This window comes from Cryptomeria japonica, chromosome 4 (assembly GCF_030272615.1).
Source record: "Cryptomeria japonica chromosome 4, Sugi_1.0, whole genome shotgun sequence".
NCBI classification, from domain to species: domain Eukaryota; kingdom Viridiplantae; phylum Streptophyta; class Pinopsida; order Cupressales; family Cupressaceae; genus Cryptomeria; species Cryptomeria japonica.
The window spans coordinates 324,660,898-324,732,986 of record NC_081408.1 but is presented as its reverse complement, the minus strand read 5'-3'; the positions used below and the strand labels follow the sequence as shown (position 1 = coordinate 324,732,986).

Sequence of the window (72,089 nt, the reverse complement as noted above, 5' to 3'; positions counted from 1 at the left end):
TTAATCATATTGTAAGTCAGTGAGACTTCCATGAGGGGTTGTATACTTTTGAGCATATATATTTTGAGAAATGAGCTCTAGGCAGTGTTCCTGAATGCATGTGTATTCCCCATTGTAATATTTTCACATACTACTATAGAGTATCATCTTACTATGGGTAGGTTCCCATTGTGGTTTTTCCCTTAACCGAGTTTTCCACTTCAAAAATCTTAGTGTTGTGTGTTGTGTTGTTAATTTGCTTATTTTTTATTGCTGCAGTCTATTAGTTTATGTTTTGAATTTTAATTTGTTGTGATCCGATGAAGACTAATTCACCCCCCCCCCCCTCTCTCAGTCTTCCTTCTTGATTGTTGTTAACAATTGGTATTTGAGAAAGATCCTCTGGTAGAAGCTTAATCGCTTGAGGAGATCCAAGATGGCAGCTGAAGGTATTGTTTTCAAGAAGGATAGTCTGAGGTTTGATGGAAGCAACTATACTATGTGGAAGAGATGAATGAAGGTGCATTTGAAATGTCTTGGAGAGGATTACTGGAAGATCACTAAGAATGCCTATGTTGTTCCTCGAAATGAACCATCCACTCCTTATGAGTTTAAGGAAGTTGAATATAACATCAGAGCGAAGGAAGCATTTCTTAGTGCCTTGACTAATTCTAAAATGAAAAATGTTATGGAACTTCAGACTGCACATGAGATCTGGGAGAAGCTTGAAATCCTGTATGAAGGTGATAGCCAAGTGAAAGTTGCTAAGTTGTAGAGTTTAAAAGGAAAGTATGAGACATTGAAGATGAGAGTTGATGAGAACACACATTCATACATGGATAAGGTGAATGAACTTGTCCTTGGTATCAAATCTATTGGTGGAAAGATTGAAGAAGATGAGATTGTTGCTAAGGTGTTGATATCTTTGCATGTTGCTTATAAACATAAGGTTGTCACCATTGATTAGATCCAGAGTGTAACTATAGTAACAGGAGATGTATTGGTTGGAAAACTTGTTGCATTTGAGCTGAGCGAATTTGGAGAATCACATGGAAAGTCTGAGACAACATTTAAAGAATTGGCATCGGTATCTGGTAAGCAGAAATATGATCTCGGTGAGTGCAAGATATCTAGATATGAAAGAGAAAGAAAAGAGATGGTAGAGAAAGAAAGAGAGCTTAATGAGCTTGAAGCACTGATTGCCTGAAGATTTCCTAAAGGTGCCAACAAGTATGATGAAAAGTTTCCTTTGAAATGTTTTTCTTGTAATAAGATAGGAAATTTTGCCTCTAGATGCCCAGAGAGAATGGATAAGTATGACAGACATGATAAGTTTAATAAGCATGATAGGAATGATAGATATGAGAAGCATGAAAAGTATGATAAGCCTTATAAGTTTAACCAGAAGTTAAGGAACGAGAAGAACTGTTATTATGTTGTAGATGAAGGTGTTACAGATGATGAATCAGAATGAGATGAAGTTGTGTTTATTGTCATTAAAGAGGATGGACCTGTACTTATTGATTCCACTAGTTGTTTTGTTGAGGAGAAAGCTTTGGCTGCAAAGGTAGAAGAGAAGAGTGAATGGGCGATTGACAATGGTTGTTCACATCATATGACCGATGAGAAAAGCAAATTTGTAAGCATGGAAAGATATGATGGTGGAATAGTTAGATTTGGAGATGACAAAGCCTGTGTAATCCATGGGAGAGGTTCTATTTCTTTTGATTGTAAGCATAACATTGATGATGTCTTGTATGTTAAAGGTTTGAAGCATAATCTTTTGAGTGTTGGACATATGGTTGATAAGGGTTATGATCTACAATTCAAAGATGGTAAATGCAAGATCTTGAATGCCTCTGGTATAGAGATTGCATCTGGAACTAAGAGTGAAGGTAACATTTTTCATTTGAATGCTGGTGAGAAAAGTTGTTTGATTGCTAAGATAGATGAGAGTTGGTTGTGGCATAGAAGAATGTATCATGTAAACTTTGATTCATTGATCAAGACCAGTTCTACACAAGTTGTTAGGGATCTGCCTATGATTGTCAAACATGTTAATCTGGTATGTAAGGAATGTCAGTTGGGTAAGCAAACAAGGATTACTTTCAAGAGTAAATGATATACATCTGATGGATTGTTAGATCTTGTGCATACTGACCTGTGTGGACCTAAAAATGTTAGAAGTGTGCAGGGTGATAGATACTTTATGCTGCTAATTGATGATTATTCCAGGGTGATGTGTGTTGTCTTTTTGAATCAGAAGCATTTGAGAAATTTAAGATATTCAAAGCTAAAGTTGAAACTTGAGTCCGGATTGAAGCTGAAGTGCCTGAGATCTGATAGAGGTGGAGAATTATGTTCTGGTGAATTCAATTCTTTATGTGAGGTACATGGAATTAGAAGACAATTATCTGCTCCTAGGACCCCACAGCAAAATGGAGTTGTTGAGAGGAAGAACCGTATTGTTTTGGATGTTGCAAGAACCATTTTGATTGAAGGAAATCTTCCAAATTAGATCTCCTAGAGAGAAGCTTTTAGTGTGATGCTAAATATGTGATAAATTGAAACAAGCATACACATAGATGAGACAATAAAACATAAGTAGGAAGCAAATACAAGATCAAAATTAAAGATGCAAACCCATAGCCTCCTTTCAAATGTCCCATCTTCCTCTATTCTTGAGGACCTTGAAGGTTGTAGAATTGTTGGCTCTCAGCGGAGCAATGACCCCCAAAGTGACAACTCAAGAGTTGAGTAGCTTCTTCATGATTGATTGTGTAAATTGTATGAAATGTATGATGATTGATAAATAATTTAGCTAGAATGATTTATTCAAGATACATGATTGATAAAATGAAACTAGATTAATATGAAAATGAAATATGATTAATCTAATTAACAATTAATGCTACATGATATGATGTAAAATGCCTATAATAACAATGCAAACACTAGGAATTCAAAGGATCCTTATTGCTCCAAAATGAGGAGTATTTATAAGAATTCCAAGGCCAAAGTTGAGGTGGCACGAATCGATGGTCCAGATTTGATCTGAAGATATTAAGGGTCAAGATTGAGGAAGTTGGAGAAGAGGTTGGAGGAAGGGACACTTGTCATCTTTGTGGTGACAAGTGTCAAGGAGCCTTTCTCATGAGAGGGAAAGTGTCCAAGGGAGGAGACATGTGGCAAAAGTGCCATGTGTCTCAAGGGGAGAATATCCAACCCATAAGAGGTTAGGATGTGCAAGGGGATAGGGTTAGTTAGGCCCTAGGATTAGATAGAATGGGTTAGGTTAGGGGATGGTTAGGTTAGGTGGTTAAAAGTTAGGAGCCATGTGCTCAATTTGAATTTAGAAATTCAAATATTTGAAAAATATAATTAATCTCAACAAATCATGATTTGATTTATTTTAACTAATTATGAGATTAGAAGAATGAATTTAAATTTGGTGGGGGGGGGGATTAATTAATTTAGATTAATTAATCAAATGGGGATATGAAATGAACTATATAAATAAATCATGTAGATTTATTTACTAGTAGATGAATAAGGGAATTAATCAAATTTGCTTGTAAATTCGATTAATTGGGAAGGGGGATTAATTAAATAATTGTGTATTTAATTAATTATCTTCAGGTCATTTTTAGGTGTATACAATTAGCACTGCAGTCTATATATTTAACAAATTTCATATCAAAGGTGATACCGGTAAGACCCCTTATGAGCTTTGGTTTGGTCATGTTCTTGCTGTGAAATATTTCAAAGTTTTTGGTAGCAAATGCTATATCAAGAGAGATGAGGATATTGGAAAGTTTGATGCTAGAAGTGATGAAGGTATCTTTTTGGGATATTCTACAAATAGCAAAGCCTATCGGTGCTATAACAAGAGACTGAGAAAGAGAGTTGAGAGTGCAAATGTGAAGGTGGATGAGAACCTTGGGAAAACAATCAAAGCTTATGATGATGGTCAACATGTTGTTTTAGCTCCTAATCAGCCTGAAGAGCCTAAGCAGAATGATCTGGTAGAGAATGTTAATCCGGATGTTGCTACTGTTGGTGATGATGTACAGGAACCCGAGGATCAGAACAATCAGAAGACTCTGAAGTATGTCAGACTAAATCATTCTAAGAATCAGATTATCGGTGATAAGAATAAAGGTGTGATGACTAGAAGAAGGTTAGCTGCAGAAGAAATATGTTTGATTTCTAAAGTTGAACCTAAAGATGTTGTTGAAGCCTGTAAAGATGATAACTAGATAAGAGCCATGGAAGAAGAGTTAGATCAGATTGAAAAGAACAACACTTGGGAACTTGTGCCTAGACCTAAGGATAAAAATGTTATTGGTACTAAATGGACTTTTAGGAAAAAATTGAATGAAGCTAGTGAAGTAGTCAAAAATAAAGCCAGACTAGTCTGCAAAGGATATTCACAGCAAGAAGGGTTGATTATGAAGAAACTTTTTCTCTAGTTGTCAGAATTGAAGTTGTTAGATTGTTGATTGTTTATGCTGCTTATAAAGATTTCAAGGTATATCGAATGGATGTCAAATCTGCATTTTTGAATGGTGATCTAGAGGAAGAGGTTTATATTGAGCAACCTGATGGATTTTCATTGTCGGATGATGGAGACATGGTATGTAAGTTGAAGAAAGCACTTTATAGATTGAAACAAGCTCCTAGAGCCTGGTATGCTAGATTAGACAAATACTTGTTGAAATTGGGATTTACTAAAGGTGCTACTGATAGTAATTTGTAATTTAAGATTGAAAATGAAAAAATTTTGATTGTTGAAGTCTTGGTTGATGACATTATTGTTGGTGGTGATGACGATATGAGTATGAAGTTTGTCGATGATATGCAAAAAGAATTTGAGATGTCTATGATTGGTGACATGAAATTTTTCTTAGGTTTGCAGATTGTATAGACAGGAAAAGGTATCTTTATATCTCAAACTAAGTATGTGAAGGAATTGTTGAAGAAGTTTGGATTAGATGATTCCAAACCAGTTGGAACTCCTATGGTAACTGATTGTAAATTGTCTAAAAATGATGAATCTCCTAAAGCTAATCAGAGTTTGTGTCGATCTATGGTTGGTGGACTGCTATATCTTACTCAGACAAGGCTTGACATTATGCATGCTATGTGTATGGCTACTAGATATCAAGTTGATCTGAAGGAGAGTCATGTCACTGTTGTTAAAAGAATATATATCTAAAGGGAACTGCGAATTATGGCATATGGTATCCAAAGAATGATGATTTCATGTTGTGTGCCTACACTGATGCAGATTGGGTTGGTGATGTTGATGATCAGAAGAGTACTACCAGTGGAGAATTCTTTTTAGGTAAGAAGTTAGTTTCATGGGCTAGCAAGAAACAAGATTCAATATATTTATCTACTGTTGAAGCTGAGTACATTGGTGCTGCTAGTAATTGTACTTAGATAGTTTGGATGAAGAAAATGTTGAAAGATATCAATTATTCATGATGAGCCTACTGTTAGTGTTATAAACATGTCTAAGAATCCGGTGAACATTTAAAGACTAAGCATAAATCAATCAAATATAATTACTTGAGAGAGAAAGTCAGTGAATAGAAGGTGAAGTTGGAATATGTATCTACAAAGGAACAAATTGTGCGCAGATACATTTGTCTATTTGAGAGACAAGTTAGGAGTATCCACCCCTCCAGATGAGAATTAGATGCATTGAGTTGCATCAATTCAATGGAATTCAGAGTCTTATTCTTTTATCCAAATTGATGAGTCGGTGTTGCTCCTCTGTTGGAGTAGTCTGTTAATTTGGTTGTATCCCAGGGAGAGAGATTCATGTTTTTAGAAAGAGTTTGATTTTTTGTTTTGGATATCTTTGGCATTTCTATCAAAGGGGGAGAGAGATCATGTGAAAAATTGCTTTATCTATCTTGATCTTAAGGGGATTTTGCTGATGATATCTTCTTTCTTTGCATTGACTATTTTTCACATTCATATGTTGCCATCAATGCCAAAGGGGGAGATTGTTGGGGAGATTGTTGGATTTGGTTGATCATTGTTGTTACTAGGATATGTTGTTGTCATTGATGTCAACATATTCCTGTAGTTTATTTTGGTGAGTTCGGGAAGATTTTATGATCTAGTTTTGCAGTTTGGTTTTGTTGATCACTGTTTTGCAGAATCCGGTATTTCCTCTAGTATATTTCGATGTGATCAAATCTTGTGTTGAGACTTTGGAATATTGTTTGGGATGATATTATGAATCTTCATTTCAGATGGTTTGTGATTTGGTGCTCTGTAAGTTATCTTTCTTCGTGACAGTTGTTGATTGGTTGTGTTCCTGAGTTGTGAGACGTTAACCGATGAAGATTTGAAAAGAGGTATTGGTGCAACTCTTTCGGATGATTCTAACGTGCTTGCTGGTGTTTCCTAGTTGTGACCTATTTTTTTGGCATTCTGCATTGATCATTGTGCAAGTTTTTGGTGACTTCTATGAACTGGTGATGATTTTCATGTTATGCAGTATTTCAGGTGTAGCGTGTTGTGGTTGATCTTGGCATGATTTTCGGTGGATTTGATTATTTGGAAATTTGAATTAGGTCCATTCTATGTAATGTAAATCATAATATTGGTTCGTGGTTGATCTTTATATCATGTGATGTAATTTTTGTAATTGTAAGTTGAGGGTTGAGGGTTTAGTTGACCTTGTTATCAAGGTTGATTATTTGTATACATAGGTGAGATGCTTATGTAATTTAGGTGTTGGTATTATGTCTGCATTATCAGAGAGAGGTGATTGTGTGAACAAGAGAGTTATCATTCGATGAAGTGTTGAGGTGAGATTGATGTTGCAGAATAGACAATTGTGCTTAACCGGAACTGTCATCAAGCATTTGTAGATGCTATCATTGTAGTTCATTTCTTTCGGATTGTAGTCTGAATCATATTGTAAGTTGGTGAGACTTCCCAAAGGGTTGTAGCCTTCCGGGCATATATCTTTTGAGCAATGAGCTCTAGGCAGTGTGGCTGAATACATGTGCATTCCCTAGTCTAATATTTTCACGTACTACTAGAGATTATCATCTTACTGTGGGTAGGTTTCCACTGTGGTTTTTCCCTTAACCGGGTTTTCCCTGTCAAAAATCTTGGTGTTGTGTGTTCTGTTAATTTGCTTATATGGTATTGTTGCAATCTATCGGTTTATATTTTGAAGTTTGTTGTGATCCGGTGAAGTGATTCACCCCCCCCCCCCCCCCCCCCCCCTCTCTCAATCTCCCTTCTTGATTGTTGCTAACATCTTGCTCACTTTATTTTCCAAGGATATCTTTGTCTTCAAACCTACAATAAGACTTATGAAGGCCTTTGTGTTTTGGGTTTGTTGTGGAGACCTTGGCTTCTCAGCAATATAATGTGCTTGAGCTATCTTTTATACTCTTAGGTTCTATATTTTTTATATCTTTTGAGATGGATATTTATCTCTATGCTTATGAATTTTTTTCACTATTTAGAGACACCCTTTACACTGCTTTGAAACATATTGTCACTACTTTCATTCTTATTTGGTTCTTATGGCTAGGACTTCTTTCACAAATAATACTATGACAAACCTTGTTTTGCTATTATAAGGTCTATTTGTCAACTTTCATTTGAAAATATTATTTTGAAGGTTTCAAACATAATGGCTAGGGTAATAGCAATGTTCATGTCACTGCCCTTGGTTTTGCTACACTAACAAATTCTTCTTCACTGTCACTATTATATCCTTGCCTTCTACATTCAAATAATCACCTTTTGAATTATTTATCTTCTTTGGACTGTGGATATATGTCCATTGAACTGCTACTGTTTGGCTCTATAGGACTATGTGAGCAAACTTTTCTTTTCAATGGTTGTTATCTGTGTCTAAAACTTGGCATTTTTTAGGTCTCTGCCCACTATGTTTTTCAATGAATAGAGTTCTTCACTACCTTGGGCCCTTTACCATATCTTTTGTTCTAAAACCATTGCCTTTCATGCTACTACAAATTTCCTCTCATTGAATATTTGAAACACCAACTCTATGTCCTAGCTAAGCTTGATTACTATTCACAACCAATTCAATCATATGCATGGTATATCACTTTGAAGTATATCAATTTGAATGCCATGATCTCTATATTTTTTCCCTTTTAACTATGAGAGCAGACTTCCATTGCTTCAATGTGACTTCTTTAACATGTAAATGATACCCTTGTGAAGGCATCCACTCTCTTTGCTCACTATTTGAGACAATAATCATGACTTTTGTTGTTATCACTATCTTGATGGTACATGTAACATTGTCTTCGTTGATGATTGTATGTTTTGTCAAAAGAAGACTGTGAATGGAGATAATAACAATCCAATGCTTGATTGTATCCTTGAAAGGGCCTAGCTCTTGTTTGATGATTTTGATTATGATCATCATGCTCTCCATGGCTATGACCTCTTATTCTTAGAGTTCACTACTTATTACCTTAGATACACCTAATTTGATTGCCATTTCCATCTTGGGGTGACTTCTCTCTATACAATTAGGACCTTTTATAGATCGAATGGGGCTATGATTGTACCTTGTGGCTTGTCTTAGGTCTGCATCAGTATTCCCTCTTTCTTGATTATTGTGTCAAAGCAATCACTTGTCTCAAAGAATATACTAACAAAGCTCATAGAATATACATTTGAATTGTCTTCTTCTCTTTGCACTATGGCTAGCATTTGATGTTGTTTTTGACTTTTCCTAAATATCATTTGTGTTTCTGACCTTTCCTATGTTTGGACAACCTCTTTTCAATGCCCCTTGATTGTCAAACTTTGTCTTAAAACTTAGATCACTGCCTTATCTCGCTTTGCCTTTTGACAATTATTTCATGGTATTCTAGATCACATGATCTAACTAGCTGGGACGCTCTTGACTGTCTATTCACTGTGACTTCTTGATTGATCACTATTCATGTGATTGATGGAGATTACACCTTCATTTGTGGTCTCTTAACAATCATAAAAAACTTTGTATTTTTTTTACTACTAGGATAGTAATAATGGCTTCACTATTTTGTTTTGTTTTTTGCTATCAAAACTCCCTTATCATGCACTATCTAGAAGCCTATGATTGCAAACTATCATGTCTGAGACAAAAGCTTTTTATGTATCCTTTGGGGCCATATTCTTGCTCTTAACTACCTTGATTATTTACTTTCTAAAAATAAACCCCAAAGGGTTTCAAGGGAAAATATCTTCAAAGATATCAACAATTTTAAAATACTCTCCTCCTATTGTAACTGCCACAACTCAAGAATCTCATACTATTATTGCATCAGTTCAAAGATATTGTTTGTGCTTTATGAAACCTTTCAAAATGAAAAGAAGCATGCAAAGATCTTTAAGAAAGGCAATAGAATAAAATAAGAATGATGCAAACCTTTGACATGTTAAGCATGCATGATCTCTTTCCTTTATGAGTGGTTTTGATTGATAGTCAAAACTCACAGTCTTTTCTTTGTAACTTCAATCCTCTTACCCTTGCATTATGACCTCAAGACTTCCTCTTTACCATGTATGAAGGTAGAAACTTGAGCAAACATGTTGCTATAATCCTTCAACTACTTCATATAAAACTAAAAACTTGACAAATTTCTTCATCAAGGATTTGGTCATCATGGAGAACTAAGGTTTTCTCCTCTTTGAGAAGCTTTCACCTTCAGCTAGTGGATCAAACCGAAGGTTAACTCAATAAGAACTATAGTTAAGGAGTATTTTTAGCACTTTAAGGGATTTTCCCTCTCAAAGGTAGGCTTTAAGCTTTCCATATTAACATGCAACGTGAAAATGCACTTTCATCTCTTACCTTTTTTCCAAGTTCGCATAACATGAGTTTCATTTGACTTTATTATTTAGTATGAGATTACATGACTTTGAATATTTCTACTCCTAATACGAAGGAATTTCAACATTTTAAGGCATCATCTTTATAGACCAAAGATATTCGAACTACTTTCTGTTCTTCTAACCACTTAAACTCTTCAAAATATTTTGCCATGAAGACCTAGGGCCTATGTTGAGCCATTTTTTACTAAAAGACAAAAATAGAAAAACAATTAGTTCTATATCTAAATTTTGATTTCATATAATATTTACCAAGTAGAACATCGCCCATTTGCAAAAACTTGGGGTCCTCAATATTGAATGCATTTTGCATTCTCTCCTCTGATATAGCACCCAAAACCGTCAACTATTGCTTGGATGCACCAAGTGAGAAATTTGTTTCGATTGTTTACATAATTCAAACCAGAAAGATGATGAATACTAAGAGGGGGGGGGGGGGGGGTGAATTAGTATGCCAAAAAAATACTGTAAACAAACTTTTAAACAATTTAGCAGATAACCGGTACAATAGATTCACTAATAAACCGGTTAAGATAAATGCAAACCAAATAGCAAACAAAGCATTCACCCACAAGAGCACAATCACCATAACACGAGATATTTGACGTGGAAACCCAAATGGGAAAAACCACGGTGAGCAAAAACTCACAAGTAACTATCTGCAAAATAGAAACCAGACCGGTTAAGGTCATACAATGTTCTTCACCAGAATAGATCCTATTAGGAATCTAGATCTATGTTTGGAGATAAGTCATGTTAAAGACTACCTTTTTAAAGGATTTCAGATCCACGGTTGTGAACCACCTTGTTAGAGGATTTACAAAGGCTTTGTTGGGCCTACCCGGTTAAGGGTTTCAGACTTGTCGAAGATATTAGTAATCAATAAGTGAATGATCTAGACAATAACACAATATGCTTAATTAGATCCTTGAAAGCTCCTTGTTAATGCATTTCAGTATTACTTCAATCTTCAATATCTCCACACTCTATCTCTTGACATAGACCTAATCTTCTCTTCAATGATCACACATAACCTTTTCTCTTCTATGTCTCACATATCACACATCTCACATGCAAACCCTAGACATAATGTCCTTATGAAGGAAATTGATTTCATGTTGGTCCAATAGGATTAGACTACAAGTTCCTAGGTTCAGTGTATCTAGACACATTTGGTAACATGACACAAAAACATCGCCAAAGTGTCAGTGGATGATAACTCATCACACATTACAGTAATACCGGTTAGTAACTCATCACAGTGTAATACCGGTTAATACAATATACTGATTACCAGTTGTCAAAAAATGAAGACTGGTAGATCGTAGTGTTTGGATCAAAAGTTAACTACCACTTGGTTCCTTCGTATCGCTTGAGCTCCTCGAACCGCTTGGGATCCTCGTACCACTTGGGGTCTTCATACCGCTTGTGGTCTTCATACAATCTGTGACTGGTAAACCATTTTCTGCAAAACACCGATAGCCTAAAGACTATACATTCAATAATACACAATACCGGTTGGAACAATTACCGGTTGAGCATAACTCCTACATCAAGAAAGTGTGTGTTCATCAATGACAATCAAAACATCATCAAAATGCCAACAATCTCCCCCTTTGGCATTGATGGCAACACTTAGGAAAATTTTGACATCTAATGTTTTTACAACAAAAATGCCATAATATAAATTACTCCCCCTAAGCATATACACTACCCCTTTTGCAAAGATTACAATGTACGCTACTCCCCAAAGTGGTAACATGAAAGTACATGAAATGGTAACATTCACCAAAATTTTAATGTACACTACTCCCCCTTTTCCAACAATGACAAAGTAATGCAAAGTAACCCCTTTTTGCTTATATAAAAATAGAGTAGATGTTCATGACAATAAGGAATGAAATTTCTCAAAAACAGATTTAAAGTCGTGCACAAAAGTTTTCATGGCCAATGTCCATGACTCAAGTAATGAGGTAGCAACCTCACTTTTAGTCTTCATCTAGAATGCCAGTTCTTCCATTGCATCAATGGTACTCATCTCTTGAGTTACCGTGATAGCTTCCAGGTTGAGAAAACGTTTCTAAAGAATCTGCAGTCTTAGCAATAGGAGTAGTTGAAGCTCCTACAAATCTTGAGTCCGGTTCCTGATCTCTAAGTCCATCTTGGTAGTCTGATTTCGATAACGATGAACGGTTTTTCCATAGGTAGTGAATGAATCATATGGTATCTTGAAATTGCATGTAACTCTGATTGGAGTTGAGCTTTATTTTTAAGCACATCATCACAAAATAGATGGGGTTGGCAGATTTTACTCAACAGTAATTTACCTTAACCCATAGCAACACTGATATCAGTATGTTGTTTCAGTAGTTGTGTCCGCAGTTCATTCATTTGCTAGACTAAGGCAGTATTGAGTGCCTTTTCATGGTTCTTCTTTGTAGTTGCTTCAACAACATCTTCCAAGCATTGTACCTGGTCCTCTACTATGGTACAAAGAATTTTGAGCTTGGATAGAGAGGAATCAGTACTAGGGAGGTTGGTACTGGGAATTAGACTGGTAAGGGTGTCAACCACAGTTTGTATGACATCCTGTTCTTTCTTCCTTGGCAATTCTTCCAGTCTCTCCTATGCAAGTTTGATGCTTCGTAGTAGCTCAGACTCATCTGTTGATTGAGTCAGACTTGAAAGAGTTAGATCAATAGGACTGGTGGTATCAACCTATTTGGTTTGATCACTAGTTGCCTTAGGAGTCTACCCTCCGTCTTTTATTTTGATCTCCGCTTGTTTGTTCTTCTTTGCTTCCTTCTCCTCTTCTGCTCTTTTCTTATCCTCTTCTTTCTTCTTTTGCTCCTCTTCTTGTTTTTTCTTCTCTTCCTCCTTCTTCCTTTCTTCTTCCTTCCTCTTGTCTTCTTCTTTCTTCTTCTCTTCTTCTTTTCTCTTATCTTCTTCTCTCTTCTTATCTTCCTCTTTCTTCTTCTCTACCTCTTTTCTCTTATCTTCTTGTTTCTTTTCTCTTCCTCTTTTCTCTTGATTTCTTCTTGCCTTGCTTTTTCTTCTTTTTCTTTCTCCGCTTTCTCTTTGTCTTGTTTGTCTTTCTCAGCTTGTTCTTTGTCAGGAGTGACATCCTCAATATCTAATGCATCAACATCAATAGGATCAATTTGTTTTGTCACTCTTTCTCCTTGACTGTCAAATACCTCATCCAGTTTGTCTGAGGATAGGTCTGGTGCTTGGTCAGCCTGCCTAGTAGCTTTAGATACTTGGTGCATATTGATAGCAGCTTTCACATGTATATGTGTGTCCTTTTCCACTTCAAAAGATTTACCTTCTATTAGCCCGAGTCTTCTCCTTCTCATGAAGAAGATGTCTTTGTTCTTATCCATTATTTCAAATAATTCAAAATTTGAAGCATCAAGAAAATATTGTGCAAACATTTTCTCCCTGATCTCCTGTTCTCTTTCAATGGCAATGTGTCATTTATTATCTAAAGCATTATACAAAGAATCTGGTGTAACCGATCTAATCTCAAATGGCAACCAATCATTAATACATAAGTATTTAATGACTTCCTGTTCTACCTCCTCTTTCTCATTATCATTAAAGTCATCAAAATATTCTTTCAAATCATCAAGCACTTTTCTCCTAATGTTCTTTATTGTCCTCTGACAATGTGTCGTCGGCTTATAAGAAGAAATGTCTATATTTATCGGTGCAGAAGTTGTTGGTACATTACTGGTAGACTTTGCCTTCTTGCTTGATTGCCTTGTCTTCTTTGTTTGAATCTCTAGTTCAGTGTCCTCTGACTCCGGTGAATGATTCTTGGATTTCCGCTTCCTTTCAAATACTTTAGCTGGAATAATCTCAGGTTTCTTCTTAGCTGGTGACCACTTGGTCACTTTTAGACTGGCAGAGGTAATCGGTGCAGATACTGATGGCACTGCTTTGCCCCTTTTTTGTTTTGGTTCTTCAATCGGTGTGACCCTCTCCAAGTAGGTACTAGTTCTCTTTTTCTTTGAATCTAGTGGTGAGGCAAGTAGGGTAGAGGCATACCCGACCAACATGTCATTCACCACTTCATAGCCCATAGGGCCAATTACTTCCTTTCTCGGTTCCACCGCTTCCATTATGCAGTCATCTATCCTTATTGTGAAGCAGATGTCATCTTCATACTTCTTCACAAAATCATTAGATATCCTCATTCTCTAGCTCATCTTTCATTTGAATTCATCAAAATACTTATTTAAAACCTCAGGATATCCAGTTCCTATTGCTTGTAGACTTCCCTTAATTTGTTTGGAAATCGATAGGTCAGCAGACCATTGAACATCACCTACTCCAGGGAAATAACCTTGAAAGTAGAAGAATAAACCGACCAGAAGTTGGCCAAACCTGAACCTTAGAGAATTGTCCTATTTGATGGACTTCATATTCAATAGCAATTACTTATGTAGATAGGTACATAGGTCAAATGTAGTAGCTTCCTTGATCATCCTGTAAGCGGCATTCACCGCAGCAACAGGGACAAAATTCATTTTGTTGGCATAAAATATCTGGTAACCAATCATCATGCAAGTATATTTTACCAGATCATCAAAGATGGTGTTGACGGTCATCGCCTGTTGGTCACTCACAGAACTGGTGAGCTTTGTCATTTCAATTTTGGTGACCTTCTATAGAGCTGGTACCTCTCCAATATTGCAGAAATTGGTGACGGCGTAAATTGCTTCCGGTGTGATGTCATGGGTCTGCTCAAGTCACATCTTGTCACCATGCACTCTGCTAAGGATGATGCGAATATGTTCTTCTATGAACTCTTCTAGAAAATATATTGCATTGTGCAGTTTCATCTTCTCAAGGACACTATACTCAGGTTTGATCTTCTTGTCATCCCCACAAAACAGACTTAGTTGGGAATGAATCACTAGGGATCCTAGGTCTTCCAATTTATAGTTGGCATTACATTAAGTTTGTTGGTATGATGATATTGAGAAGGTTGTTGGAGATTGATGATATAATTGATAAAGGATGATTACTGTCTTAATGATATCATTTTGTCATTGATGTCAAGCAATTAATTTTCTGATTCAGTATGATGTTGCCATATCTTAAAGAGTATGTTTTTATGAGTATAAATATGTCGGTAAGTGACACAGAAAGAATGTGAAAATGAAGGAGAGTAATAAGTTATTCAATGGACAACTATTACCGAGTTAGACAGTGATGAGATTATGATATTTTTATTGTTTTGATATCCTATATATGTGTATTCGAAGATTGAATAAGAAGGAGAAAAGATTTCATGCAATAGAATGAGCAAAGGTTTGATACTATTCTATTTTACCAAGCAAGGAGCCAGTCGGTAAACTCCAAGGTTATGGGTGTCGGTTAAAGAAGGAAGAAGTCACCGAGCATCATCAGCAAGCAAAGCTACCGAGATGAGAATGTCTACCGAGCAAAGTTCAGAATTAACCGAGTATCAACCGAGCAGTAACAGAATGCATTGGATGAATAAATACATTATTAAATGAAGGATGCCAATGAGATGGAGATTTATAGAAGATTGGAATGTCGTGCAAGAAGTTTGTTAAGGATCAACGGCAATTAAAATTCAAGAGTTAGATCTACAACACAAATTGAACGATCATAACCGAGCACAAGTACCAAGGAAGGAATACAAGTTTCAAGGCAAGATAAAACGTTTTTCAGTTCGAAGGATTCAATGAACCTAGTCAAGTTTGAAGAAATGATGTCTAAGATTAATCATGGGGAATGTGATTAAGGAGATTAAGCGGTTAGGAATTGCTTATAAATAAGGAAAAGTTGATGAACAATGTATGCGAGCAAATAGAAGAACAATGATGTTGCTGAAGTGATTACAGAGTACAAAAGATTGAAGATATGATTGAAGAACAGAGTGAGAACCCAACAAGGAGGAAGATAAGTCTTATGACAAGATGATTTTGAGCACATAGAGTCTTCCATAACATTTCAGATGTGAAGTTGCAGATATATTTATTACTGTTATTTATTTTTGTAAGTGACAGGAAATCTCTTAACCGAGTGGACCTAACAGTCTTATTTGTAAATCCTCTAGCAAGGTAACATTCTAATTGAGTGTTTGAAATCCTTTGACAAGGTCACTTCTAACAAAGTGCAAGATTCTAATAGATCTGAGGGAAATCCCTTGACTGGGTCACATATAGCAATGTGTTTATGTAAACTTTAATAGGATTGGCTTTTAACCAAGCATACTCTAGGAGAGTATATTTTCTTTGTGGGTCCGAAATCCCATAGTGGTTTTTCCCTATTTGGGTTTCCACGTTAAATCTGGTGTTAAATGTGTTTTGATGTTTCAAGTTTATCAGTTTATGAGTTTGAATGATTTACAATCATAGTTACATATCAAGTAAGTTCTACCGAGGTTGAATCTAATTAGAACATTGTATTGTGAGTTTATCTGATTCACCCCCCCCCCCTCTCATTTAACTAACATATATACCCTGAAATATCCCCCTCAACAATAACTCTGGTGGGTATTTGAGATGGGCATTGTATTTCATTTTCTTTTGAAGAAATTCGACTGAATCTACAGGGGCACTAGAACTAGAGTGCGATGCATAAGCCATGATCAAATGATAAGTAAGAATTTCAGAAAATACCTTCACAAACTAGAATTTAGGTTTTCCAATGTTGCGCACAAAACACCACTTTGGTTGCAAGTTCACCACTTAGAGTTCTTCACTGATTGCTTGAAGATGGTTGCAAGATTTCGCACAAGATTTTGTCAACTACTAGACAAATCGCTCTGGTTGCTCTTCTCTTGAAAAATTCTTCTTTCGAAAATAGATAAGTGAAAATGACGATGAAAATCCCTTTTAAACAACTCTCACCGACCGTAATAAATGCATCACCACTAGGGCACAAACCCTAATTTTGCCTTTTACCGCTTCAAATCTTTTATCGATTGACAAGTAACATATACCGGTTAAGGTCTTACCGATATAAACCAGGGGTTCAAAATATTTTACCGATATGTTCCCCCTAAGCTTTTCTGAAGCTCAGTTTGCCGGTTCAGAGACTTCCACACTAGGTGCAGAAACATGTTCATTCTGTGACTCTTCTTCTGATTTCTTTTTCTAAGTTTTATTTATTTCCATTTGAATGGTTTCAACATCAATCTTCCCTTCTGGAGTGATCGGTATATCATCCAATAGGTTCTTTCTCAGTCTGCAAGTTTTGGCAGTGTGTCTCGGTTTGTTGCAATGATAGCATACCATTCCAGGTGTTCTCCATGTCCGTTATTCATATTTCCGTTCTTTCTTCTGCATGTTGCAGCAGTGTGACCGCTACCACGATAGGTCAAACAACTTGCTCTCCAACTAGTTCCCGCTTGATAACCACTTGACCGATGGTCATAGGTATTGTACCGGTTGGGATTTTGGTTCATAGAAGGTTCTGGGATAACTCCTTGAGTCCTTGGAGGATATCTCCCACTATTGTGCAAAACCGACCTGCATTCAAATGCTCTATGCCCAAACTTGTTGCATGCATAATAGTTTCCATTGAATCTATTGGATCTAGGCATATTATTTTGAAAATAAGGAAAATTGTTGTAGGCCTTGCTTCTACACACATTGACAGTATGTCGTTCTTTGAGACAATTAAAGCAAATGAGTTTAAATATTTGCTTACCTTTATCCTTGGATGTCAATTGCTTCTTTGATGCTTCAGCTTTTGTTCCAAAGGTCTCACCTTCCTCATACCCAGAGAAACCAAGTCCAATGATATTCTTTACTGGCTCTGCTGATTCTTGCTTTTGCTCTAGCTTAGTAGTACTCTGATTGAATTTGGAAAGTATTTCCTTTGACTCAGTAAGTTCCTTGGAAATAGCAGCATTGGATTCCATCAAGGTTGCATTCTCAGAAATAGCCATGTTTAGTTCACCTTGCATTTCTTCTTTTTCCACTTTACTCTGCTAGAGATGAGTGGTAAGGGTACTGATTTCTTGCTTCAGCTTGGAGATCTCATGATCTTTGTCTTTTACCAAATCTTCAACTTTCCTTTTGTTCTCAAGCTCTTGACACATTTTGATAGTCAGTCCTTCCAACTCTTTTCTCAGATTGGCTTTAGATTCATTCAGTTTCTCAACTTCTTCAATTAGGGCATCCATGTCAGCTTCATCAGAAGAGCTATTTTCAGTAAGTTCCATCAGTTTCTCAGCATGCTCTCTTCTTTTGGCCAAAGAGGCTTTATACTTGACTTTGAGTTCATCATAGGCTCTCTTAGTCTGAGTGAGACGATGAGTAAGTTCCCTCACACTGTATTCCCCCATATCTCCTTCCAAGTGGTTAGACTTATAGAAAGGTTGGCTCTGATACCAATTGATGAATACTAAGAGGGGGGGTGAATTAGTATGCCAAAAAATACTGTAAACAAACTTTTAAACAATTTAGCAGATAATTGGTACAACAGATTCACTAATAAACTGGTTAAGATAAATGCAAACCAAGTATCAAACAAAGCATTCACCCACAAGAGCACAATCACCATGACACAAGATATTTGATGTGGAAATCCAAATGGGAAAAACCACGGTGAGCAGAAACTCACAAGTAATTATCTGCAGAATAGAAACCAGATCGGTTAAGGTCAGGCCGGTTAAGGTCATACAATGTTCTTCACCAGAACAGATCCTGTTAGGAATCTAGATCTCTGTTAGGAGATAAGTCCTGTTAAAGACTACCTTGTTAAAGGATTTCAGATCCATAGTTGTGAACCACCTTGTTAGAGGATTTACAAAGGCTTTGTTGGGCCTACCCGGTTAAGGGTTTCAGACTTGTCGAAGATATTAGTAATCAACAAGTGAATGATCTAGACAATAACACAGTATGCTTAATTAGATCCTTGAAAGCTCCTTGTTAATGCATTTCAGCATTACTCTAGTCTTCAATATCTCCACACTCTATCTCTTCACACAAACCTAATCTTCTCTTCAATGATCGCACATAACCTTTTCTCTTCTATGTCTCACATATCACACATCTCACATGCAAACCCTAGACATGATGTCCTTATAAAGGTAATTGATTTCATGTCGGTCCAATAGGATTAGACTACAAGTTCCTAGGTTCAGTGTATCTAGACACATTTGGTAACACAACACAAAAACACCACCAAAGTGTCGGTGGATGATAACTCATCACACTATAGTAATATTGGTTGGTAACTCATCATAGAGTAATATCGGTTAATACAATATACTAATTACCAGTTGTAAAAAATGAAGACTAGTAGATCATAGTGTTCCGATCAAAAGTTAACTACCGCTTGGTTCCTTCGTACCACTTGACCTCCTCAAACCACTTGGGATCCTCGTACCGCTTGGGGTCTTCATACCACTTGCGGTCTTCATACAATCTGTGATCGGTAAACCATTTTCTATAAAACACCGATAGTCTAAAGACTATACATTCAATAATACACAATACCGGTTGGAACAATTACCGGTTGAGCATAACTCATACATCAAGAAAGTGTGTGTCCATCAATGACAATCAAAACATCATCAAAATGCCAACAAAAGATCGTGTTTCTTTGCACATGAACACCTACTAAAAAAGCTTGTGTTATAGTAAAAATGTTCCATCTTGACATGGCCAATAGCTATGCCACCCACCATTACCATACATTAAAAGCTCACATGAGTAACATCATTCCTTTAACATGCAAAAACACACTACCAACTCAGCCAATTGCATCAATGATCTATGATAGATGTGAACACCTTTGTGTACATCTTGAAAGGATATCTCAACCATCACAAAGATACTCACCTTGTCGTAAAGAGGTTATTCAAGCTCTCATCTCATCACTACACCACCTCAAAAAATTCAAATAGTTGGAGACCGGATAAATCCTCCCACCATTCATCTTTGTTCTCCTCACTAAAAGTATAGCCCCATTTTGAGAGCATGTCCATCTCCTGATTACCTTCTCTACATACATGAGAAATTTTGAAGTCAAGAAATTTATTTAATTTTGAAATAACAATGTTAATGAATTTCCCAAATAAATGGCACCCACGGTCGAGAATGTCAAGGAGGGCAATGTCTTTGGTTTGCATGGGCTAGGAGAAACCCTAGCCACATAGGCTATTTTTACAATGATTTTTCAGCTTCTAAAAAGTGTGTAGATGCGTTTGGGGAAGCTTGGGTTCAACAACATTAGGAAGGGTATTTTTTGCAGGTCTGGAGGCGCATTTTTTTAGGTTTGGAGGCAGTTGATTGATACTTGGTTGGAGGGTTTTTGTAGCTGGTTTGGGGGTTGTGTGGGTGTTGTGGGAAGACAAAGTGGTGCGACTAGTTGGGAATTGATCCCTCTTGCATTTTGGGCTTCAGGATTCAAGAGCAATTTTGATCTCGTTTGAGTGATTTTTCCTATAGTTGTGGGTTCTTTTGTGATGTTGTTATTTATGTGTGGAGGTTTTACATGGCAACTCAAAGATATCCTTCTAGAGAAACATGCATGTTGTTTATGGATGCAATTATAAGGAACAATTCTTATCCATGCATGTGGGAGAACCCTTTATTTGGTATGATTGGTACAAACATGGGAGAAAATTCTTCTCAAGTTGGAGGATTTAGGCCAATGAAGGTAAATGGGTGCTTGGCTAGGAGGGACGACAGGTCATTTCTTATGATTCCTCTTGATTCTATTGGAGAAGATATTGACTATTTATCTAAACATTCTTTGATCTGTAAATTCATGGGGATTCGAGTATCTTTGCCTTTCCTAGAGTCATGGGCTCATCATACATGGAATCCAAAGGGAGAAATGAAAGTAATGCTTGCTACTAATGGATATATTTTTGGTGGTGTTCTCATGCATGTTAGATAGAAATAGTTCTTTTGAGGGGGGACCCTATTTTTATAATCAAGTGGGCCTGTTCATTAAGCCATGGCATGTTGGATTCAACCCTACAGAAGAACTTCCATCGAGGGTACTAGTTTGGGTGCGACTTTCGTGGTTTCCTTTAGAATTTTGGAGAAATGATATCTTCAACCTAGTTGCAGTGCAACTTGGTAAGTCGATGGGCCCTTCATGCCAAACTATGGAAAAAAAAGGTAATCATTTGTGCTTGTGTTTGTGTTTATTTGAGAATATCTTTACCTGATTCTATAGAAATTTAGTTGGGATCAAACTTATGGATCCAATAGCTTGACTATGAAACTTTACCATTTTGTTGTCGAATATGTCATGAATATGGGAATTTGTAGCGGATGTGCCCTAAATCTAAACCTATAGGGGCTTCTAGAAGTGGACTAGCTAATTCTTCTCCTAAACAGGATAAAGGGAGGGATCACATAGTCATGGACAAGGAGGGTTTAAAGAGAACCTTAAATGACAAGCAATTTGATGAGGTTTTTAACAGGTTTGTTCTTTGGATGATCTAGATCAATTTTATGGGGATATTGTGAATATTCCTATGGGTCAAGAACTTTTGGATATAGGGGAACCAGAGAGGGATCATGGTAATAATACTTAGGCTAGCTCTCAATAGGAAGTCCTTAGTGTACAAATGACACAGATGGCCCTTTGGGGATCTCTAGTGAACTGGGGGTAAGTGAAGGCAATTTGACTAAAGAAGGCTTAAGTCCCAAATGTACTAGACCTATTGCAGAGAAAGACTTACATAGAGGGTAGTAAGAGTAAGGGTACCCCATTTGTTTTGGGAATTCCTCAGAAAGCTCTCAAAAAGGGCATTTCAGAGAAGACTCAAAAGGTGGGTAGGAAGATAGACTGAGAAAAGGTGAAGTTGTTGGGTGAGACTTTAGTGGAGATGCATTGGTGAAGACCATTGATTCCCAGTTTACCTCATCCCAAAAATGATTGTCCTTTCATGGAATGTAAGGGGGTTGATTAAAATCCCTAGACAAAAGGCTATTCGAGATTTGATTGCTTCTCATTCTCCTAATGTGGTCTTTATTCAAGAAACTAAGTTTTCCGTGGATGGTATGCTCAATAAGGCGTGAAAAATCTGGTCTCAAAGTCATTATCAATGCATCAAGGCTCAAGGCAGTTCTGGAGGTATGGCTTTCTTATGGGATCCACGTAAGATTGTTCCTCTTTGGTGGATTTCTAGTAGGTCCTCTATCTCCTTGGTGTCCACATGTTATGAATCTAGTGAGAGCATTCTTTTTACAAATGTTTATGCCTCAATTGATCTTATGGGGAGGTCCTTGCTTTGATCACATATAAGATTTGTTCACTCTCTTGTTCCTTTATTCCCTTGGAACTTGGTAGGAGATTTTAATGCAATCTCAAGTTTGGAAGAGAAAAGGGAGGAAATCTTAGGTTGGATCCTTCTATAGGGCTTATGAAGAATAATATTGAGTTCTTGATAATTGTGGATGTTAAGCCCACCAATGGTTTGTTTACTTGGAATAATAGAAGATGTGGATTAGAGGCAATAACTAAGAGGTCGAACAAGTTTCTGGTTTCTTGCTATTGGGTGGAGGATAGTTGGATTACTAGTTCAAAGATTTAGACTGGAGAGGATTTGACCATTGGTCGATCAAATTCTCTACTAATAAGTTCTAAGTGTCAAAGAAACCCTCTTTTAAGTTTAAAATTATGTGGCTTCGAGAGACTTCTCTTCATGATCTTATGATAGATTGGTGGAATGAGGGAAGACATTCTTATGGTACTGCAATGTCTTTGGCAAGCAATTGCAATTTATCAAGTATAAATTTAAAAGGTGGAATAGGATGAGCTTTGGTAATATCTTCTTGGAAAAAAGGAATGCCTAGTTTTAGGTTGATTCTATTACTCACCAAATTAGGGATCGAGGTTTATTTGATTCTTTGTTTAGGGAGGAAGTTGTAGCAATGAAAGAATTTGAGGAATGGGAGCTTCAGGAGGAGATTTTCTGAAAGCAAGTGATAGAAACATGAAGTTCTTTCATAATACAATTAGGGATAGGCGACATGGTAGTCAATTACTTCTCTCATTTCCTCAAAGGGAGTTCTTCTTTCCTCTCATAGGGAGATTACTCAGGAAGTCACTAGATTCTTTGTGGATTTGTTTTTCGAGGATTTTGTACTTGCTAGTGAGGAGGAAAGGCTTGTGCTAGATTGCATCCCTTCCTTAGTTTCCAATGAGATGAATGAGGATCTCATGAGACATATACCATTAAATGAAGTAGAAGCAGTGGCATTTGGCATGAAGAAGGGTAAAGCTCTAGGGACAGATGGATTCCCTATATAAAATTTTATCAGGAATTTTGGGAAATAATTAAGTTGGATCTCTTTGAGGTGGTGCAAGAGTCTTTCGGGAACAAACAAATGCTCAAAGCTCTAAATTCTACATTTTGTACGCTTATCCCCAAGAAGGAAGGAGAAAATACTCTTGATTCTTTTAGATCTATAGCTTTGTGTAATGTGGTTTATTAAATTATCACACAGTTGATCACATAAAGGCTCAAGCCATCTCTTAATAAATTAATCTCTGAAGAGCAAGGGAGCTTTGTTGTTGGATGAAAAATTCTAGATGAGCTTATAATAGCTACAAAAGTTGTGCATTTTATGGTAGTTTCTAAGGGGAAGGCTATGTTCATAAAGTTGGACATGGCCAAAGCTCACTGCCTTTAGTTTTGGGATTGATTGGATTGATTGGGTGATGAGTTGAATCACTTCCTCTTCTTTTGTTATTCTCATTTATAATGAGATCACTAAGTTATTTGGTGCTTCAAGAGGTCTTCGACAAGGTGATCCCCTCTCTATGTACCTTTTCATTTTAATGGCTAGAGGTTTGGAAAGATGATTATAATCTCGAGTTAGCCAGGGTTTGATTTAGGGTTGGATTTGGGGTCATGGTGTTCCTTCTTCTCACCTACAATTTGTGGATGATACTTTTTTAATGGGTGTTGTCAGAATCAATGGGGCTGCCAATTTTAGAAAAGCTCTTGATATTTATTTGAAAGCCTCTGGACAAAATATTAATGAAGGGAAATCTTTTATCTTCTTTTTTAACACTCTTGCTCTCATTCAAGCCAAGATTGCTAGAATTTTGAGGTTTCAAATTGGAGTTCTTATTTCGGCAAGTCCCTTACCTAGGGGGTTTTACCAAGAGATTTTGGATAAGTCTCGGTGTAAGGTTAGTCATTGGACTAATAGATGGTTCTCAACTACTGGTAGAGTGACTCTCTTGAAGTCAATGATCCAAACGCTCCCTATTTATAGATGTTTTATGCAGTCAGCTCCTGCAATCTTCATTATGGAATTTGATGCCTTTCTTCAAAGTGGAGTTTACTTAAATTGGATTTTGTGTGTAGGTCAAAGCAAGATGGTGGTCTTGGTTTGCGTTAGGTGGATTTGAATCATTGTGCGTTGGCTGCTAAGCTATTTTGTTGATGGCGAATCAATCAAGATCAAAGATGTGCAAAATTTCTCAATATAAAATATTTGGGGGGAGTGGAAGCTAAGGAAGTTCATCGGTATGTCCTGCAAGGAAGTGGATCCCTGGTTTGACATACTTTAAAGAGAGGAGCATAGTTAGTAAAGAAAGGTTTATTTTGGATCTGTAATAAGGGGGTAGAAGCTCTATTCTAATCTATTCTAGATGGGATCTTGGGATGGATTCCCTCCTATTCTCTCTTAATTCCCCCATTTGCAGTCTCTTTGCAATAGTTTTCTTGAAGTTGGATGGAGTAGAGTTGAGGATTTTAAAGTTACTATGAACTTGTGGCAAGTAGAAGTGGTTAGATGGAAAGAACCACATGAGTGACCTCCTATAGTATCAACAAAGGATAGAGAGGAGCTTGCTAGAATCTTGGTTGATAGAATGTGTAACTCTCTCAAAGGTGTGGATATTATTGCCTGGGGCCCCAATCCAAAGGGTAAGTTTTCAGTGGCTTCGGGATATCAGGAACTAGACAAGTTAGCTTTTGGTAAGGAAAATGTTCCTTGGGTAAAGTAGGTTTGGAACAGGATGGCTTGTCCTAAGTGTAATTTTTTCTTGTGGTTAGTTGTTCAGGAAAATATATCTCACCTAGGAGAATCTTTGGAAGTGAGGGTTTCAGGGGCCTTCTATTTGTGTTTTGTGTAGAAAAAGTGAGGAGACTAGCTCTCATCTCTTTTTCCAGTGTTCTTTCACCAAATAAATATGACATTGGTGGTGGGGAGTTTGGAGGCATGCTTGTGTTCATGCCAACTCTTTGGTTGATTTCTAGAATCTTCTGGGCAGACCCTTGGCTAAGACATCCTTCCTTCAAGTGGCATGGGATATTAGACCCTACTTCATTCTTTGGCAATTGTGGCTTGAAATAAACCACATGATTTTTCAAGATAAGAGGTTGTTGGTGGAGCAAGTGTGGTTGCATGTTACACATATAATACAAGAAACTTAGATGGCTAAGTGTGATCTTTCTGAGGAAGTTGAACCTGAAGACTTGCATGTTGTTTAGAACTTGAATATTTTTTGTGGGAACTTTAGAGATGTTTTTTTCAGGAGGTAATAGTTAAGGTGTCAACATGCTAAACATAAGGCTCAACATGATGGTAAGTGGTGTCCGCCACCTTTGGGGATCCTTAAGGTCAATAGTGATGGGTCTTCTAGAGGAAATATGGGGCATGCAAGAGTTGGAGGAGTGGGTAGGGATAGCTTTGGTAGTGTTATTTTCTTATTCTTGATATATAAAGGCCACTAGATCAATAATTATATGGTGGCTATTGTTCTCTTGGCTCTCGAAAGAGGGTGTACTCTTAGATGGATCAAGATTATTTATAAGTTGGATTCTCAAGTGATTGTGGATATGTTAAACAAATAGAGGATGGATGATGTTGATTGGGATTCGACTATGGTGGGTCGATAAATTCTCAATTTGGGAGATTCCTTGGAGTCTGTTTCCTTTCATTATGTTCCCCGTGAGTGGAATAGGGCGGTTGATTGTTTGGCCAAGTGGGCTTCTTTAGGATTGGATGGTTGGAATATTGGAGATTTGGGTCAATTTCCCCTGGAGTATACTTGACATCTGAAGAGGATTGTTGGGGAGGATATGGCGAGTTAGTGTTGACCCTTTAGGGGTCGCTCTTTGTTGATGTCTCGGGTTTTGTCCTCTCTTTTGGGCTTGTAGGCCCTTTGCTATGTACTAGTCTTTCTGAATTAATAATTTTTTACCCCTTTTAAAAAAAAAAAAGTTAATAAAATTATACAACCTCTAGCTATGTGTTGTGCCCCTTAAGATTGCATCAACCATGATCTAAGAGTCTCCTTCTAGATGGAGTTTGAAAATTGATAATATTCTAGCCAAATTGATAACAATAATCACAACTCGAACTTTCGCTTCATTGTTCAGCCCATCATTTAGTTTTTTTGCTTCAATTGCAAGAGTTTTCCAAATTCATCTCTAGTAATACAACCTACCCTGAGAGCCCTGAATTACCTTTTGAGGCTCCATCAAAGTTAATTTTAACCCACCCTAGCTCCAATCTCTCCCATGAAACATTTTCCTTTTGCTACTTACAAGGACTTCTCATTAACGATCCATTTTTAAGTAATTATTTTACTTTTAAATAATAAAACTATTTATACATTAATCTTAATATTATAGTTTAATTTCACAATTTCATTTGTTTTGTTCTTCTATATTTTTGTATTTGATTAATTATTTATAGATATATATTTTTATATACCTTAAATAATTATTTTTAATATACCTTAAAAAATTATATTCATTTTGTATATATAAGATAATGTTCATTTTTCTAAAATTTCTCTTATTTATATTTTAATATTTTTTAGTTTGATTAATACTACTTCCATCATATTTAATATATGTGCCACAATCTATACTTAATTGCAAAAAACCTTTCTTAGAGATTTATTTAAATATACGAGTGGATGGTGTTGACAAAGGTATAACTTTGATCTTATGTACTATTTATTTTAGAAATATTATTGATAATTAAATATTAATATTTCACATGTAAGTTGGACATGTCTAAGGTTTATGATAAGGTCAAATGGTCATTTGTTCATCTTAGTATATGTAAGACTTTGGTTTTTTTAGACTAGATTGAGTTGATTATGAGCTATGTGACTCTATCATGCTTTGTAGTGTTAATCAATGGTATCCCCTTGCCTGTCTTTTCTACCTTTAGAGAGGTATTTGACAAGGAGATCCTTTATCTTTGTACTTGTTTCTTTTGATGACAAAAGGATTTAACCATTTGATAAGAAATATCAACTAAGAGGACTTATTTAGGGTTGATCTTGGGCTAGAGATGTTATTTATCAATCTCATTTTTAGTTTATGGATGGTACTGCATTGATGGGGGTGTCCAAAACGATGGCTATTAATTTTAGAAAACATCTTGATATTTATCTCTCTACTACTGGCCAAGTTATCAATAAGGACAAATCTAGTATCTTCTCAACACATCAAAGTTTATTAAATATAAAATTGTAGATATTTTTCATTTTTAAATTGGTTCTTTGTTTGTGGACTATCTGGGAATTCCTCTTTCTCTTAGAAGTCTTAGAAGAGAATAATTGAAGAAGATTTTGGACAAATTTTAGTTGAAGGTCAGCCATTGTACATTTTGTTGGTTATCTTTTGTTGGTGGTTGAATCTCTTGAAATCTGTCCTGCATTCTTTGCCTATATGTAGATTTTTAATTTTGGCTACTCCCAAGACATTTCTTAATGAGTTTGATCCCCCCCCCCTTTTTTTTTATAGAATAAAAACTTGGAGACCCAAAAATGGAGTCTTGTGAATTGGAACATGGTTTGCATGCCTAAAAAGGCTGGGGGTCTTGGTCTTTGATAGCTAGAGCTCAATTTCCAAGCATTGGCTACTGTATTATGTTAGAGATTGTGTAAAAATCTTGGATAGGAGGGAACAATTCTAAATTTCAAATACCTTGGGGGAGTTCCTGAAGAAGATATTCCAAGAGTGGATTTTTTCTAGGAAAGGATCAATAATATAGAACACCAAAAGGGAGTGTTTTTCTTACTAAGAAAGGGCTTTTCTAGAATGTTAAAAAACATAATAATGCATTGTTTTGGGATGAATCATGGGATAACCATCCTCCTATCATCTCATCCTTTCCACAAATTAAACTTGTGCGCGCTTTTTTTTGGGAGTAGGGTGGTCCAATGTTGCTAATTTCAAGTGCAATATTCCCTTAGGATAATTTTTTGTTTAAATATGAAAGGCACCTAAATTTTGCCCAACTGGGGGCTCTATAGAGGATCGTGATGCTTTCGCTTCAATTTTTATTAAGAGACCCTATTCTTCTTAGGAGGACTTGGATATCCTTGCTTAGGGTCATGACTCCAATTGTGTTTAATATATAGCTCTTGGGTATCAATTGATAGACATGTAGGGAGAAGATAACACACAGTTCCCTTGGTGGAAGAAAGTTTGGAATAACTGGGTGACCCAAATGTAATTTTTTTCTTTATCTCTTAAGACAAAATCAATGTCTCACTTGAGATAATATTAGGAAGAGAGGTTTTCCGGGGCCATCTATTTGTTTTCTATGTGGAAATAATGAAGAATGCATTAGTCATCTTTTTCTTCCAATGCCCATTCTCCATAAAAATATGGAGCTTTGGGAAAGATTGGTCATTCACACTACTTCCTTGTTTGACTTTTGGAGTAGCTTGAGTACACCTCCCACCTCGACCTCATATTTTATTGCTGCTTGGGACATTGGGCCTTCAAATTTACATGATGACGAATTTGGTTGGAGCACAATCAAAAAATATCTTGGAGTGTCAAAAGAATGTTTTACATGTTTGGCTTGAAATCAAAGGAATGCTTAAACAAACAATTGAGACTAAATCCACTCTAGATGATTTACTCACTTCTTCTAATTTGAGCTTTGTGAAGCTCCCAAATATTTCTCTTCCCTATCCCTTTCATCTTAGTTTTGATAATAGGGGTCAAGTCTCTAAGAAAGTGATATATTTGGAAATTGGGCTCTGCCCCCCCATGGTTTCCCTAAAATTAACATTGATGGTTCTCTAGAGGCAATCTAAAGATGGTTGAAGTGGGGGTGTTGGTTAGGATAATGAAGGCTCAATTCTTTTTCTTTTCTCTTCTTATATGGGCTCTCACTCTGATAATCAAATGGAAGATTGAGTGATGCTTAAAGCCTTGAAAATAGTTAATGCAATGGGATAGAGAAAAGTTTTGTGTGAGATAGATTCTATGTTTCATGATTCCTTGCTCAATAAGAGGAATTTCCAAGATGCCTCTAGGAGACTAGCTCTTGTTGCAAAGAAAATTCTTTTGAACTCAAATTTGAGGTAACTTTTTTTGTGTATATTACTAGAGAGTGGAACAAGGTTGTCAATTATTTAGCTAAATGGGCCAACCTCAACAATTAACTAAGTTAATTAATGGTGACCAAGGAGAGTGATTTCAGCTTTTGGGATTAAGGAGGCAACATGAGTTTTGGTTTTACTGGCTATACTATTTGAGGTTTCTACAGATTTCCTTGGTGGAGTTGTATTATGTTGTATGTTACAATGGCAATGACTATTTAGAAATACTTGTCTTATTTATGCATTTAAGAGTTTCTTAATAAAAATATTTTTTTGCCTCCAAAAAAATCACATGTAAATGAATGTCAAATAAAAGGGGAAATTAAATTTTTTTTTGTTAACACCCCTCAACCTATTACACTCTACCCTTTATTGCCATTGTAAATTCCTTTGAACATTAAAATTTTTCAAACAAATGAAAGTAACTCTTCATAATAAACAATTATATTTTGTATATACACATTAAAACTCCTTTATAAATTAAAAAAAATAATCTATTTAAAATTAACATTGATGGTTCATCTAGAGGCCGTCCAAGTATGGTTGAAGTGGCGGTGTTGGTTAGGATAATGAAGACAAGATTCTTTTTCTTTTTTTCTTCTTTAATGAGCTTACACTCTAATAAACAAATGGAAGCTTGGGCAATGCTTAAAGCTTTGAAATGAGCTAATGCAATGGGCTAGAGAAAAGTTTTGTGTGAGATAGATTCTATATTTCATGTTCCCTTTCTCAATAAGAGGAATTTCCAAGAGGTCTCTAGGGATTAGCTCTTGTTGAAAAGAAAATTCTACTTTTGATCTCAAATTTGGGGTAACTTTTTTTTTTTTGGTATATAACTAGAGAGTGGAGCAAGGTTGCTAATTATTTATCTAAATGGGCTAATCTCAACAGTTAACCAAGTTAATTAACGATGACCAAGGAAGGTGATTTCAACTTTTGAGATTTATGAGGTAAAAGGAATTTCGGTTTTACCGTCTATACTATCTGAGGTTCTTGGTCAAGTCGTATTATGTTATATGTTATGATGGCAATGACTATATAGAAATACTTGTCTTATTTATGCATTTAAGATGTTCTTAAAAAAATTCCTTTTTTGCTCCAAAACAAATATCACATGTAAATGACTGTCAAATTTAAGATAAAATATAAAAGTTTTTGTTCATACCCCTCAACCTATTACACTCTACCCCTCATTGCCATTGTAACCTTTAAACATTAATTTTTTTTAAATAAATAAAAGTAACTCTTCATAATAAACAATTATATTCTGTTTATACACATAAAAACTTTCTTTTATAAATTTACGAAAAAAATCTATTTAAAATTAACATTGATGGTTCATTTAGAGACAAACCAAGTATGGTTGAAGTGGTAGTGTTGGTTAGGATAATGAAGGCTTTATTCTTTTTCTTTTTTCTTCTTTAATGGGCTCACACTCTAATAATTAAATGGAAGCTTGGGCGATGCTTGGAGATTTGAAAAGAGCTAATGCAATGGAGTTTTGTGTGAGATAGATTCTATATTTCATGTTCCCTTGTTCAATAACATGAATTTCCAAGATGCCTCTAGGAGACTAGCTCTTATTGCAAATAAAATTCTAATTTTGATCTCAAATTTGAGGTAACATTTTTTTGTGTATATTCTTAGAGAGTAGAACAAGGTTACCAATTATTTAGCTAAATGAACTAATCTCAATAGTTAACCAAGTTAATTAATGATGACCAAGGAAGGTGATTAAAACTTTAAGGATTTAGGAGGTACAAGGAGTTTTGGCTTTACCATCTACACTATTTGAGGTTTTTGCACCATCAAATTTAAGGTAAAATATAAATTTTTTTGTTAACACCCCTCAACCTATTACACCCCTTGCCATAATGCAAATTCTTTGCAACATTAATAACTTCTAAATAAATAAAAATAACTAATAAACAAATATATTTTGTTTATACACATAAAACTTCCTTTTTTATAATTTTTCAAAAAAAATCTAATTAAAAATATTGTAATCAAAATCTCTAAAATAATATCTTTGTTTGCTGATATAGCTTTACAACCTTTTTATTCAAATAAGTTCAAGGAGAAAAGATGTTTTTGTTTGAGGATAAAATCAGACGGGGCCTAAATTTTACCGATAATGTCTGTTAAACAAATTTTTTATGACAATTATCCATTCGAAATGGTCCTTCAAACGTTGAAATAAATATGAACTTACGTTTTCCCGATCAGCTCTAAATTTCCCCTTCACCTAAAAATATAGTCTTTTCCCAAAAATTTGGGAGTAGCTTTTGGCAAAAATCCATATATATGTCCATACGGCCATCAATTTTAGTCTTCGCTAAGAGCACTCTCCAAGATTAGTTAGCTAGGGTTTAAATATACTGGTTGTGGATAAGAGCAGAGTGAATTGCGAGCATGGCTTGCTGGGCAACGTCCTCGCTCCTCTCGGCATTGCCTTCTGTAGTTTCCATAAAATGTGCTTCTCCTTCTCTTACCATTGGAAGGCCCGCCGTCCTTTCAACCAAACTCACATTGAAAAAAGGTTTCAAATTAGAGACGCAGACTCAGATGAAGCATTCATGGAGAGCACTGTCATTGTCAAGCTTCGCTTCACTCAATTGTCTGCAATTTAAATCTGGTAGGATGCTCCCTTTGTGCCTCCTCAATGCGTTTATTGTCTTTTCCAATTCGATTTCTCCATTGATTTTGGTTGTCTGTGAGTGCTTTTTCATCTGCCTTCCTCCTTGTTTACTTGAATTTATTTTTATTATTGGAAAGTCTGTTTCATTCAAAGATAAAACAATAAGGGGTGGGTCTTTTACGTCCAGGTCTAGTCAGCAAGGGGAGCTTTAAATTTGAACCACTCAGTTTTCAATCTTCTCATCAAACTATGGAGTAAACCATACTTTGCGAATCTACCTACTCCCTGGGGATCAGACCCTCAGCTATGCTTATAGGCTTCCTCCATGATTTTTAGTATTTTCTTTGAAAAATTTTGCTTCCAAAATTTTACCTTCATCACTTTATTTTCAAGAGTAGCAGGCTTTTTTGTACTACAGCTTTTATTTTTGACTGAACTGCAGATTTTATTAAGATACAAATCCGCAAAATTCTGAATCATTACTATTCAAATTTTGAAGACCTATGAGATATAGAAAAATAATTATATTTCTTACCTCAGATGACTTGGGGTTTGAGTGCTTTGAATGTGAATTCGAGTACATTATGTGTCACTAACGCTGCAGGTGTGGGAGCCTATCGGTCTTAAGGTCATTCATGCGCTCTACTGATTTTCCATTGATATGTACCCTCTCCCTCTTCCTATCTTAGAGAGCTCCTCCTCCCAGCAATCCTCTAATGCGGACAATTTAGCTGTTTTGGGTAGTTTGGATGGGGGCGCTCAGTAAAAATGCAAGGTCTATATTTGTATGATTTCTTTAGGTCCATGGCCTAGCTAGCTCGTCAACTAAGTAAATGAGATTTCTGTGAGTGCGACTTGGTAAATTTTGGATGACATTATATGATGCATGTATGGTGGTGCATTGGGGAATATGAACATGAGTCTGACTCCTACAAATGCATGAGTTACGCTTATTAGTGTATCTATTATCATTACAAAGCACATAAACATAAGTCCTTTGGTTTTATGCGCTATCTTTCCTTTTTTAATAGAAATATAGGGTGCCAATGCTAGGTGATCTTTGGTTTAGATTTGTAGCTGAGGTGCATTTAATATGGTAAATTTCAGCCGGAGGACATGCATATGGTATTACGTGCCATAAAGATTTTTAACATGGGCTACCATCATGGTGTAATGTCCCCTTTAGCGATTTCCCTAAATCTTGCCTTAGATTACTATTCTCAATTGATAAGGGAGGGTTAGAGAGAGGGTTCCTTTATCTTCTTAAAGGGAAAACAGTTTGCCGGTCCCTTTATTGTTTTCTGTTCTGCTAAAATATTCTCCCTTTTGATTCTTTTTTCATTTAGATCAGAGTGTAGATCAAACTTTTGTATATATCTGCATATTAATCTATCTGTATGTGTTTTCTATCTGCATATTAATCTATTTGTATGTGTTTTCTATCTGCATAAGGAATTCACTGGTAATCATACCCAGATGCTGTTATAAGCAATCAGTCAATTTCGGTGTGGCTTTCTGAAGGTATCTTTAAGTTTGATCCGCCTGTGATGTTGATGTAATTCTGAGTGCAGTGTATTTCTTTCCAACTGATTCATGTATTATGAATGTCATACATATTGCAGTCTATATTAATATTACTACTGAATTCTGCATAAGAACATTATCAGGCTTCATATATTAAGCACATCCCCAACCAAGAACAAAGATGTTACTGCCCGTAACTTAATAACAGTTCTGATTTGATCTGATTGATGGTGATCTCCTTGGATGCTTGGATTCCTTTCCTTTATATCCCTCAATGTGAGGGAGGGGTCACACCTCTTCACCATGTATGCCCTTTGGCAAGAGGCACACCCTTTCACCATCAGCACCCTTTGAAAGAGTGCAACTCTTAATTATTTCTGCCTTTTTGAGGGACAAAACCTTTCACAATCAGATCTGCACTTTTATTTAAATTAGATCTGCATCTCTGATTCCCAAATTATCCCCCTCAAATGAGGTTCTCTTCTCCCTTTTATATCTCATGTTTGAGGGAGTCACAACTTTTCATTTCATGTCTTTGACCATTCATTAACTTAATTAAAATTTAATTATATACTTTTATATTTTAATTTTAATTTTACTATTATCATTTACCATTAAATTGTATTTCAAAGTGGGGACATAACATTTGGCACTAAATTATGGCCTGCAGGGTAGAGCTCTGACATCTTGATTTCAGATATTTGAGGATTTGCTCATGGGCAATAATTATCTTGTCAGGAATGTTTCTTGTATGGGCTTCTCGATAAATACCAGTGAACTTTGTTGAGACTCTTTTCTGAATATGCTCCTCCCTGGGGTCTTTTAACAAATTTTCAACAAAATATATCACTAGATTAAAGAAATGCTGTTTCTTCTTTGCTCTGATGCATGAGTTGGGACTTCTAAATGCATTTCGAACTTTCAAAAGGGCATATTTAATGCCATAAGATTTAGCCAAGAGTAAAACATTCAAGGGAATTCATGGAAAATTTATGATATGAACATCTTCGTTGAGCTTTTCTCTCAAAAACTGCTAAGAGTTGTTAGTTGTCATCCCTGGGTGTGTCATTACTATTACAGGAGTTGGCTTACTGGTGTGGGGTCCCTACCACAGTCTCAAGCTCGTTGATTCCACTCCAGTCATTCTGGCCTTGGAGTGTACCTGATCATGATGATTGCTCAGCCCAGTTTCTCATAGTGCGTATATGTCAAAGGTGAGATTGAGATTTGCTTCTGTTCTAAAACCTCAAGTGTGCCCCAAGAACAAGTATGGAGGTGCTCTTCAAGTCGGTACTTATATTTTCAATTTAATCATCTCTACCATAAGCTGTTCCTTCTTTTGAATGAATTTGACCTTTGCAAGTGGGTATTTGAGTTTTCTGTCTTTCTTCCCATCAATCCACTTATTAAATTTTCAATTCTATCTCATAATGCATGATACAGACAACCTCTTTTGCTGCAGGTGAAAAACTCTAATCCAGTAGATAATGAATTAAACAGAACAGTAAAGCATGCAGCATCATGAATCTAAACGCAACTGCTACAATGCACAGCATAATGCCTCAAGCAAAACCTCCAGTGTTTCTCTGCTCAATGATTCTTATTACATTCTCATGCATACAAAACCAATGCAGTTCCAAAACAGGGCAGACTGCTGAGCCATACAATCCTTTATTCATTGACTTTTTAAAACCAATAGCAAGACTACCCTTGATACACCCCCTACATAAAACCTACGTTACCCCGAGTTTCCGGGACGGGGATGACGGGACGCGTTTCCGGGACGGCAATTTTTTTTGCCAAATTTGGGGATGGCGGGGGATGGCAAAGGGGACGGCTATATAAAATATAGGAAAAATTTAAAATATATAGGAAAATTTCAAAATTCTAAATGTTCATATGAAAACATGGATAAAGCATGCATATATACATTATATTCATATGAAAACATGGATATAGCATGTGTATGATACTATCAAAAAATGAAAACATTTTAGAATGTAAATTCTGAACATACAACATTGTTAATACTCAATAGACAATATGCAATTATGCATTCATAAATCAGAATTTCAATTCATTCACATTGTCAATATGCATATTATAATAGATATGAGAGAAATAACATACAAAATGTCAAAATGCCCAAAGGCTACACTGCTGCCATATAGTTTCATTGTCATTTACAATATGAAAATCAAAATAGTACCGAGTAAAACTAAATACAAAAAAGCAAAGTATAATGATACCCCTAAACTGCTTCTCCTAACATTGCATCAAAATCAGAGTCCTCTGAGTCTCCCACTGTCATGGTCTACGTCCACCTCATCCAATGGAATCCCAACCAATCCCTGTGTTGTCTCCTCCTCATCAACCTGGGCCACATCTTCGGGATCAACATCCCATCGCAAAGCTGGAGTCTGTCGATATTTTGGAGTCTGACAATCCTGAAGTCGAAGAGCACTATGCACAACTACTAGCTTCTTCGCTCGTCTAGAGGTAAGTCTATTCCTCTTGATAGAGTGGATAAAGCCATATGTGGACCAATTCCTCTCTGCAGCAGAGGAACTAGCAACCTGTGAAAGTAGGCGAGTGGCAAGCGATTTCAATTGTGGTGTATCCCTCCCATGCCATGTCCACCACCCAATAGGGTCTTTTTGGGCTAATATGGCTATGTCCAACCTTGCCCGTGGTTTACTCAATGTAGGACCACGAAGATTTGTGAAGTCAAGGAATTGTGCACGAAGTATGGAAGCCTGCTCCTCTGTATATATCTTATCAATTGCCTGTGTGAACCCATCTAAAACCTTATCTTCATCACATGGAAGCACCCTTCCATCCCTTGGTGCATACCATTTAGGATTCAATGCATAGGCTGCCATATGAAGTGGGGTGTTCATTATGTTCCACCTTCGTGTCACAATGGGCCTGATATGCTGCTCATAGAACTCCAAAGAAGGATCCTTATCCAAAATTGTTTGCTTAATCTTCCCAAGCATATTGTCAAATGTCGCATATATCTCTCCAAGACTAGGAGAGTCTGTATCAGCATATCTGATGACATCTACAATAGGAGAGATGATAGAGCAAAGATATCTGCAAGAGCAAAGATATCTGCAAGTGCAAAGTTCAAAATATTAAAACTAGAATATGAAAATCAACAATCTAATTTTTATTTTTTAAAACAATCAGCAATTTAATAATAAAATCAGCAATGTCTTACCTCACAGTGGACCACCAATTGTCATCAAGGATCTTTTGTTTGGTAGATTTTCTTTCAGCAAAGTTTGATTCCCGCCATCTAGTCCACTCAGGATTCACCACCATCAATTGTAGAGGATCATGCACCTCAAGCATCCTCTCCAACAAGATGAAGTAACTAGCATACCTATATTCATTAAAATTAAAATAATAAAAAAATAAGTGGCATATCTATATTTTATTCAAAGAGAATTAAAATACAAAATTGGAAGTTTGATACAATATTAAGAGGCATTAGCACACCTTGTTTCAACGGGTTTGAGGAACTCCTCCTTTGAAAATGATCTAAAGAGAGCAAGTGAGGTGTGGTGGTTGCAAATGAACATTTGAATGTCTCTAGCTTCTGCCACCGCATGCTTCACCCAATCTATTTTTCCTATGTCTTTCAATGCATTGTTTAATGCATGAACACAACATGGGGTCCAAAAGATGTGCTTGTAAGCACCCTCCACCATCAAAAGACATCATTCTTCACCACCTCCTTCACCCTCAACCCCTGCCATGTCTTTGACTCAAGCCACTGATTCCATTTTGCTATCATAACCATTAGTTGCAATGCCTCTTGCAACTCAAGCATCCTCTCCAAGAGAATAAAGTATGATGCATACTGAGTCTCTATATGTTTTAAGAATTCCTTATTTGAGAAGGGCTTGAAGAGTGCATGTGAAGTGTGGTGGTTGCAGGTAAACATCTGCACATCTCTAGCATCACCAACAATTGTTTTGATCCAGCTGATTTTATCCATGTCCTTGAGTGCAGTATTCATTGCATGCACACATCTTTGAGTCCACCAAATATGTCTATAGGCTGCCTCAATCAACTTCCCTGCAGCTTTGCACACATGGGCCGCATTGTCACTACTTTCACCACATTTTGTGGCCCAACCTCCTCTATAGCATCTTTGAGGATTTGGAACTGAAAATGAGCAGCCTTGTGATGTCATGAACAATCAATAGTTCTAAGGAAATAAGGGCCCGCTATAGATGTAACCATGATATTGGTGAGTGGATGATGCCTAATGTCCATCCACGGTCCACCCATCCATGACTGTGTTGCATCCACTTGTGACCTAGGTTCTCTTCATCTTCTTCAAAATATTAATCATGGAATGGTTTTGATCCAAGATTGTTGTCCTCAATTTAGTCTCCCTTGGTGGCACATATGATGGTCCCACCTTTATTATCTTTGACACAACTCCCTTATAGTAAGGAGAGCAAGCCACATGGAATGGAATGCCATTGGCAAAGAAGAATTTGCCAATGGTATCATTTGCCTCACCCTTTGCTTGCACATTGAATAAATATGCCAATGGTTGTGAAGATGGATTGGACATCTTACGTTTCCCCGTAGGCTTTGTTGCCCCTGAACTAGATGGATTCAGTGGCCTTAGACTCTTCAAAATATAAGTAGAAACTATAGAAATTTGATGACCCCTACTCCTTTGTGGCAAAGTAGTAGATGCATGTACTTCATCTTCATTACAATCCCATAATTTTAATATTTCAGACCTATATTTTAGTTTTCTTTTCACCTTTTTACATGTAACAACCATTAAACTATAATAAAGAAACAAAGAACTATCTTAATAATTCATAAATGAGTTTGCAACAAACTTACTACTTCAGCTGATAAGGAAATTCACTAACTACCTAATTGCTTTTCAACGAAACATGAAACTAACTAATTCAACTGAAAAAGTAGTTTCTCTATAATAGAGCAGTTAAAGAACATACTTCATTGCTATTAACAAGAAAGAGAATTCAATAAATAATTTTCTTGTACAAGGAAAGATAAAAATTCAGAGCTTACAATCATTAAGCTTCCTTCTGAAAACTTTGTAACAAGCCTTGACATAGTCTAGAAGAGGGAGAGCATCATCAAAGGCTTTTCACCCAACCATAGACTTGGCAGTCTCCTACACATCTTCCAACTGGAAGTGGCCCTACCCTTCGCGAGGGTAGCAAACTAAGGACTAGACCTAGTTGCCATCTTGCCATCTGAGCCTGGTGTTTAGAACCTACATGAACCTAGTTGGTCAAACACTATAGGTACCCCCTAACTAGTATGATCATCTGACTAGTAGGTGTATCTGGTTCTTGTGAACTGACGGTCGCATGCTTTAAGCAGCGCCACCTTGGCCAAGGTTTCATTTAACATGCACACAATTGCTGTCAAACTTCACCACCCTTACTTGACTTGTTCACACTGGAGTTCATTTCCACATATAGGATTTTCAACAATAGGTACAACTGATCCACTATATTACATCAATTAAACCTTTAGATTCTTGATAGCTGTCATTAATAGTCTATATGACCTTTTAAGGATAAATGACACATATAGTACAACCTTTGCTGTAAATCTGACTTATACTGACACACACTCAACCAAGATTTTGCTAAAAACACCTCAATTGAACAGAGAATCGGTTCCCACCGAGTTACTTGTAAGTTAAAGAACAGTTCATTAATAATTCAGAGTAGGCATCTTCATCATTACACCTTAAGGCCAGTACCTACTGAATGATGAAACTCCCTCATTGGTCTCATGACTTGACTCAAAGGTTGATCAAAAAACTCAGTTCGATGTTTACAAAAGATATACTCAAGCAATTGATTGAACAATATGTAATTCTATTAATGTAGCAAAGATGATCTACTTAGCGGTTATATATACGCTTTGATTAAGTTTTAATTAATACAAAGACCACAAATTCACTGCTCTGTCATATAATTAGCAGGGTATACAAACAGATCTTCATTCTGCTCCGAATCCTTCTTTTAAGAGGATGGAATAATCTCATAAACAATGCTCTTATTCAATGATTAAACACAATCAAATATTCATATCATTATTATAATAAACTAGAACCAAATGGATACTTTCATTTTGAACTCAAGACGGAAAGAACTGTAACATGCCTGAGCTGTGGCGAAATTGATAAGGAATGTTCCCTCTTGATAGACAGTCTACCGCCGCACTAGAGCAGACTCCCACGATGTTCCCAACAAGATTTCCTCAAACTTAAGCTGAAAGGCTATTGCTACATATACCTCGCAAGAAATATGCCAAAAGAAAGAGTGCAGAGATAGCGGATGTATTTCACTTAACAATAAGAATTCATGATGTGAGGATGATAACATGAAAGATTGAACCCTTGATCAAGATAATGCCTTCACTATATTGAATGCGAAGTCCAACAAAGAAACCACCCATGCAAAACGACTTCCATCTTGATCGATGGTTGCTAGCAAGGAAGACCTAAGAGGTGGTTGGGAGAGAGGAAGTAATGTCTCCACTCCATCTCTCACCAAATTAATAAGCAAAGCTTTGGCTTACATAGCCAATATCATATTTCCTTTAAATGCTTAAAACATAATGAAATTATATATGTAAATATACATTTATGTATGAGTTATATTTCATACTTACATCCGTATATATATATATACACTTATGTATGAGTTATATATATACATACATCACTTCATATATATATATAAGTATATGGCTATCCATTAGATAATCAACAACAACCTAGTCTGACTGCCTACTAACTGACAAGGCGAGATGACCACCTAAAAGGCCAAGGTGACGACCAACTTCTAACAACCTATCTTAAGCCTTAGGGCTTGATGGCAAGTTTGGACTCTTTCAAAGTTTGCAATCCTCTCCTTGATGATACTCTTCCTCCCTCCCGAGGGTGTTGCTTTCCTGCATCGAATTGGTTATGAAAATGGTTAGACCAATTTTATCTTCTCATATATATATATATAAAGGAAAGATATACATTGCCAAATAATCCTTCATGTCTAATTATCAATTTTATACTTAAGATTACTCATCCACATCAATGTTTGGCCATACACACAATTGCATCATTCAAAATAAAACTATTGTTTGAAGGAGGGATGTAACACATCATTTATATACAATTCAAGAAAATCTCCAATGTGCCCCTATTGTAAAAAAACCAAAAAATCTACAAAGTTTCTAAATTTCTTTAAAGTCAAAAAGATGCAAAGGTTAAAAATCTTACAAATGTTTATTCTTGGATCGCTTTTGTTATTTCCTTTTAATCCAAAATGCCTAAGTTTCGAAGGGGTACTTCAACATATCTCTTCATTAAAAATACCAAAAGCTCTACAAAGGTTCTAAATGTCTTTAATGTCTAAAAGATCTAAAAGTTAAAATCTTACAATTGTTTATTTGTAACATGCTAAAATTTAAATGAATCATTTATTCAAACATGTAACTAGCTGAAATGAATATAGCCGTTATCAAATATAGCTGTTAACATGATCATTGCAACTATAACATAAAAGGAAGATTTTTTTTTTTTTTTGAGACACATAATAACTTGAAGTGATTACATTGTTCTAAACCAAACTTGAACGTAAGATAAGAAAATAACTAACATTGCATTAAAAATGAAAGAGAGAGGGTTTAGAAAGTACATTTCTTCTGATGCTAACATTTTGAACTTCATGACTTTTTCATCATACTAGTGGGGACGAAAAGTATCATCAAGGTGCTTTTTCGCCCAACCATGGACTTACTAGTCCCCCGTGCCATATCCGAATGGATTGGCCCGACCCTTCGCAGGGAGGTAACAAAGGTCTAATTCATGCCATCGGAATTGGAGAGTAATCCTACACAGATCCCTAGTCGCTCATACACTATAGGCTACCCCTAACTAGTACAACCTCTGACTGGAATGTGTATCTAGATTAACAAACTGGTTGACACTTACCAAAGAAACATCACCTTGGTTGAGGGTTTCTATGCAATTGCATTTACACTAATTGTTCATCATCCTGCTTGGTTGGATTAAATTCCCGAAGGTATTCAAGTCCTCATGTCTGTCTCTATGCTATTGCATTCTGACTCTATGAGGCTCATTTTCCGTCATTTATGTTTGGACCCAAATTCATATGCTGGTAAACAACCTAGAGGTGACTCGTACTCTTATAATGTATCCTTTCTTTGACAAAACCCTAGATTAATTTAATACAAAGTTCATACTTGTGCCCTTGAGCTTAGCAACCCGTTCTCTCTTGAGTACAAGGAAGAATCCTAGCTTAAAGGACTTGTAGAAATCACTGTCCTTTTTATGAACCAATGTTTTGTACAAATTTACCAATCTTAAGTACAATAGGTGATTAGTTTGTATTTCGCACAATCTCAATATTGTTTACAAAAGAGAAGTGCCCATAGTTGGTCTTAATTAATTGGCATCCACCATTAAGTTGCAAATGATTAATATGCGATACCCTTTTTCACATATGAATATCACATTAATATCAAACAATCAATAGTTCTCCCTTGTCCGGCATGTTTGATTGTAACGGCTAGTACTCTACTTCATCTTGAGGTTTAAGGCCTACTTTACATTAGTTGTAAATTGTTCCCTTCTAGTTTAATTGCAGCATGGTTTAAATCAATTAACTTACCTTGGTGAAGAAAAGATGAGATGGACAACATACTGCTATCACCCTCTGTTAATTTTAGCAATCAGATATAACAGACTGAAAGTAAATGGAAAGTGCAATGAAAAACACAAGACAACAACACACCAATACCCTGGGAAAACCTCCCTCTTGGAGGTGAAAAACCCAACCTCAAATCCAATATGTATAATCTCAAATGTAGGCAATTACAAGGCAATAACTTATCTCAGTTTGCTGTTCAGACAGCAAGATAGCTAAATCAGATTTGAAAGGATGCTTCCTTCACCCTTGAATACATAGACAATGTAGTTTGCTGAAATGGAAAAGGTATTTGCAGCCTTGAAGTAACAGACAGCAGATGACACCTTCAATGCCTTCAAGGGATTTGCTTGGAGAGAGACTGCAATAAATTTGCATGGATCTTGAACAAATTCGCCCCACTATCAGCCTTAATAAATTCGCACAATTGACTTGAACAAGTTCACACAAGTGAAGGAGAAATCGCTGATTCGGAGAGCAGATTGCATTCACATAAGATGGTGGTAATGAATGACTTGAATGATGTTTGTTATATATCCAACTTTTGGCGCTATCTTGCAAGGTCGGCCTTGCTATGATATTTTATTTATTTACATTTTATTGAGCCGCCTTAAATAGGACATGACTCATAATGATAATATTGCCTTTATCAAATCATATTGCCTTTATTAAATTACATTGCCCTTTTGGGCCCAGCCCCATAATAGTTCAATTTAACATAGATAAATACATATTGAATTTTAATTGTCCATGACAACATTAAAATTCAAACAATCAGGTATCCGAGCTAGCTATTATTTTCAACACTCCCTCTTAGCTAGGGAGGATTCTAGCAAATAGTGTAATCATGCATCATGGACTTCTTCATCTTACATTGCCCGCAGCGGATGAAAAAGTAACCTGCAAGAAGACAACAAAACTTTCCATCTTGCATTGCCCGCAGAGGATGGATCCACCTTGCATTGCCCGCAGAGGGTGGAAGAGGTCTTTCACCTCAACCTTCTCCCAGAGAAGGAAATACTCTCACCTTGCATTGCCCGCAGAGGGTGACTCCACCATGCATTGCCCACAGAGGGTGGAAGATGCAACTTAATGCATCACTGAGACTGAGACTCCCTCTCAGTCATAGTTGGATTCTCCACAATTCCAAGCCTATCTCTGAATTATTCAAACTTCACACGAGCAAGGGGTTTGGTGAGAATGTCTGTAACCTGCTCATCAGTGCTGACATATTTCAGCTGTAAGGCACCTCTTTGTACCATATCACGAACATAGTGATAGTGAGTTTCCACATGTTTTGATCTGTCATGAAACACAGGATTAGCAGACATTTTAATACAACTTTGATTATCACAATGAATAACTGTGGGTTCCCAAGGTTGTCCAAACAATCTAGCAAGAAGCTTCCGAAGCCACATTGCTTCTCTCGATGCAACACTCGATGCGATATACTCAGCTTCTGCAGTACTTTAGGCTACAAAGGACTGTTTCCTGCTGGCCCAAGAAATCACTGCAGAACCCAAACTGAAACAGATACCTTCCTGCCCAATCAGAATTTGAGTAGCGTTCCAAGGTAACGGAAGTGTTGATTGGATATTTCAGCCCATAGCCAACAATTCCACGCAAGTATCTCAAAATATGTTTGGCTGCAACAAGGTGAACATGCTTTGGCTTGTTCATAAAATGTTTGAGTGCACTCACTGCATAACAAATGTCTGGTTTAGTGTTAACTAGATACATCAATGATCCAATCAATTGTCTGTACTCAGAAGGATATGCAAAATCAGAGTTAGCTGCAGATAAACTCAATTTCTTCAAGTTAGTTTCCATAGGAGTAGACATAGGTTTGCAATCCAACCTTCCAAATCTCTTCAAAATATCAACGATATATTTTCCTTGACTTAAAATAATTTCATTAGATCTTTGCCACACTTCTAACCCTAAAAAGTAATGCATCAGGCCTAGATCCTTCATTTCAAATTCAGTAGCTAATTCTTTTTTACACCTAATGATGAGACTATCTTCACCAGTTAGGAATAAATCATCCACATATAAAACTAGAATTAGCATTTCACCTTTAAATACTTTAAAGTAAATGTTAGGATCAACATCATTCTTACAAAACCCTAAACTAACCAAGTACTTATCAATTCTTTCATACCAAACTCGAGGAGCTTGTGTGAGGCCGTAAAGAGCTTTCTTTAATCTGCATATATGTGATTCTCTATTATGAGTCTCATATCCTTCTGGTTGCTCAATAAAGACTTCTTCCTTAATGATACCATTAAGGAAGGCAGTCTTTACATCCATCTGATGTAACTTCCAACCCTTAGTTGCAGCAATGGTTATAATAGTTCTAATAGAAATATATCTAGCAACAGGAGCAAATGTTTCTTCATAATCTATGCCTTCCTTTTGAGAAAAACCACGAGCTACAAATCTAGCTTTATATTTTTCTATATTACCATTAGCAACATGTTTAATTTTAAACAACCATTTAGAAGAAACAACAGACTTACCTTTAGGTCTAGGTACAATATCCCAGACATCATTCTTGATGATGGATTGATACTCTTCGTCCATAGCTAATTTCCATGCTTGCTGGTTTCTTCTATGCTGGATGGTTCAGTCTCAATGATGTTGCACATCATTGCAACATAGTTGGAGAACTTCTAGGGTCTCCTACTTTCTCTGAAAGTGCCACTAGGAGCTGCAAACCTTTCTGCTTCTTGAATTATGCTCCTAACCGAAAGTGGCCTTTTCTTGCTAACTGCAATATCTCTAGGTCCATCAATTGGATCCAGAGTCTCAAGAGGATCACCATGTTCAATAGGTGCGGGAGGCTCAATAGACTCATTCTGAATCTCAGGGTTAGTATCAATATCCATGTTCTGATTATCATTAACCTCTTTATCATCATTGACAAGGGAACCTTTAGATTTCTTAAAAGCAATATTTTCTTCAAACGTAACATCTCTACTTACCTCAATATACCTTTGTCTTGGAATGTAGATACGAAATGCTTTGGAGGATTCATTGTATCCAACAAGGATACCTTTTTTCCTGGATGACTCTAGCTTAGTTCTCTTTTCCTTCGACACGTGAACATAGACAGGACTTCCAAAAATCCTTAGGTGACTGATATCCGGTTTGACTCCAGTGAAGGCCTCTTCAGGAGTCATGTTCTTCAGGACACAGTGAGGGCATCTGTTCTGAATGTATACTGCAGTCTTGGATGCTTCAGCCCATAAGGAAGTCTGCAGATCCTGATCATGAATCATTGCTTTAGTTGCTTCAACAATGGCTCTATTCTTTTGTTCAACCACACCGTTTTGCTGAGGATTGTAGGGAACGCAAAACTCCCTCTTAATTCCTGTCTCTACACAAAAGTCATTGAAACTACTTGAGGTGTATTCACCTCTATTGTCAGATCTTAACACTTTAATCCTTTTACCAGACATATTTTCAGCTAGAGCTTTAAATTCTTTAAACCTACTTAGCATTTCATCAGATTCTTTAGATTTTAGAAATTAAATTCAATTCTTTCTAGAAAAATCATCTATAAATGTAACATAGTATAGAAATCCGCTAGATGAAGGAACAAACATGGGTCCACATAGATTAGAATGAACAAGTTCTAGTTTTTCCTTAGCTCTACTTTCACTTTTATGAAATGGACTCTTAGTGTTCTTACCTAATGCACAACCTTTGCAAGTATCATCATGAAAATAACTAAGTTTAGGCATACCTTTAACCATCTTTTCAAATGAGGGAAGTGCCTGAAAGTGAAGGTGGCCAAGCCTTCTGTGCCATAGTTCGCTAGATTCGGGAGCTTCATGGATGAGTGCTCGAACAAGATTAGCTGAAAGCTTATACAAACTATCATATCTATTTCCAATAACACGAGTGCATTTAAAACTAGATTTATTAGGCCAAGCAAGTACTTTACCCTCAGAAAATGCTGTTTGATAACCTTTATCTTCTAGGGCAGAAATAGAGATTAATTTTCTTTTAATTCCAGGAACAAATAAAATATCACTAAGATGCAAGGAGATACCAGATTCCAAATTTAAGGAAGTATTGCCAAAACCTCTTACCGGGACTCTTTCTCCATTAAGTCTGATAGGTGCTCCCGGTATCCCGTGATATGTGTGGATGCACCATTGTCTATCAACCAAGTGTTGCTGTCAATTGGCACATGGCTAGATAAGACAGAAATGAAGAGGAAGTTTTCGTTATCCTTCGAATCTGTAACTTCATTTAGGTTCGCTTCTCCTTGCCTGGGCAGATTCTGACATTCTTTAGCATAGTGTCCAAACTTATCGCATCTGAAGCAACGGACACGTGAAAGATCCCTTGGCTTCTTCCTTGAATCGTAAGCAGCAGGAGATTTGAAGTCTCTATCTCTTTTGAAGTTCTTCTTCTTTCAATAGCCTCTCTTTTTAACATGTTGAGATGCAAGCACATGTTGATCTCCTCCATGAGTGCCTTTATGCATTCCTCTTGCAGCTAGGCGTGACTCCTCTTGAATCTGACCGGAGGAGATCAAAGGAAGGAAATTCAGCTCTTCCACTTATGATTTGAATGAATGGATCCCAAGAGTCAGGAAGACCATTCAAAGCAATCATGACAATATCTTTGTCCACAACTTCGCTTCCAATGGCGCTGAGTTGGTCCTTCAATTCTGAAATTTTCATGAAGAAAGACATGATTGAATCTCCTTTGCTCATTTTGACTTGAAGAAGTTGCTGCTTCAATGTAAGTGACCGACTGATGTTGTTGATCTCATACATCCCTTCTAGATGTTTAAACATCTCTCAGGCTATCTTCAATTTGGAGATAACTGGAACAAGATGATCCTTCACGGAATCAATAAGGAACTTCTTTGCCTTGAAAGCATTCTTCTTGAATTGCTTTAGCTCATTTGGATCCGAAGGCTCAGTCAGATCCTTATCTTCCACAAATTGTAACAGCTCTAATTCTTCAAGGGCAAGGAGGATACAAACCTTCCATGGTGTAAAATTGAGGGCAGCTTCATGTCTGTCCTCTACTTTCAGAGCTGTAACCATCTTGCAAAACTAAAACAGTAAACTGAAAGTAAAGGACAACTAATAATCTGATTATTTAGAATGAACCTAAAGCTCTGATACCATGTTAATTTTAGCAATCAGATATGACAGACTGGAAGTAAACTGAAAGTGCAATGAAAAACACAAGACAACAACACACCAATACCTTGGGAAAACCTCCCTCTTGGAGGTGAAAAACCCAGCCTCAAATCCAATATGTATAATCTCAAATGTAGGCAATTACAAGGCAATAAAACTTATCTCAGTTTGCTGTTCAGACAGCAAGATAGCTAAATCAGATTTGAAAGGATGCTTCCTTCACCCTTGAATACATAGACAATGTAGTTCGCTGAAATGGAAAAGGTATTTGCAGCCTTGAAGTAACAGACAGCAGATGACACCTTCAATGCCTTCAAGGGATTTGCTTGGAGAGACTTCAATAAATTTGCATGGATCTTGATCAAATTCGCCCCACTATTGGCCTTAATAAATTCGCACAATTGACTTGAACAAGTTCGCACAAGTGAAGGAGAAATCGCTGATTTGGAGAGCAGATTACATTTGCATAAGATGGTGGTAATGAATGACTTGAATGATGTTTGTTATATATCCAACTTTGGGTGCTATCTTGCAAGGTCGTCCTTGCTATGATATTTTATTTATTTACATTTTATTGAGCTGCCTTAAATAGGACAGGACTCATAATGATAATTTTGCCTTTATCAAATCATATTGCCTTTATTAAATTACATTGCCCTTTTGGGCCCAGCCCCATAATAGTTCGATTTAACATAGATAAATACATATTGAATTTTAATTGTCCATGACAACATTAAAATTCAAACAATCAGGTATCCGAGCTAGCTATTATTTTCAACACACTCATCAATATTAGCTTCTATGTTTTGTGCGTATCAAGAGCATTCGTGCTGCTACTATACTGTTCAATGAAACTATTTATTTTGTTGAATGCCAAACTGCATTAGGAAGCTGTGAAGCTATGTATTTCTATACATAAGACTATCTGCATTAAGAGGAGTTATAAGTTCCCTTGTCTATCAATCCTCTTCTCATTGAGGTAATATTTACTAAAAGTCTAAGTGCTCCTATAATATTTATTATGCCCAATTGCATTAATGAGCACTGAAATACTACTCTAGTCGGACGTTTCTTACCAAGCTGAAATTAACTTAAACATCTTGATTGACGCTCTGGTATGAGGACCTCCTTGGCCCAAATGTTTTTAAATAGCTGCGATCACTCTTACGTGTGAAATCATATTTACACCCTTCTCGACGGCAATTTAAGGATTCTACGGCATAGGCCTAGAACAAGTGAGTTTACTTATAATTGACCATTTCTGTTCTCACATGGAGACTCTTGGTCACACAATGGTTTTACATAATTTTTGTTATCCGTACTAAGACTCTTAAGAAGTTACTGTTTTGTTTTTCTCATTCCTGATTGTGAAGGGTTTGTAATAATATGACTAATTCCCTAGAATGGGAAAGTAAGGGGCATAAAAGCCACCAGCTGTCCATTCAACCCTTAAGTTTTGATTGTTCACCACGCCTGACATGACTCTGCTGTCAAGGCAATTTAGATGGTATTCTTTTAATGGAGATGCTATTTGCATCATGACACAGCTGTGCTCCTCTACCCACTACCTTCCTAAGCTAGGGTTTAAGTTTTATCATAATCTAGAGATGGTAATCTCAATCAGATAGGTCATCCTTATTGTTGCTATGGTTTTACAGATTTAGACAATTTAGAGACAGCTCAATAAAGAGATAGATTCTCCATATTACAAGTCTTTTGGACCTGCACACCTCTATTCTGAGGGATAATGTTTTGTATGTCTTTAATCAACTTGGCTCTACAAATTTTTGGTTATAATCCAAAATCATATACACATACAAGTATATATATACATTCACATATACGTCTATGAACCTTCATGTTATTTTCAGCTAGAGGGTAATTCTTGCTTACACATTTTCAAGTAAAAACTCGACTAGCCTTGCTGTCCTTAACCCAATACATTTTAATTACTGACAAAAGTTGTTCTCAGCCATAATTTATAACACAATATGGCATAGTGTTTCAGTTTAAGGGTTTTATTTTTATTCCTCTTAAACATATAATATCAGGCCCTGAGTTTTATGTTTCACATCTGTCAAGATTGCTCTCACAGCCATACATTTCAAGCATTATACACAAGTACTCATTTCTATACCAGAAATTTAATTCTCAACCTTTCTGGGAATGCATAGTCACACTGTATATGCACAGCCTGGCTGTGTATGCACAGTATGGCTGTGTATTATCAGCTGGTGCAAATAAATATAATTTTTCATGTATAAACTTAGCTTACTCAATAATTCTCTACGGAAGCTAGGAAGGATTCCTCAAGTTTTAGCCCTTTTCAAACTCTACAAAATTTCCAGCATTTTATAAAACAATGCAGACCACAAGGTTAAATGTTTCTTCTTTTCCAAAATCAGAATTGCAGAGGTTAAAATACTCTTTCCTTCTTGTTTCCTTTGCTCATTTTGGAAGACAAACAAAATTCTCAAGCGTGGGGTTTAAGAAGTATGACATAACCTGAGCAATGAGGGAAAGAAACAACTAAGCTTAACCTCCAACGCTTTCACCAAGAAAATTCTTTGATTTCCACGTTTTTCTTTTGATCTCCTACGCCCTTGCAAAGTAAAAAGTATACCTCCGGTGACCAAAGAAGAATAAAAATGTCTGCCGTTTTCTTCCAAAATCATGGCTATATGCATCACGAGAGGGTTTCTCTCTTCATTCCGCCCTAATTCTCTCATTCACGAGAATTTCCTTTCATGATAGGGTTTCTCTCTTCATTCCGCCCTAATTCTCTCATTTACGAGAATTTCCTTTCAGCAATTATCATGCCAAAACGGATTCTCCCCTAGTTTGCTTCTTGGTGAAGACTCAAAAATGTTCACGCCCCAAAGCCCTCTTTCTCCTTCGAAGCTTTTTATTTCCTTATCAAATGATATGGAAAAATGTCGATTAATAAGAGAAGTCCATTCACACCTGTTTGCCCGATAAAACATATCAAGGACAAATAAATAGAATTGATTTATATGCTTTTGCATTAAGAATGGGGTGATTATTTGTTTTATTAACTTGCTTTGTGCCATACACATTATTAGTGGCTTAGGTAATGGATTTTAAATTTATTACATAACAAGGGTTTTCCCCCTTATTCTCACACTTAATTGTTGAAATAGCCAACTAGAGTTGGCTTGGGGTATTTTTAAAAATAAACCCTACCTTGCAAGACAATTAATATGATACGCAATAAAACCTTAGCCACTGCAAAATTTAATTTAATAATTAAAAAATAACTAATTATAAATTATTATTATTAATAATAATAATCACAATTTAACTAGGAAGCCACTAGAAACTTAGGGTCGTGAAACCCTAAAACCTTTATATAGACCAGTAAGGGTTACTTGACGCGTCTATTGACGTAATTTACCAAGGTCAACATGAGACTACTTGACTCAGGGTTAGGGTTTCAGATGGCATAAGTTCTCTTTCATTACTTCCAACTTGATGATACTTTCCCTCCCTTCTTGGAGGACGACGAACTCCTGCACACACTTGCCAGTTCAAACGGTTAGCCTGCAATCTTGTCAAAACTCTGACATTTCAAAAATATTTTTAACATAAATAAAACATCTTAAATATCATCATGATAAATATCAAAACATCAATCTAACCGTTATAAGTCATCATTTCACTGACCTGAGCACAAATACCATCTACTCAGTTATAACATAAACATTTTGGCACTATTAGCATCGCGTAAATATTGCATAAAACAACTAGGGCACAAACATCTTGGCGTAAAGTTGCATTAAAAACGACTAGGGCATAAATGGGATGTAACATTATTCGTGAACTCCTTTTGTTATTTCCTTTTAATTCAAAAGGCCTAAGTTTCAAAGGGGGGCTTCAACTTAAAGAGGTTTTTTTGATTATAGGGAGAAGGGTTTCACGGTCATAAAGTTCTATTGTTCACCAATGTTGTTCATAAGTAGATTATAGCTGCTAAAGGCATGTTCAACATAGACACTGCATTGTTTCATCTACCCACTTGCAACTTCGGGACAATTTTCCTACCAAGTTAATGGCACATGTCCTTTCAAGACGATTCTTGCAGATTTCGTGGGCATTTTCTCATGCCAAGTTCTTCAATCTGGATCACCATTATTGTTGAGGATGCTCACAAGTACTCAAAAAAATATTCTCCTGTGCCATGTAGGTGCATGCAAGCACATTTTAGTATGATTGCAGGTGTGATTCAAGAGAAGAAACATCCAATTTGATGTGGGCAATTGTTGCAAAGTACTAATAGGAAATTTTTTGGGGTTTGATGTTGATCTACTTGCCCTCTCGTGTTGGTCATAGATTTGGCTGCTCACAATGATTATAAAAGTTTGAATTTTCATAGTAGAAGTTGTTGGTCATTCTTCTTTTCATAGTCACCATAGTGTAGAGAATATTATAGGGGTTTCAATTCTAGTAGTTCGTCCATAATTTGGTAGTACATTCTATAAGTTGCAAAAATGTAGCTCATTGTAGCAAATATATTGTATCTATTGTCTCCTCGACCACTTCTAGTCATTTTAGAGAATTTTGAGTGAAGTGGAGTGGAGTGATGGGTTCTTCCTTGTTTGTAATTTTAAATGTCGCAAAATTTTAGTTTATTGGAAGTTGGTATTTGTAATGGTTATTTTCATATTGCATATGAATGTTTGCAAGTTTGGAGGAGGACTCTTAATTAGATTTTTTTTTTGATGAATAGTAGCCATTTCTATTAAAAGAGATAAAGTACATTATTCACAAAAAAAGGTTGGGGGATATAATATCACCCCTCAGGAGTCAGACGGGTAGTGCTTGGATAAACAATAAACACAACACAGGCTGAGCCCAGAGAGCAGAAAACAAAAAATGGCTGCTTAAGCAGCTAGAGCAATGGCCAAAGGAGGTGGATCTCTGTCATCCTTAGGACCCCATACATCAGCAGGGTCAGGGTTATCGTCCGGAAGGGATCACCTTTCTACAGTAGCAACCTCCTCTTTCTCCTTGTCCTGAGTTGTCCAAGAGGGTGAGATTGCCAAAGCCAATAGTGGAAAGCCTTTAGAGGAGCCAGGCCATCCACTATCACCACCAGGAGCCGGCCAACCACTTGATTGCTGGTTATCATACCTTTGCTATTGTTTCTTATGTATTGTTCTTATGGTTGAATGTTACTTTGTAACTTATGTAAGGCATTGATCTTGAAACTTGACCCTCCATACACCCTTAACAAAACAAATCATTCACCAATTGTACAAGAGAATTAAATAAGTTTTTATGTTGCTCATTACTTATTGTTACACTCATGGAATATCTATAGCAAATTTTAAAGGTTTAATATTTAGAGAGTCATGTCTTGCATCTATTTATAGCTATGTAAAGAGGTCATAGCATTAGGTTAGTCTTTGATCTAGTGATGGGTCAATGTGTACATTTGGATGTTGTTATAGTTAGCATGTTGTGTAATAGCTTTAGTTATGGTTAAATCTTGTTAAAGATTGCCTTTAGAATCACCCTCTTGGCCTAGCTGTGTGCAAAGTGCAGGGGACTTTATCCACTTCTATTCATAAGTCCTAACATCACTATAATTAATTGATGAACTCTTGTTTACCCTCATGAATGACGCCCCCTCAGTCTTGGTGGTAAAAAACTATGTTCTAGGATTGGGAACTTCATTTTCGGGAAGTAACAAAGTCATTGCTACATCGGATTCAATTTGAATGCCACATCTTAATAAAGCCCTTTATAGCATAAAGAGTCAATTGATAATTTTCAAGTGAATTATTGGTGGTCAAGTTTTAGGCATGATTGCATTTTTATCAACTTATATAAAGATTCCCACCCTCTATTCTATAGTTGATGGTAGGTCCATAACATGAGTGGCCCCACTTCAGCCACATAGATTGGTAGAGGGTTACAAGGTGTTGTGGGAGCTGTCCTCCAAATGGAATGGGGTGTAGTGAGCATCTCTGAAATTTATTGCTAACTTATGGCCAGTGTATGCGTGGTACAATGGATTGTTGTAGTGATTGGTAAAAGGGACTAGAGTAGCTAGCGCCAAACCTTTCCATAAAATAGAAAATATGTCTAAGTTGGTTTCTTGCTTTCAAAACTAGTGTTAGTCCTTTCATGAGCTCATGCAACTTAACATCTGAGGAGCCTTAGGAATCAGACTATAGTGCCTCTAGGTTTTTTGACAAAGACACCTCAAATGGAAACCTGCAAACTTTAAGAGCCTTGGATGACTTAAACTTGTATTCTAAAAACCTTGGAACATTTTCTCTAGACCAAAAATATCAAGTGCTATGAATGCTTGACTTTAACAACTTCAAGAACCGCTAAATAGCTTAACAAAAATATATATGCCTGCGAGCTTTAGCCTCATTTTAAAGGCTTACAAACCTGATGTTGATTCAGCATGGTGCCATTGCCTTCAAAATTTAGTTGGGGAATTGAATGGTCAACGGAAAAAAATCTTGGCTTGTTAGAACCCTGGGAGATCCTATATTGCTTTGCATATCATCGTGCATGGAACTGAATAGAGTATCTAATATAGCCTGTTCAACCTTGCTAATAGTGTGGTTGAGTTGTCTATTTCAGGTCTCTATTTTATCCATGCTATTAAGTTTCTGTTACTGATTTTAGTTAAAATCTCTGTTCATTCTGGAATTTGTTGGAAGATTTTGGCCTTGCTTGCACTTTGTTGCTTCATGGAAATTGTACGACCAGAAAATTAGCAATCATTTAAAAGATTATAAGAGAAAACGCAAAACTCAAAAATCAATTACAAAAGATTCTAATTGCATCAAAGGAGGAATACAAATGAATGCGATAAAGGAAATCAACGAAATCAACATTAAATTCAAACCAATAGCACATCCTTGCGTGAAATCTCGATTGTTCTTTTTGTATTGTATGGACTTGTGTAATGTCCCCACTTTGGAATAGAATTTAATAATAAATAATGGTAACATTAAAATAGAAAAGAATACAAATAAAATTTAAATTAAAATATTAAATAATATAATTAAACATAATTAAAATTTAATTAAGTTAATAAATGGTCAAAAGACATGGAAGGGAAAGTTGTGACTCCCTCAAACATGCGATATAAAAGGGAGAAGAGAACCTCATTTTGAGAACGGGATTTGGGAATCAGAAGTGCAAATCTGATTTAAATAAGAAGTGCAGATCTGATTGTGAAAGGTTGTGTCCCTTTCAAAGGGCAGAAGTAATGAAGAGTTGCTCTCTTTCAAAAGGGTGCTAATGGTGAAAGGGTGTGTCTATTGCCAAAAGGCATCCATAATGAAGAGGTGTAACTTCTCCCTCACATTGAGAGATATAAAGGAAAGGAGTCAAAAGCATTCAGTGACATGATCATGGATCAGATCAGAACATTACAGTGGTATCAGAGCAATGATCATGCCATCCTGCAGGGTAAAGAATCTAAAGATGAATCAATGAATCATCCTAGTTAAGGAAAAAGAATCTAACAATATGTGTATTCACATGTATGTTCCGTGTTTGCAGATATCCATGTGTATGCTCTGTGTTTGATTCATATCTGATGTGTTTGTTTGCTCCATGAGTGTCTATGATTACTATAGACATATTTATTTAGTAACATTGTATTTGAGGTCATAGATGTGTGTCATGCTTCTAATCATAAGTTCTTAACATTAAGTGATATCTATGATATTGTGCAAACCATTTAAGAAGTGATGCAAGACAAGGATGAGAGAAAACTTGTCTTAAAATTACATAATTATGAAATGTATATGTAATTCATATTATCATTTGTATGAAGAATACCCTATGATGCATATGTTGAGCGAACTGCCATGGTAGTAATATAAGGAAGTACAAAGAAGGGAAAACAATGATGAGGTCCTCCTCTAGGTAACCCACCTCATGGTAGTTGACCGATGGTCCCATGAGGCCAAGGGGGTGTAAGACAGAGTCCACCGCTCTTGGACTTAGAGGGGAAGGGCATTCAAGACACCCTATTGTATCTTTCCAAACTCTATCATAATTGATTATTAACAAGGGGATAAGGATGGAAGTGATGAAGGGGAATGGTGATAGGATACCTCACTAGGTAGCCCACCTCATGGTAGTTTGACCAATGGTCCCATGAGGCCAAGAGGGCTCTAGCTTTCACTCCGCTCTTGGGCCTAGGGTAGAGGGTCTCTTGGACACCTCATCATTCTTCTTACTCCCACTTTCTAATGATTGAGCTCCTATAGGGAGTTGGACCAGACCCTGGTTAAGTTAATTTATGCTTAATTATCTTTCTGTAGAGATTTATATTATTAGTCCAATGGTTTCCTAACCTATTGCAGGATCTCAATCAGGTATGCATCTTGTTCCATTTGTAGTCTTACATAACATGGTGATTTAGGGCAAGAACTAGGTTCTTAGAAAAAAAGTAGCAGCATGTTTATTCTATGAGTGTTTCGAAAGCTATTTCATATTGGGAATCATTTTGAACATTCCATGATCATTGCTTGAGGACACACAATCTTGAGTGGGGCAGACTGTAATGTCCCCACTTTGGAATAGAATTTAATAAGAAATAATGATAACATTAAAATAGAAAAGAATAAAAATAAAATTTAAATTAAAATATTAAATAATATAATTAAACATAATTAAAATTTAATTAAGTGAATAGTCAAAAGACATGGAAGGAAAAGTTGTGACTCCCTCAAACATGGGATATAAAAGGGAGAAGAGAATCTCATTTTGAGAAGGGGATTTGGGAATCAGAAGTGCAAATCTGATTTAAATAAGAAGTGCAGATCTGATTGTGAAAGTTTGTGTCCCTTTCAAAGGGCAGAAGTAATGAAGAGTTTCTCTCTTTCAAAAGGGTGCTAATGGTGAAAGGGTGTGTTTATTGCCAAAAGGCATCCATAATGAAGAGGTGTGACCTCTCCCTCACATTGAGAGATATAAAGGAAAGGAGTCAAAAGCATCCAGTGACATGATCATCGATCGGATCAGATCATATCAGAACTATTATTAAGTTACAGGAATTGGCAGCCTCCTAGTATGGGACATTACAACTTGGCTCTCAGAATTGTAGCACTTCGTTCGGCAGCATGATTGCACAAAAGCTTGAAGACTGTTTGTTTTCAAATGAGGATGAAGATTGCATTTATAGATTTTCAAGATATCAATCAATGGTTGAGGTTTGTTGAGAGGAATTGATGAGGAGTTAACTGACTTCATGATTGGAGATGATTGCTCAGTTAACTGACTTGATTGGTTTGTTAAGAGAATTAATTGAGCTGTTAAGTGAATTGATAAATTTGTTAGAAGAGGTAATTGTGAGTGGAACTCAGAGTCAGTTGGTTGTTAAGAGGATTTAATTAGCTATTTAAATAATTTTCATTATTTAAATATGTGCATTAGGAGAAATACTTAAAATAAACATATTATTTATTTTGGAGGAAATTGATTTTCGAAAAGTGGACAGTTAAATATATTAAAGAATTTATATAATTGTATAAGACTTAGTTAATTAAATAATTAAATAATTATTTAGTTATGAGAAGGTAATAAAAAAAGATTTAATTAAGTTATAATAATTATTTAATTAAAGTGCATGGTAGAAGAAAATTAAAATAATCAAATAATAAAGAAAGATCATTTAATTATTTGTGCAGGGAAAGCTTAATTAAATGGGTTGAAAGGGAAAATTTGATTTTTGAATTTAGAATAGAATAAAGTTAATTTAATTAAATAATTAACACTATTTAATTATTTAAGAGGGAAGTTAGTAAAGTTTTGCATCGCAGGTGTCGGGACAATTTTAGGTGTCTACAGTAACCTCCATCTCTTTTGCTTTATGGAAGCTCACTTGTCCTCTGCTTACCCACTATCAGCTTGAACTTATTTTGTACTAGAAATTATATCAATAGCACAAATTGTTATTGTCAATACCCACAAAGCAAGTGCTGCTCATCTAATCTTTTGGTTTATGTAGGTTTTATATATTCAGTTTCAACAGATTCTATAGCCCATTTTCTAGTTTTACAGAAAAATTAATGTGTTGGTATTGATTTTGCTGGTGGCCATTTATTCAAGGTAAAATACTGGTCTTCATTTTGTGTTAACTTGTTCTTTCAATATCTTCTTCTTTATTCCTTAAATTTTGTGGGCATTGTTTTTCATTGTTACTTAGAGCAGCTAATTCTAGTCGGATCTAGATGCTTGGATATGCTTATATAGAAGCAAAGGCTTGTTGCTGATGGGAATTGTCTTAAACTATCAGGATCTTATATGGTATCAGGTCTGGGAAATTAAGTGACGAATAAATATGAAATCTGTTGTTAAATTCTTCTAGTCTATGAGAAGTACGTATTTACCTTGAAGAAATGCCATGGAATGGGAGAGAAGCAAAAATATGCAGGGAATCTTAGTAGTACCGGTTCATTATAATTGGATTCACAGTTATAAATAGCAGTTGATTCTAGTCAGATTGAGATACAAGGCTTGCTTAATAGTAAGCATAGTCTTGATGTTGGCAGGCATTGTCTTAAACCATTAGGATCTTATATGGTGTCAGGCCTGAGAAAGTCAATAAAGAATAAATATGAATTCTGTTGCTAAATTCTTCTTGTCTACGATAAGTACTTATTTACCTTGAACAAATGCTATGCAGTGGAAGGGAAATGAAAACATTTAAGGACTTAGTAGTTATAGCTTGTTATAATTGAATTCATGGTTACATTCTCAAGCTAACTAACAGCTAGAGCCTAGATCTACACAAGGATAAATTTGTAAGCTAACTTATGATGAGCTCTACCATGTATAAAGCCATGCGTTCGCAACTTTTGGGTGCCAGTTTGTAAGTTTTTAAAAATTTTCAGTCACAAGCAAGGGTAATGCAACTCCTTGCTAACCTGGTGGTGGCAGCAGCCTCTTCCATAGTGGCTTGGGAGATAAAGGCAAATGCCTTACAAAGTGCCTCACTCAAAGTAAAATTTGGATTCAGCATGCCTAATGGTGTAACTGTCCATTTGACAAACTTGATTACTAAATAATTCTGGTCCTATAATGCTTATTCTGGTTGTTAATTGTGTTTCTCCTATGATCTTATTGTCATTTTCTTTCATTTGAATTGCATGAGGAGAATACATGATCACTTTGACTTATGTTGAAAATTTTAATTCAATTCCTTCGCCTGAACTCATCAATTTTGCTTTCAAGATATCAGTTGCTCTGCTGAATTACTTTTATAGTCTGCTAACAGAGAGGATTGGTCTCACCGCATGAGATTACATTGTACTAGATGACATGGTCATTCATGAGTTATAGATATTTACTGAACTTGGTGCAATTTTTCCTTTGGTGTTTATTTTTAATGGATTGCTCATTTCTGTCCAGAGCATGAATTTTCTGGTTTAAACCTTGATATGCTGGGAGGAACAAGATTCTTTCTCATGAGACATGGAAAACGTGTACCAAAGCTCAACAGACCTCCTGACCAGAGACGTGCATTGCTGCGTGGCCTTACCACAGAGATTCTTAGACATGGACGGATTAAGACTACAAGAGCCAAAGCCCGTGCCATGAGGAAATATGTAGACAAAATGATTACATTAGCCAAGGGAGGAACATTGCATAAACGAAGGCAAGCATTAGGCTTTATATATGATAAACAGTTGGTCCATGCATTGTTTGCAGAGGTACAGGAGAGGTATGGTGAAAGGAATGGTGGTTATACAAGAATTACACGAACTAGAAATAGGCGAGGTGATAATGCACCAATGGCATTCATTGAGCTTGTCTAGTTTCTAGGGCTATTGGGCATTGTGTAACAATGTGAATTTGAGACAAAAGAATTGTTTTGTATATTGTTAGTGAATTGGAACTCAGTTTTGATGGCGATTATTTGACATAAGCTACTTCTAATGGAGTAAACATCTACTTTATTTCATCTGGTGTTGAAATTTAGGCCATGGATTTGCAGAAAGAATCAATTTGTATTCCAGTCCTTGGATCAGCAATTAATTAAGATGGGGCTAAAAGAGAACGATCTGTTTATATTCCAGTACTTTGATCAACCATCAATTGGGATGGGCCTAAAAGGCAGTATTCTTACTTTGCAAGGTGGATTACCTTCACTTGCAGAACATTGTTCTATTTTCATTGTCAAATTCCTTTCCTCCATTCTTTACCTGTTTGATAGTGTTAGTATTTGCTTGCCCTTATGACATTCATAAACTTCAAGCTTGCATTTCAAAAAAATAGTTCTCAACTTATTTTTGTAAAACAGAAAAGCAGTTTGTTTGTTCAGCAATAGACTAAGGTTACCGATTTTCTATATTTCTTTACATTATTTATAAAAATTCTGGATCTTCCAAATAGATATGGGACCGTTAGATTCAGGCACTGCTATCCAAAATTTTAAGCCTTAATTTTGCTCTATGTTATCCTCTCATTCATATAGAGCTGTAGTTAAGCCAAAATTGAATAATGTTGTTCAAGATAAGTTATATATTATTATGTTTAAGAAATTTTGCTGTTAGTGAGCATTAAACAAGGAGAATTGAAGAGTAAGGAAGGTCTTGATGAATGCCACATTCACCTTGTACAGCATGACTCTTTTTTCCTTGAATTAGTAAGTACTCTGCAACATTTTTCACTGTTAGTTCTGATGATTCCACAACCACATGCACGATGCACCCATACCCACAACCGAAATCTTTATCCATGCAGAAGGGAGTAGTTAGGAAACTTTTGCTAGTATCCTTTAATTCGTTGTTTCCTTTAGTAGTCCACCATACCAGCCAATACACTAAATTGTTTTCTGCAGGTTGTTTCATGTCTGTTGTAAGAAATGAGGAATGCAATGGGGATATTGAGGAGGTTTCTGTGCAAACTATGTGCAGCATATACAGTAACGTTTTTAGAGTGTTCATTAATTACACATTGATTGTTAAAACATCATAAAAGATCAAACACCTATAATGATTACACAAAAAATCCGATGTAGTATTATTGCATATCTATAGCCATAGGCTATAACCAAACAATAAACAATAACAAATAAAGGCAAACAGGTTAAGAATTTCTAATATAAGAAAGCAAACATCGACAAGAAAACATGTGTCTAGTGGTATATAAGATAATATCACACGTCTAATCAAATAAATAAATAGGAAAATGGTTGATAAGACATACAAGTTGCAGATTGCACATAATGTGTAAAGATGAAATGTTCCAATAAATGTATTAAGAATGAAGAAAAAATCTTACAATCGTAACTGAACCATTATTTGTGAGAGGTTATTGAATTCCATGTTTGAAAGACTACAGTCCATTTGTCACAGGCTCTCCATGAGATCTTATGTATTGAACGATTGCAAATAAAGCTTGTACTTACTGTTTTAATTTGCCTTCAAGTTGATATAGAAAATTGTTTTTAAAATATATACAGCATTAGGCATTAAAGGTGAAGGCCCTGAAGTGAGCAAAGCTGTCAGTTTGTCATGCTGCATGATCAGCACACCAACATTAATTGGCGTTAAAGTTTATATTAGTTTATTATAGGTGGTTGACTCCATATGACATTGCAGATGCACAACAATAGTGGTGTGGGATTCTATTTTGAGCAGCAAGGAGAGAAAAATACCAAGCTTGCAATTCAGGAATGAGAAAGGCTTACATGGATTTCCACATGCCTGTCCAAATATGCTATCGATTCTTTTAGATGCTACTTTCCCATCGATACAATGAGAAAATATTTGTTCAATGCCATGGATATGAAAGAGCTTGGATTTGCAATTTATGTTTATGTTTATGTTTTCTGCATTTGTCTTTTATTTTTATTATAAAACTCTTATATTTTTTGAAGCTGAATTTCTTTGGCTTTTTTAATGCTCTTGCACATAGCATCTGATTTCTGTCTTTTGAACATCTCTTTAATGAGCTGTCAGTTTGGAATCCACAGACCAGACCATTTTGGAACCTGTAGGGGACACAGATTACAAGGTTTAGCAATCTCTGTTATTGTTTCATTGCTAAATGATTGGTTCCCTTACTGAGATTTGAACTTGCAACATATGTTCCTTTGTTGTAAATTGTTTCACAAAGAAAGCTTATTAGTTTTTAGCTTTTATACACGATATTATGCCCTACTGGCTTTATACTACACTTTCTTTTCTTCTTGTGTTGTGCTTAATTGCTTTGATGAGACTAAACGAAGAACATTGTTGTTCTTGTTTGATTTTGTACAATGAAGTGTTTTTCGGCTTCTAATTATTTGATGTGTCCTTTTTTTAAACTTTCAAGGGCTGACTCATTGCAATGAAGAGACTAAACTATATTTAGCATTTGCTCATATGGGTTGTTCCCAGTTCACCCCCTAATTTACCTGGCATCAGGTCAGGCAGAGTACCAAGTCCAAAATCTCTCTCAAACAAGGTCTTGTGGTTGTGGTGTCTGTTGTATTAATCGTCATTCAAGGCAATTCTCGTTGTAGCATTGGTAATGAAATCATTTTTCTTCAGGCTTAGAACAAGCATTTTTACTTTCATTAATCGAATTTTTAGAGGTTTCGAGTAACCATTCATATTTTCCTTCAATTTCAGAGTATTTATATTGTAAAGAGAGGAAATTTGTTTCAAATATTCCAAGTATACTTATTTCATTTGAAAATTTAGCTGAAGTGAAGATGCGTTGTGGTTGATGAAGGCGCAGCTGGTGTATATGAACAGAATTTTGGTTTTGCTTTCCAAGAATATGCTATAAAAGCATTCTACATGGGTTCAGTAATCGTTTTGCAATTGTTTTCATGTGTTAAGGGGCTTTTATTCATCAGACTCGATTGAATCTGTTACTGTGCTTGTCAGAGGTCTTGCAGCAGAATGTTTATACCGCTAAATGCTAATATTTCTCCATGGAAAACAGATCGGACTTCAAAGCATATTATTAGGTGGTGAGGGTAATATGATTTTGCCACACAAAATGAGTCAGTCACTGCATTCATCTTATTAGAATCTATACATCGTTGAGATACTTGCTTTGCTACAGATTGAAACTCTTAAGTTTATCGTCATCCTTTCAATCATTTTTGTCAGACAGCTTCTGTGACACCAAATGAGCCCCTTTTCTTCAATTTTCACAACTGCAGAAATCAATTCATTATTTACATTCATGATTTGACTAATAGTGTTTGGTTTACCTCAGTCAAATTTCTCTTGAAAGAAGAATTCCGTTCTCTGTGGATAGTAATGAAGTCAGGAGTTGACTGGAAAGCAATAATTTGTTTAATTGACTGTTTCAGAATTTTGAAGTATTGTATTTGTTGGAGAGCATGATCCACTGAACGTGTTGTACATTGAAAAAGAATCGATTGTTTAACGAATTCGAAGATATACAATACGTTTGTGGTGCATTTTAGCGAGTTTGCCATTGTTATGCTGCATAACTTTGTACTCGAGCTTTAGGGCAGGATAAGTCTTTTTCAATTTTAAGGCAATACTCAAACAAAATTACTATTTCCCTTAAAAATATTTTTACGTTCTAGCTTTAGGTGTATATACATAAAAGTTGAAATTCGGGTTTTTCGTTGTATCCGTTACAATTCATCTCTATGAAATAAAGTTAATGGCTGCAGTCATTCATTGACAACTTATACCCGTCTGCAGTCCAAATTCTTATGACTACAACTCACAAGCCGCAGTCATCCACTGATTAACTTATTACCCCCGTATGCAGTCCAATTTCTTATAACTACAACGGGTGAATGTCTTTTTCATATTAGATGAATAATAATCAAACTTTACCTCTACAGTTTTTATATATGCATTAAACTTTATTGGTAAAGTTTGGTTTATCCCTTTACCTATATTTGTATATAAATTTTAATGGTGAAGTTTGGTTTATCCCTTTATCTATATTTGTATATAAATTTTAATGGTGAAGTTTGGTTTTTTCCTTATATCTCTCACTTTTTGTCTGAATAAAATAAACATTAAAAAAGTTGTTATCCACCTTATTTCTCTGTTTGCAAGTTGTAGTTATCCACTTATTCCTCTGTTTACGGTCCAAATTCTTAATGACCCACTAAAGTATACGTATGTATTTGTCTATATAAAATGAATATTATGAAGTTGCAATCTTCCAATTTATTCTAGTCCAAATTTCTTAGGGCCACAATTTGTTAATGTACATGCAAATGACATACATATAGCTTAAATCAAATCAAATACATGCAAATCCGAAATTGAAGATGTTGATAGATTGGATGTGGTTGCTCAAGATTCCAACAACATGATGATATATGATATAACACATATCTAAATCGGAGGAGAGGCCTTTGTTTTATAGAATTCCCAAGAGGCAAAATCCATGGCTAAGATAAGGAGGTTCAATAGAGGGCTATGATTAATCAAAAGTTAGGGTTAGGCTTCAAAGTTGTGTTCATGTGACAAGTGTCACATTAGGGACAAGGTCTAGACCTTAAGATTAGGTTAGGGCAACATCCTTATAGGAATGGTTAGGATTAAGAGGTTTAAGTTAAGATGGATGGATAGGAAATAAAGTTAGTTTGACTTTTGGGAAGGTGTCTAGGTTCAATAAATGAGGATAGTGATTGGTTAGTCATATGAAGAGGACAAGGTGGGACACTTGTCACATGAGTATGAATTTAGATTATGATCTATGTGAACAAAATGAGAGACTAAGATTGAATGGACAAAGATAACATTAAATTAGAAATTTGTTGAATTACTTAAATAAATAATCGATATTTATTTAATTATAGAAATAAGATAAAAGTAAAATAATTAAATAAATAATAAATAAATATTTATTTAATTACAAATATTAAGCTAAAAATGAAATTAATTAAATAAATTATAAATATTTATCTAATTATGGGTCATACTAGAATTAGTTGTGGCTGTGGGTGCTGGCTATGGCACTGATAGAATGCATTGACTCCATACTGTATTTATAAGTCTTACTAATAATATACACAGTGGAATGGTACATTCTGTCAGCCTCATAGACAGAACATACACATCTCTATATACACATCTCTATATGTATATAAAAAATACAGATACGTATAAATATACTTAAATAGATATTAGTAAAGTTCAAATAAAAATATTGTACATTGGCTTGAGAAAAAGTCTAATTTTGCTTTTTTAATTATAATTCAAATGAGATTTTATTTCTTCATATTTGACAACAATAAAAATAATTTCTCTAATTAACGATGGCAAATCAGCGCTGTTATGCTTTGCCTCGTAGAATGGGTATATTCCTCTTACACATAACCACAAAAAACGGCTCTACTGGTTTGGACTTCACATGGAAGAATTTCGATGTTCTCCCTTCTCAGGCCAAATTAATCCTTATCACCGAACTCTCAAATAGGAATATGATACTTTTTAATAAGGCGAACGAATTAAATATGATGGGGGGTCATGTCTGGGTGATATAGAATCATAATTGGATATCAAAAGTAGATTCATGCGGACCACGACAATCATGACCGAAGGATTTATGTTGGGGTGCCAATGTACACAACCGTATCTTAACCGGAGACAGATTACAAAGGTTGGGTTTCTCAGGTCCTTCCTGATGCTCATTATGCAAGAACAACGAGGAGATTGCTAATCACTTGCTATTACAATGTTCCTTCGCCTGGGAATGCTGGAATGATTGTGTCAAAAAGTTGGGTTTGTTCGGTCCCCTCCCCTCCAACATTGCATAATTGTTGCAAAGCTGGTCGAGGCTATACAAAGACTTGATGTGGGCCGGTTTGTGGGTTGAGGCTTTTGCATTGTTACCTAGCAAATCTGGAAGGAGTGTAATGGTAGAATCTTCAAGGAAAAGGCATTACCCACAGTGATGGTTATCAACAAGATTGAAATGGGATTATGTGAGCACCAAAACTCAAAGGTTCAAAGGTTCAGAAGCTGAGGAAATATAGATTCTTCTTTAGGATGATTTAAATCACATATATTAGATTTTGATTTCTAAGCTTAAAAGTGTAAAACACTCAGAATTAACTGACATTCTCTAAGCTTAATATGTTGCTTATTCTAGAACAACAACACGAACAAAGAAATGACAAATGTTGAAAGCCCCTTCCTTTTTCTGCAATCCATAAGATGAGGCTTGCCTTACTGCAAGGTAGATTGAAACTCAACTTTGCTTGAACCTCAAGAGGCAACCTTGGCATATCTGGAGCAGGAGCATGTAAGAAATGATCAGGGCAGGTATGTTGGGCGAGCTTTATTGAGCTGCCTGACGGTACCAAAACTGATGCTGAATTTGCTACCTTGCTGGAAGGTCCAAAAATTTGTGCAAAGGAAAAGCTCTTCTTGATTGATATCGAAGGTGATTTATAAATCGTGATTAGAGCTGTTGCCTGCAAGAAGGCCTTAAGTTCCAAAAGATATCCCAATCAAGTGCTGGTGTCTTTTCAATCAGTAGTGTACAAACATATACAGGACAATATAGGGACCTTATTATTTCAAAATTATTTGTTTGCATAATGATGGTTCAAGTATATATCTAGAAAACAAAAAAAGAGATTCTTTTATAGTCTATGATATTGGGCAATCTATATATGGGTCTATAAATGGCTTGTAGTAATATGAGGTGTACATACCTAGAAAGAAAGGAAGAAAGATTCTTTTATAGTCCACTATACTAGGTGGTCTACAAATGAGGTGTACATACCTAAAAAGAAAGGAAGAAAGATTCTTTTATAGTCAACAATACCAGGGGGTCTGTATATGGGTCTACAAATGGCTTGTAGTAACATGGGACTACCTCGTACTCCTTGCGGGAGACACCTAACTGTGCTACAAATGAGGCGTACATACCTTACCTCTTGTAGGATTTGAACTTGTGACCTCTCTTTCAAGAACACAAATTCTCCACCACAAGTTCTAACACAAGTACATATGGAGTTAGCTTAGTTATATATCACCTATTCATAGGATGACTAGCTAATATCCATATCACATGTATACATGGTGACTTAGGCATATCACATATTGTGTGAATAATTCATTTATATTGGGACAAAAACACAAAACCGTGTCACATTTCACGCTAACTTATCAACACAAGTAATTTAAGTAATTCTACTTAAAAAATAATTTTAGTCGAACATATGATTTATAGAGATTCATTATAGCTATATTATATATGGGCCACAATTTTTATACCACTTTGGGTCTAATTACCAATTTAAATTTTTTTTTTTTTTGAAAATTTTGATGTTTCAACAACTCTTTACTCATATAAATAATTTTTTTTGAAATGTAATAATACCCATTTATAGATCTATAAGTGAATTTTTCAAAATATATCTTTTAATATTTTAATTAGTTTTTATAATTTATATTATTTTTATTGAAAGTAGGTCATCAACACTAAAATATAAGATTGATTATCTTGTAAAAGAAAAATAGTTAAATTTATTTAAAATTTTTTAAAAAAATAAATGCATTAGAAAAAATAGTCTATGTCAAGATGATATAATTATAATTTGGATAAATAATTAAGAAAAAAGGTGACACCAAATGGAAAGACTTATATTTCAGTGCACAACTTTTCAAATTCATTGAAATATATATATACATAAAAAATAGTTAAAAATATATTTTTGCACTAAAGTTTCAAGTTATCAATGAATAAAAAAAGGAAAAATTTACTATATAAAGTGTGACACCTCATGTAACTTCAATTTTAACATTTTCTCAACAACTAAATTATAGTGTTTACTTTATAGGAAAGTATATTCAAATAATTTTTAATTTTTAAAAAAAAAATGCAAACATAAAATTCACAGAAAAATATACATTTTATTAGTTTACATCATTTCAAAATTCAAAACATATATTTCAATTTCTATTGATTCAATTTAAAAATTTGAATCAACATTGGCCATTTCCGTTATAAAAGTGTGACACAACTTTGTACTGTTATCCATTGCATTTACATAGTGTGAATAATTCATTTATATCACATATACATAATATGCTAATTGATGCATGTAGCACATATATTTTATGACTAACTCAAGCATCTAACATATACATAATGAATAAATAATATGTCCACACAAATATCAACAATAAAAATAAAAGTGAATGTGATCTAGTACATGCACCATACCATTATTTAGTTACTAACTGTAGCGTGGTAAATTGTACACCCTTAATTGGGTGGCACAATTCCACGCTTAAGTTAGCACTCGCCTTAGTGTGTTTGCATCTTGCATTTAAATTTCTCTTTAAGCATTTAATTAATTAATTTAATTAAATCTAAAGTCTTCCTTCATCCCTCTACACTTTATAAAATTGGGCCCTTTACCTTAAGTGTGCCCCTTTTAATTTTATTCTTCCAATAAATCATTTCCTCAAATACCCTAATTATGTCTTATTTCAACTTTCAAGGCTCGATTTCACATATCTAAACATCTCAAATTCCCATAAACTCTTGGAATTTACTCTAAAATCACAATATCTTGCTTCCCCAAAAATTTGGTGAAAAGTTGGTCGGACTGTGTGTTTGGACCAAGTTGGTACCTTCTTGGTTCCGACTTTTTCTCCCCAAATTTCGGGAGCATGTTTTGGGGGTACTTTAATATTCAAATCCAAGAGATTGGCAGAAAATATTATTTCTAGATGAGCCTATGACTCGAAACAAAGTTATGGTCTCATACATAAAGCCTTTCTTTCCTCATTTGAAGGATCTAAGATCTAGCGATTAAATGAGCCTCTCGTGAAGTGAAAGTGCAGGTTTTATGAAGTCTACATCAACAAATCAAGTATTCACCAAGTCTACATCAAGCATTTTCAATATCCCTTAGGAGCTTTGAAGACATTGAAGAATAATAGGAGATCACCAACTGATGATTGGCTAGTACCTCTCCCTTAGGGTTTGATATGGTTTCATGTATTTGTATGAGCTTCATTTTCAGATATACATTCATGCTTTAGATCTCTAATTCATTTGCGATTTGAAACATTTGTACTTACATTTACAAGCATTTAGGGTTTGCTCTCTAAAGCGTAGGGTAGAACTCTAGCCTCTTTATTTCTCTCATTTATGATCTTGCATACACACAAGATTTTTGCACACACATTTTCAATACATTACAGGCTATTTGTGGAGGTGGAAATCACCAAAACGAGGGGTTTGACTAAGGAAAAACCCTATAACCACCTAGACACCCCTTTTCAAGTTGCAAGTGCAGGTACAGGAATTCGGCGGACACATGAATTTCGGGACCAACGAAAGACACAAAGATGGTCCTAGTGCTAGAATTTGATATCTGATCATAGAGACAAGGGTGTGGCGCCCTGAGATAGGACTAGGGATAGGACCAGAGCGTGGGGCCTTCGCCCCCATGGTTTTGTAGTTTTTTGTGCCAAATCTACATCTCATACCCTCAGGACCTCAGATTCAGAAATCCAACCTTTATCCAACACAAGGACTAAGGCGCCTGATGCCATGGTCATGCCAATTGTGCTTTAGTTTTCAGCATCAGGTGCACCTCTGAGCCTCTTTTCTAGTCCTGCTTTTTGTATCTTAGTTTCAGTGTGCACAAAATCTGCATTTTTAGTTTCAGTGTGCACAAAATCTGCATTTTCAGTTTTAGTGTGCACAAAATCTGCATTTTCAGTTTAAGTGTACTTCGTTTCTTATCTCCTAACTTAGTTGATTATTGCATCATATTTTGCATATCTACTAATCTCCTAGCTTAGTTTATTGTTGCATCATATTTTGCATATCTACTCATTATTTACAACATAGGAATAGAAACCCTAAGAGATATTCCTTGACTCTCTCTTCCCTACAAGAAGTAGTCAAAGCGAGATATCTCCCTAGGCTATTTCGTATTCGACTGTGTGTACATGAGAGTGGGATTAGGTCTTAACCACTTGATTCCATTTTTATGCTCCACATTTTGGTGAACCCGATGTGAATCCAATCTTCTTTAAATTTGAATTTCCTAGTTAGATCTAGTTATTGCATCTTTCTTTTCATTAAAAAGCATAATCATTCAAAAAAAAGAGAGTTTTCATTCATTGTATGCATTGTGTGTTTTAAGTTTCGTTCTTCATTTCAAAAATGTCGGATCTTTACTTGCAAGAATTTTATTCCTTTGATAATGCATTTGCTTATGCTGATTATGAGTTTAGTAAGGAAGAACTAGATGAGGCTCTTGATGAGTTTCTATACCCTAAACCTTCTAAACCTACATTTTGCCAAAAGCTAATCAGCCTTGTTACTATGCCGTTTTGTAGTGATGAGAACGATAAGTTGAATGATTCTTCTCATGAATACATTCCTATAAACTCGTCCTCTAAATCTAGTGACATGGTGGTTTATAACAATCCCCTTTATGAGGACCTATCTCCTTTTGAACCTAAAGATAAACCATTTAATATATATGATCATGCTATGTTGGATGATGCTCTTAATGATTTTATGTCTTTGCCAATCTCTTCAAACAAAGATCACACATCTAAAAGATTGATTAACATGATAAATGTGAATGAACATAACTAACCTCTTCTTGTGGTTCAAGGTGCTTACCCTTCTCCGACATCACAATCTTTAAACCAACCTCTCTTTACAGTTCAAGGTGGTTATGGCAATGATTCTTTTTGTACTCCTAATAAACCCATTATCACTATGCAAAGAGGATATCCCACTAAGAGTCCTTATGAATATGCTAAACAAATAACTAGATAGAGTTATCATTTGGTTGCCCATAGCTATAACACAAGAAATAATAGGCAAAGTAATCCTCCTCCGGTTATTCCAACTTCACTTCCTAATCCTCAACCCATTTCTCTTCAAACACCTCACATTTCACAAGCTCTTGGTAAGAAGTACAATCTCATTGAACAACTCAAGGCCACTCTAGCCAAGATCTCCCTTTGGGATTTGACTCAAACCTCTTCAACATATCATGGAATGTTACAAGATGCCTTAAAAACTTTGAATGTCCCATCAGCCATGAAATCTAATAATATGGCTTCCTTGATTGACTCCATGATAACACCTAAAGCTCAAATTGTGTTCACCCAAAATGAGTTACCTCCTCGTGAAGTTCACTGCCAATATGATCCTCTCATGATTATTGTTCTTATCAATGGAAATGCCATAAGGCGAACCCTAGTGGATAATGGCTCTGACCTTAATGTTTGTAGTGTTAACTTGTTGCATAAGATCAATGTGGACACTTCTATCATCAAACCTGACTCCCTTACTATTCGTGGCTTTGATAATGTGACTAGGTCTTCATTAGGTATTATAACCTTGCCTGTTAAGGTAGGACCAGTTACTCTATCCACACCTATTCATGTCATGCCTGATAATTTGACCTACAATTTGTTGTTAGGTAGACCTTTGATTCATAACATGCAAGTTGTCCCTTCTACTTTGCATAGGCAAGTCAAGTTTATTTATAATAACAAAGATGTATACGTTGCTCACTGATGCTAATCTCCAAGCTTGTTTGCTAACATATGCTTCTAAGTCTTCATCTACTAGTTCCTCTCCAACTACTTCTAAAGTCCCTTCCAACATTCCTTCTCCTTCTAGCACAATTTCTTCTTCTAATACTCATATTCCTCCTAGTGATCCTAAAATTCTTGAAAAGGATTCTTCTCAATCTGAATCTCCTCCCGAAGATGTCTTTTCCCTTGAGAAGGTGCCCTTAGAAGATGATTGGGGGTCCTTGGTCTTTAACCCTACCTTTGTAGGAGAATATAAATCCCTTCGAGATAATCTAAAGTCGAAAAGAAGAAAGATGACGAGGAACCTAAAAAGCAACCCACTTTTTCTAAACCATTAATTAACAACTTTGCGGCTGCTTCCAATTCTAAACCTCCGCCTATTTATACTTCAACTAATTTTGACATTCAAACTCATCAAATCCTCCTTCCCTTACTGAAATGGCTAACCAATATGGTACTAGTTTCCATATCTTAGCTAAGAGTGGATGTAACGACAATGGTTGTGGTGCTCAAGAACAAGGGATCAAAGTTCCTATAGAAAGTGACTATCATGAGACATCTTTTGGACTTGGATACAATCCCCTTAAACCCACCAAAGCCTCCAAGAGACCATCTATTAGTGTTAATGTCATTTCCTTCTCTAAACCCCTTTCATTAAAGCATCCCAAGTACATTAGTTTCGACTCTAGTGTCTTCTCTTTAGATGTCTTTTCTACTAATGATTCCTTAGCAGAGTTCCTAGGAGCTTATGATAATCTTCCTTGTTACCATCATAACCGTGGATTTCCCCATTGTTTGAATGTAGAAGCATACTTTGGGGAAGATTCTGAATTAGTCAAAGATAATGATGTGATGATTAAGGAGTTCCCTCAACTAAAGGATATTCCTCAACAAAGTAATCTCCTTATAAGTGACACCATAGACATAAAGATGGATCCTTGCAATGAAGACAAATTATAAAGATAGGGAAGTGCCTAACTGATGAAGAACAAAAGGAATATTCTGACTCACTACATGAATTCCCTGAAATCCTTGCTTGGATATACTCTGACATGCCTGGGATTGATCCTAAGATTGTGACTCATAATATTGTCCTAATTCCTGATGCTAAACCTGTGAAGCAAAAGATTAGAAAAATGAATCCTAAAATAGCTTTTCTTGTCAAAGTTGAAATTGAGAAACTATTGGACATAGGATTCATTCACCCTATTTATTACTCTCTTTGGATTTTGAATATTGTTGATGTGGCTAAACCTGATAACAA

At 35.8% G+C, this 72,089-nt stretch overlaps 1 protein-coding gene across 1 annotated transcript; it reads left to right on the top strand.

The window, feature by feature from the left end:
* Positions 1–31,399: 31,399 nt before the first annotated feature.
* On the top strand, positions 31,400–59,495 carry LOC131041667 (large ribosomal subunit protein bL17c). Its single transcript, XM_057974817.2, has 2 exons — positions 31,400–31,843; positions 58,701–59,495. Exons 1-2 carry the CDS (start codon positions 31,621–31,623, stop codon positions 59,105–59,107), a joined length of 630 nt encoding a protein of 209 aa, XP_057830800.2. The 5' UTR covers positions 31,400–31,620; the 3' UTR covers positions 59,108–59,495.
* Positions 59,496–72,089: the final 12,594 nt, after the last annotated feature.

Bases quoted from the DNA above. Each gene is read 5' to 3' on its own strand.
- LOC131041667 (XM_057974817.2), top strand. From the start codon at position 31,621: ATGGCTTGCTGGGCAACGTCCTCGCTCCTCTCGGCATTGCCTTCTGTA. The intron at 31,844-58,700 runs GTAGGATGCTCC...ATTTCTGTCCAG, and splicing joins TTGTCTGCAATTTAAATCTG to AGCATGAATTTTCTGGTTTA.